The sequence below is a fragment of the Thunnus thynnus genome, chromosome 17, assembly GCF_963924715.1.
Source record: "Thunnus thynnus chromosome 17, fThuThy2.1, whole genome shotgun sequence".
NCBI lineage: Eukaryota > Metazoa > Chordata > Actinopteri > Scombriformes > Scombridae > Thunnus > Thunnus thynnus.
Window position 1 is genome coordinate 8,333,229 of NC_089533.1, and position 50,774 is coordinate 8,384,002.

Consider the following 50,774-nt stretch of genomic DNA (forward strand, 5'->3'; position numbering starts at 1 on the left):
CCTTCTGTCCCGGTCCAGGTGAACAGACAGAGAATGACAAAAGGAGAGAGAGAGAGAGAGAGAGAGAAAAGAGAAAGAGATAGAAAGAGCAACAGCTGCTGCACAGTGCATTGTGTTCCTTGTCTTTTATCTCTCAGCCATGTGGCTCTTTGTAGACAACATGAACATCAAACTGTTTGTTTTTTTTTTGTTTTTTTTTTACAGATTCATTACCATTGTTGAACTGACGTGACTGAGCTGTTTGTTCTGTAGGTTCCAGTGTGGTTTGGGTGTGGACTAGGAAACACAATATGAGAAGCAATAACAAACTAGAGCTAGTTTTGCTTGACAGCTGTGAGCCAATATCTCACTATACAGCTGAACATCATCACGCTGAGAGCAGCTCGACAGTTCAAATTGATTTTCGGTGGCAATCTAATTGTTTTAGTGTGTCAGTTGCATTAGATATAACGTGTCTTAAGCGGGTGGCAAAAAACTTGTAGCATTAATTGAGAGTAAATAGAAAAGAAACTTACTTCAGAGCTATTGACCGTCAAGGTGAAACAGCCGATCTCAAACCATCATTTTTTGACAAGTCTTTTCCTCAAAGACGTAGAACTGGATGAATGGTTGTAATCTTGTTTTCCCCATATTTCACAGGTTTCATTACATGAGGCTACAGACAAGACAGAAGTATCGCACTGACCCTGACAGATTCAGCCTTTTCTCGGTCCACAGCAGCTGAGATTCTCTGGCTTCAAAGGGACTCATTCATCACTTTGTTCACCTTCTGAGTACTTGATTACTGCTAACATATATCTCACAGTTCCAGCTATGAAATACATGTTAACGCATATGACATGATATGACATAATCTGGCAGAAGTGGTCCTTTTTGCAAACTTCAGCAGTCTAGCAGTTTGATATCTCTCTTATGGTTGAGTATCCAGTTCTTAACTGAATTAGAATTGGAGATTTGTTAAAGGATAGGTTGATAGGATGAATAAAAATACACTGTGTAACTCTCCGCCTCTCTGCTGCCATTTGTTCAGTAGTTGATTTAAATGCGTGTGTCATGGATACACAGAATTAACTTTGACTGGAGGCAGGAAAGCAACAAGGCGGGGGTCAAAACTGTCCCTTTCAGACTGTTTAAACATTCATGACACAATCAGCCGGAGTAAAAGCTAAGTGAGGTGAGGCGTGATAGCTTGAGCACACTTGAATGCTTTAAAGGTTTTTCAAGTCTGTCCTAAAACCACAGTCAGGAGCCCAAAGGAACATTGAAGCATGTTTTTCTTGCTGTAATCATTCCTCCTGTCCATACTGACCATTAGAAATCATAGACTTCATATAGCGTTTTCCATGTAAGTGATGGGAGACCAAATCCACAGCCCTCCTTCTGTGCAAAAATTGATTGAAAAGCTTATTTTAAGCTAATATGATATTTCAGTCATCCAAATTAGTCAAATAAAGTCAATATCTTTCAAAGTTACTGTCTTTTTAGTGCCAAATTCCCTCTTTTTGTTACAATCCTTCCACTGCAGATGAACAGGAAAACACTGTCTGTCGAGACACAAAGAGGAAATTTTATACTACAAAGACTGTAACTGTGGAAGATATCCGCTTTATTTGACTAACTCAGAACAAATATTTAAAAATGTGGCTAAGCTACGACAGTGAAATGTGATCACTGCACAAAAATAACTTAACGGATTACAGCTTTACTACATATAAGATAAACCTTCTCATCTGTGACCAATGGTGATGTTTATGGTGGTCTAAAGCTGCTGAAAATAAAATGGTTTTCTCTTTAAAAAAAATTATGGAAAGAATCAGAACCGACATTTGGTAAAAGCTGGAACTAATAAGCATTAAGCCGCTGCTTTCTACAGAATATGTATCATAAACAGAAGGTTTTAAATGATTCCTTAATCTAATCCCTCATTTGCACTAATAACAGTCATTTAAACTACAACAATATAAATTACAGTTATAAAAGAGAGCTGTACACGGGTGGAATAGCCACATATACATTCACCATCTCCTTCCCCTGAATCCTGAGCAGCCTCGCTCAGCCCCCACCCATACATACATACCCACCAACCAACACACGCACACACAAACACACATAGAGGCTCTCTTCCTCTGTGTTTCTTTTTATAAGTATGCAATTTTCACATTTTCTGTTTCTGGTGGGAGGAAGCGAGCGATTATCGAAGCAAAGCAAATAATGACAAAAGCACCTATCAAGGGAATCCAATTGCAAAAAATAGAGCTGATTAAATAATTAGCTGCTCTAAGAATAGCAGGTAATCACAGGTTGCTAAAACACACGTACGCTCACATACACGGATCTGTCACTGATACTGGCTGACAGAAGCATAAAGAATTATTTCTTCAGCTGTGAGTACAACATACCATTACCCTTTCTACTTCACCCACACATGAACAAATACAGTGTGAGAATCTGTCTTCCACGTCACGCTGCCACATACGCACAAATAAATATACAGTTTAAGCAGACAGAGAGAGAGAAATAGAGACAAAAAGCTATTTATAATGCTGTCACATGTTGTTTACAGATGGCACAGGGGTGGGGTTGAAGTTTATCATCTCTTTCCTGTTTTACATCCCCCCCACTATTCCAGTTCATAAAGGAGAGACAAATGCAAGACAGTTTTCTTCTCAGAGACGCACACAAAGCTCGAGGCTGCGGCGCATCAATGTGCACACAGTCCAATAAGAAGCGAAATAGACAACCTTAACCGGGGAAGCGCCGACTGTCTTTTCATCTCACTCATCACTTCAAAACAAAGCATGCAGAAGACATGATACCTCTTTCCTTCCAGCTATGCGAGCACGTTAATCAGGGATTAAGGAGTGACGAAGCAACAGAGAGCCGTCGGAAGGATAAACCAAGTTTTTGGGTGAGATTGGAACCACTTGTCAACTTTGCTTTTAAGAGGGAAAGAGAACATAAACACCATCACTCATGTGTCCAGTGGATTGTCTGTTCTGCTGCATAAACACTTCAAGCAGCAAGATGCTCGCACACTGAACTGGAGGGTTGTCTTGGATCCATCCAGTTTGATTGAAGATCTTGTAGAATAATAGAAGTCTAAAATGCAAACAAGTTGACACGTTTACTAAGCCTAATGATAAAATTTGGAGAATATAACAATAACCAACTGCCTAGAAGCTGAGAGATTACATGGATATAAATGACTACATGGTTGTTTCCCTAATATTGATCAAAATAGCATATTTCAAAGAATTTATAAACACAAGCATTATTCTAATAAAAAACACTGCGAAACGCAAGCCGCATTCATGTCATGTCATGTCTTGTCATTCATACATTCACAAATTCAAGTTCTCCTAAGAATGTGCATGCAAATGTTAGCATGTAGCACTGATATGCTAGATTTTGGTGTCTTTATCACTTTATCCCATCCATTTTTCTGCAGGCTTGATTTATTCTTGTGTAACTGTTGGTCAGTAGCAGGGTGAAGGCTCAACAGTAAGTTCTGCAGACAGAGAGACAGTAATGACAGGTGGGATATAATACCAGGAGACGTAGGTCTGACTGTGATTCAGCGCTCGGTCCGTAACGATGACTGATGCTTCAAACAGGCTACTGACTCATCAGTCTTCTTCAGTGTCTCATACCATTAGCGGAGATCAGCTCGCCCAGTGTGCTCTGCCCCTGATCAGCGCTGATTAAAGGTAGACTAATATGGACGCTATGCTGCTCCTGTGAATCAGTGATTGTCCTACATTTGTTTAACACATTCTCCCTCTAATTAAAGTCAACTGTGACCCTGCATACCCCCCATGCACGCACACACACACAGAGCATGATATGCCCTATTAATGAAACATGAGCTTCAGCCACTCCGCTGAACCCTCTCCCCCTCTCCCTCCCTCTCTTTCTCATTGCTCTCCTCTCTCTCTCTCCAAGAGTGTGCAGCCAGAGGCATCGCTGGTGGGGAAGCACTGGTCTATGAGCAAGAGCTGCTGCAGCACACACACACACACACACACACACACACACACATATACACTGACAAGCTGTTATAGTGAACAACTCACGTCATCGTTCTCTCCACACAGCTGACCTTTACTTTAGTCAACAAATAGATGAAATGAAACTGTTAGCGCCTGGTGGTGAAGAAGAAGAAGAAAAAGAAGCACCTCTCTGTTTTTCAGAGGCTGGGTCTCAGTCTTAAAAACTGATTTCCTTTCTCACATATATACATATATAAAATACTTGTATTTACATCAAATGCTTCTCATTTACAGTGCAAGTCCGTCTTTAGGTAAAAGTGTTAGTGGGCCATTTGACCTTCAAATTTCTCTCTCAAAGTTGTTCAACTTAAGGGTCTATGCAAGATGCTGGAACTACATCAATATTTTAAAAAATAGTTGAACATTTTGGAAATACACATTCACTTTCTTGTGAGGGTTAGATGAGAAAATCAATACCACTCTCACGCCTGACAGCGGCATCAATCTTCTCATTTAATTCTCGATAAGAAAGAAGTGTAACTCCCAATTTATCAAACCATTTCCTCCATTGCTTGTGCATATTTTTCTGCACAAATTGAAAAATACCTCTTGTGTCCCATCTTTACATCAGTTCTGTGGAGCAGATGACTATATAAAGAAATCCATCATGAGTCGATGTCGGTTTGGGCTGAAAGTAGTAAAAAACATTGGAAACGGAGCGTTCAGAGCAGTCTGAAGGCAGTGGTTTTTGCTCAAAGGGATTACTTCTACATACTTGGTTAAACTGTCAGTTCAGCAACACCACAGTGATCCTACAGTGTCTGTTTTTCACAGTTTTTCCTGAATGCTTAAACACTATCAGTGATTCTTGAAGCACTATCTCTGAAACCATTAACACTTGTAGCCAGTGCATTTACCAAGTGTGCCAAACTGATTGCATGTTCTCTGCTTCACACTCGGTCTGTAATTTTATAACACACTATTTGCAAAACTGTAAACACAACTCACTGCATTACACTCAGTTTGCAATTTATTAACACACGTCTGGCAAAACTGTAAACACTGGTCTCTACGTTGCTACACTATTTTACCAATTGCCTCTCTACATTGAAACGTGAAAACACTCTTAGATAATGAGTTCACTTACAAATCAGAGCTTGAGCGCTATAAATAGGCCAGAGGTAAACATTTGTAAAACTAGAGGAGGACGACAAGGACGAGGACAAGGAGGTGAAGAAGTAAGATGAAGAGGAGGAGGAGGAGGAGGACGGAAGAGGTGAAGTGGGACGGGGGAGAAGGAGAGGATGGGGAGTCAGGAATACAATAACTGATGAAATCAGAGTGACTGTAGTGGACCATGTTGTCAACCATGGGATGACCATGAGGGAGGCTGGAGAACGGGTTCAACCAAATCTGAGCGGCTACACTGTTGCATGTATCATCCGGATATTTAGAAAATGAGAACTGGTAAGTAACTGTAGGTGTTGTACTCTTACTGGTACAGTAATATGCACTGTACTTTCATAATGAGAAGCATCTATCATTAAAACAATTCAAATGTTTTTTACAGAGCTGCAAGAAAACCAGTATCTGGTGTAAGAGGTCCACTGCTCACTGCAGAGCAGGAGACCCACATTGTAAATAAGGTCATTGAAAATAACTGCATCAGACTTAGAGAACTGCAGGACCACATAACGGCAGATAAAACCATATTCCAAAAGGTCAACAGAGTGAGTCTTTCTGCACCGTCTCGTCTACTGGAACACAATACAGTTAAGATGAAGCATCTGTACAGAGTCCCTTTTGAAAAAAACTCAGACCATGCAAAACAACTGAGATATGAATATGTACAGGTAGGCTATACTATCCTATCATTGGTACTGGATCTGGAGGTGTGTGGAGCTACATCATATTGACTTGACCTGTCTTTCATACTGTGCTACGTTGTTTTGTCTTGTATCTGTCAGAGAGTCATGGAGCTAGAAGCAGATGCAATACATCATGAGCTAATATATGTGAACGAGGCAGGTTTCAACCTTGCAAAAACAAGGGGCCGTGGCAGAAATATCATCACCGTGCCATTGTCAACGTCCCGGGACAATGTGGTGACAACATAACAATATGTGCGGCTATTAGTCAAAACGATGTCCTTCACCATCATGCAATCCTTGGCCCATACAACACTGCACGCATTATCACATTTCTGGATACCCTTCACAGTAAACTAATTCCTAATGACCAAGAACCAGAGCAGCCCAGGTACGTTATCATCTGGGACAATGTTAGTTTCCACCGGACTGCTTTGGTCCGCAATTGGTTCACAGGTCAGCCACTTTTCATCGCACTCAGTCTCCCCCCATTCTTGGAAGGTGCATGATCGCCAGCCCCACCGACTCATACCCCTTCTACAAGCAATCAAGGAGGCTTGTGATGGGGCATCGATCAGGGGACATGCAAGGCCAGGAGGTGATACTTTCCACGCTGTGTAGCTCAAGACAGCATCACATGTGATGTGGATGAACTTTTTCCCTTTATTTTTTATTGATTGTGTGTTCTGTTCAGAGTACACCTCCATACTTAACACATTTGGATACCTGTGTGTATGTGTGTTTACTACATGTATGATAAAACTTTATTGCAAACTGCAATGCCCTGCACACAGGGCAAAAGCCACGAGTGTTTTTTATTTGTACTATCAGTATGTAGTCGGTGCTTCATGTGCTTATCCAAACAAAGGTTTGTATGTACTGTATTGATGCAAAAACACATATATTAAAAAGACTTTGAAGAGTTTTGCAAGAATTGTTTGCTTTTGTGAGAGATGTATAATGTTATGCTAGTTTGGTGTAAGGTTTTGTGGTTAATGTGTAGAGTTATAAACACAAGTGTAGAGCAAAAATAGCCTATAGTTTCAAAGATAGTGCTTAAACACCTGTGTTTTACAGCACGTCTAATGTTGCTTTCTGTCTGTAAAGTGACATATACAATCTACACAAGTCAAAACCATCAACAACAACAGCTACATTTATGATTCTGACGTTGACGTTAGTGCGAGCATGCCTTTACAGAACTCCTCCGCATCCAGCCACTGCCATTCCTAGACTGCACCGACTGAGCTGAAGATGAACTCACTTTGTTCTCTGGCTGCCTGACAATTGCTGAATTGCTGCAACAGTATCTCTCTGCTGGATTTACTGTAACTTCTCCATCTGATAACAAGCAATGGAGGACAAGAGTGACAATGCCATTTATCATCTGCATTACCGACCTAATGACTGTCTCAGTAGAAGAGTGCTATATTCTCATTACTAGAAACAGACACATAGGCTGCAGGTAAACTGTTAATTGTTGAGAGTGACAGTTTATTCTTGTCATGTCATACAACAATTTCTGACTAACATTCTCATCTGTATTTCTCAAAAGAACAGAAATGATAACATGCTCAGATTCACACAACAATTTAGAAACTTCAATTTGATGCATGACTAATTTGAGAACCAAAAATGAACTCATCATGCCCCAAAAGGCTGAGAAAACCTGACATAAGGTCTTTGTATTCTGCTACTTTATTATATATTTTTCTTCTATTCTGTGTTTCTGTATTCATGCTCTGTGCTTAACTTCCACTTTGTTTGATCCCTGCTGAATTACTTTTGCTCCTTTAAAAAAAACTCAATTTCCCCACAGGGATCAATAAAGTTTCTTTCATGCAAAAATGCATATCAAACCAGGCGACTCTCAGACTGCTGCTTCATGTCACTGTAACCTTTTCTTCCTGTTGTGCTGTTGAGCTCATGTAAACTAATCATTCAGGATTACATGGCTCTTAATTGAATGCTGGCTCACCCGCTGTTCGTGTGTATTTTGCTTTATGACGATTAAACAGCAGGCTAAAATCAATCTGTTTCGGCGTACTCTCACACATAGATGCAAGACAGGGGTAAACACACAGTAACACAAATGTCTGATTGAAAAATGAATGAAACCAGGAAAGAGATATGGAGTGTAGCAAGGTCGTTTTAATCAAGTTCTCACTATTTGTCAGCCTTGATGAATTATTAAAATGACCAGAATTTTCAGGACATAAGTCGAAGATGTTGTAAAACAAGGTACCTGTCATTTCCTGATTGCTCTCTTGCAGCACTTTTAATTACTAGTGGAGCTTGACTGAAGCACAGAGCACTTATTGGAAGTCAAGTTTTGATAGATGGAGCAGCAAACACGATGAATACGGGGAAATAAGGACAGCGTCGGATATTGTGATGCGGATGTCAACAAAAGGAGGTGTAATCAACCCTAAATTGTCATCTCTGGTAATCAGGTCCCATCTCAGTCAACACAGATCAGCGGATAAGAAAATCTCATCTGATCCGATCGAAATAACTCTGATAGTCTGTCAAGATAAATCATGTCAGTGTTTCATTTTGAGAGTTTCTTTTTCACATTCATGACTGTATTATGCAAATCTGGTTGTCACATTGAAGGAACAATATGGGTTTTCTAACCTGCACCATCAATCCGTTGTCAGCCTGTGGACATGTGACTCATTGCAATTCAGTCTCGCATTAATCTGGTGCTGCAGAGCTACCTGAAGCACACTATATAATCTGTACCATACCAAGACACAAAGCGATTTGTTATGCAGAAAGATAAATAACCATTCACATTGTCTCTTCCTGAGACAAAGAAATACACTCACCTTATTATACACCTCTTCATGGATTCATGTTTGCACCATTTTTCATGAAAGGACACTGCAAGGATCACAAATTGCAGACGCAAAGACAAAGGAAGCACTGGAAAATTTGCAAATGAATATTACGCCAAACAAAATGATCCCAAGCAGAAGACAAAGAACGACCATGAAGACAAACAGCAGAGAGGCAAAGGAGAGCTTTGATGTACAATGTGACATGATTTAATGATCAAGAAAAGATGATAAACAGCCTCCTGTTGATGGTAGGTCACCGAGGGACATTTACAACTCGAGGATGAGAGTAAAAACAAGTGTACAGGAGCTCCTCTGTCATGCCAGTAGACTAAATGTGCTGACAGAAAAGCTTGCTCTCTGAATTCACAACTCCTTACACAATGTTGAAGGAGTCCTAAAACAAACACCATCAATCTACTCCTTTTTGGATGACTTTCAACGTCCTGGACGTTGCTGCGCCTGCTCCAGTTTCCTAGGAACTGGGACCACCTGCCTCGATAGCCACTTTTGTGAACCAGACGGATTTATGTAAGCAAATTTTTTTCAGCATAAATAAAAATACACTGTGTCACTCTGAAGCCTCTCTGCTACCATTTGTTCAGTAGCTGATTTATATGTGTGTGTCAAGGTTACAAATAATTATTAACTTTGAGAGGCAGGGGGGAAAAAAATGTCCCTTTCAGACTGTTCAAACATTCATGAAGGAACATGAGGTGAGACATGATTGCTTGATCACGCTCAAATGCTTTAAAGCCACTGGAAACCACAAATCCACAACAGCCTTCTAACTATGTAATTTAGGATTCTTATGAAGCATCTAAAAAGTATTAGAAATTAGTTTCAATCCAAATTCGAAATATTGTCATTTAAGTTTTTATAAACTTTCCTGACATTGGGTTTGAATTGGGCGTGCTTATGCTTTGACATTTATAATGAAAATTACGCAATAAATTCCACGAACCAATCATAAACGACGTGATGTGCTGCGCTAAGCTTATTGTCTCATATGTTATCGAAGTTTCTGTGTCACTGGTAGCATTTCTGCATCTCAACTCACTTAATTTTACCATATTCTTCATTACTGCAGCTAATTACCTGCTGTACATTTAAATATACACTAGTTCTGCTCAAGCACTCTTAGCTCTCTCCTTCTTTTAGCGACTTTCTCGCTAATCACACAGCTGTTTACACGCTTTTCAGATCTGCTAGTTACTTTAGCTTAGCAGTTAGCGATAGCTTCCTTCTCTCCCTCTCACTGTCATGCTCTCTCTTGCTCTGTGTGTCTCATGTTTAGCTATTCTCAGGCTTTTCGAGGCTCAGTGAGTTAGAAGTGTGGCGCTGCACCATGGAAACCTAGTCATTCATTACTGTAGTTAGCCAGCTTGAGAAATGGTCTAAACAGCAAAATCACCTGTTTTTTGAACTAGGTTTTCTAATAGTTATGAACATTTATGTTCATTTGGATTTTTGTGGATGCTTAACACTCACTGACACTCAATTTTGATATCATATAAGCATTTTACCATTTCAAGCCAAATTTCCAGAGGCTTAAAAATACAGATCCATAATTTTTCAAGTCTGTCATAAAACAATAGTCAGGTTCCCAAATGAACATTGAAATAGGTTTTTCTTGTTGTCATATTCATTCCTCCTGTTCATACTGACCATTAGAAGATCCCTCCATAATACACTTACAATGTAAGTGATGGGGGCCAAAATCCACAGTCCTCATTCTGTGAAAAAATTGATTGAAAAGCTTATTTGAAGCTAATATGATGTTTCGGTCATCCAAATTAGTCAAATGAAGTCAATATCTTTCAAAGTTACTGTCTTTTTAGTGCCAAATTCCCTCTTTTTGTTATTATCCTTCCCCCGACCCCCCATCCAAGTGTGTAGGAAAACCTACGGTGGCCATGAAACTCACAAAAAATATGAAAGGCCCTCTCTAGAGCCAGTGTTTTGTTTGTCTGTTCTGGGCCACTGTAGAAACATGGCAGTGTAAAATGGTGGGCTCCATGGAAGAAGACCCGCTCCCTATGTAGATATAAAGGGCTCATTCTAAGGTAACAAAAACACAATTCTCATTTTCAGGTACACTAATTAAAATACTTATAAATATTATATTCCATTTCCAAGTCCATTTCACTACATGTCACTAAATTCTACATACTGCACCTTTAAGACAGACCCGAAAAATGGTGAACCTATCCTTTAAGTTTGCCAAGAGGTCAGTGATGAGGAGTGTGGAGAATATAGGGAATAATTTGAAGGTCATGTTGGTCTCTCTGGTCAGCAGGGTGAAGTGCTTATAGAATAATGTAACAGGATGTGTCATGAGGAGAGCTTCTTGGTTGTATTTTGTATTTTATTGACAGAACAGTTTTCACGGTTTTGTATTTACGGTTGTGCAACATTTTCAATCCACCTGTACGAAAAATACACATAAACTCCTGTCAGATCATACAATTTTAAGTGTTACCTTGGAGCTATGCCTTCAAGAGCAACAGAAACCTAATTTCGAAACATAATTTACAATTGTTTTTTTCAGTAACATATTGTCTTGCCTAACCTTGTCACTGTAGAGAATTGTATGCCCACTAGCAAGCACTTTTAATTTATGCTTGGCCATTGTTGTTTAACCCTCCTTGCATCGTGTACAGCAGACAGAAGAGCAGACTATGTTTACACCTGCGCAGAAAGCTCTCTGTCTTATTGTTATTTTGTTAATCCTGTCAGTTTAGAAGGCGTGTAGTTGTGTTACAGCTGCAAAAAGCTCTCTTCGAACAGGGCCATGGGAAAAGGAGGAGAAGGGAGGGGAGAAGAGGTTTTGGGTCATCTATTCTGGAGGAAGCAGGCTAAATCAGGGCATGACGGCTGTATGGTTAACCTACTTCAGTTTATCTCCTTGTTTCTGGATTTTCTCAAGCAACGTCTTTCTCTTTCTGTGACTGCCTCCTTTTTTTTTTTTTTTTTTTTTTTCTCCTCTCCTGGATGTTCTATGAGTCAGACTGGGAAAGGAGGATGTGGGTTGTTACCCAAATTAAAAAAATATATCCTGTGTGGAACAAAAAATAAGGCTTTATTGATAAAGGGGTGAAAACAGGTATGCAAAAAACAAATTGGCTTCAGAAAAGTAGTATTTATTGTAGGTCTTCTATAAATCATGTTATTGCATCCGCATGTACCCTGAACATGCTCTTAGTTGTTTGTTTAGGAGGGATGCACTTATAATTTCTGATGACATCTAGCTATTATTCTGGACAACAGCATCTACCAAATGACTGTAATGTAATAATGTTTGTACACACTTGGACAACACTACAAGGCACTAAACACCTACATATATGTAAGAGTATTTGCTGTGTTAGTGGTAAAATGCTATAAGTTGAGACATTACTTGAATCATTTTTGTGGCCTGTCAAACCACTCAGTGAGTACTTGTTCCCGTAGGTGGAGGCAATTTTATCCAGAAGCTGTCGTCACTGGGAGAAAATGATTCATGACGGTATCAAGGTGATTCAAATTTTTTATTAGTGCATTTTTGCCCTTGAGTGGGAAAAACAGCGCCATAGAAACATACACTGCTTGCAAAACAAAACTGCAAAGCTAGAATTATGTAAATAGACTTTTTGTATGAGTCACAAACTGATTATGCATCAGGGAATAGGCCAGGCAAGGCAAGTTTATTTGTATAGCACATTTCATACATAACTGCAATTCAAGGTGCTTTACACAAGGCACAAGACATTTAAAGGCATAAAAATACAATAAAAGTAGTTAAGGTTGGAGCGTTTCTCATATTCTCAGCAAGTTTATTCCAACAATGAGCAGCTTAATAACTAAATGCTGCCTCACCATGATTTGTTTTGACACTGGGAATGGTTAGTAGACCAGTCCCTGAAGACCTGAGATTCCTCAAGGGTTGTAGTCTGTAGTGTGAAAGCAAGTCGGAGGTGTATTTGGGCCCCAAACCATTCAGTGATTTAAAAACTAGCAGTAATATTTTAAAATCAAGTCTGTGATTCACTTTTTTAGTTCTAGTCAGAAGTCTGAAGCTGCATTCTGAATGAGCTGAAGCTGTCTGATATCCTTTTTTGGGGAGACCTGTAAAAAGATTGTTACAGAAGTCTAATCTGCTGAATGTAAAGGCATGGATTAGTTTTTCTACGTCTTGTTTGAACATGAATCCTCTGATTCTGGCTATGTTTTTGAGATGGCAGAAGGCTGACTTGATGTGACTATTATAGTTAAGGTCTGAGTCCATAATAACACCACAAGGTTTCTGACTTGACTTTTAGCCTTCAACGACAGCGAGTCGAGGTGAGCTCTAACTTTCAGCCTTGAATTTTATCACTGAAACTGGCAGCTAATTCGTTGCATTTATTGGAAGAGAGGAGTTCAGGGGGCTCTTTGTGCTGGGGGTGTTGTCAGCCTATCAACAGCAGCAAATAGGTTGAGTGCATTATTCATATTTTTATGGATGATGTCAGAGAAAAAGGCTTGTCTAGAGTTTTTCAATTCTAAGTTATTAATATGAAGTCTCTCTTTAAAGATGTTGTAGTGAATCTGGATATTTGTTTTTTCAAATATTCTCTTCTCTTCTCTGGATTTTTACAGATGTAGCATTTCTCCATGGTGCTTTCTGCTTACTGGAGATTGTTTTAACCCTAACAGGTGCAATGGCCTCCAGAATAGTGTCCCATCTCCACAGGTCCACCTTAAATATTGAAATGAAATCTCTTTTTTTTGTTTGTTTTTGGGGGGATTTCTTTTAGAGCTGTCAACAGGTTAAGACAAATGGTCACCCTTTATATAAAGTCTGTACACAATTCCGGTATAAATTACCAACATTAGCAGTCAAACCACATTAGTGTCGGTTTGGATTTGGATCGACAACCTTTCAGCCCTGTCAAAAACTCAGTCATTAGAACAGTCTGTGTGACACAGAAGCTAATTAGACCTCTTACATTTGATTAGAAACGTGAGGTTAGTGTAATTTATTCCACATATAGGACTGTTATATGATGGGATCACCAAGGTTTAGTCCAATGTGATTAAAATGTCTTCAGTGATTAAAAACATGTATAAAATAATGTGAATTGATTTTCTCTGAATAAAATTTACACCTATTAAATGTTTCTTGGAGCTAATCAAAAGATGAATGTGGCATTTTTGCAACCCAGTCTCTGTGATACTGGTTAGTTTTCTCTTCATGCTGCTCTGTGATGCACATATTGCAAAAATCAAGCTCAGCGTGTCACACCAAAGGTCATTCTCAGTATGTGGATAATTGCCATGGCCTTTCCAGAGAGTGAGAGCGTGATTGTGAGGGTGTGGTTAACCATGCGTTTGATAGTGTTGCTTGGCCCTTATGACACCAGGCAGCATCATCACTCTTGAGGGACTTTGTGGCACCAGTGGAAAACAATTATCAACTCTGCAGTCAACAAGGAACATCAAATCACTGGGGTACTTTCTACACCTGTTGAACGCCTGAAAAACAGACCCATTTGTTCTATAAACACCACTGACAAGACAAGGAACGTTACAAAGATTTAAGAAAACCTTGTTTACAGTTTTGCATCACCATAGAAACAGAGACCATCCTTTCAAATTCCTGCTCACTGGAGAACTGTTGACTCTGAAAGCAAGTCTAAGAGGCACTCAGTGTCTAATTGATGCTTTTATCTGCCCTTTGTAAATGTCATTTTACGAGGGAACAAGATACACAATAACCACAGAAAAGATAATTATGGATGTAACAGTGACAGCTGCTGTGGCATTCGTTTCTATCGTGTGAAGCCCCTGCAATTTGACAGAGCGTGCAGGTCAGCGGTTGTACGATATTTTAATGTATGGAACCTAAAGAAGAAGAGCAGCAGTTAGTGAAGGAAGGAAGGTAGCCTGAGTCTGCGAAGCCAAGAGGATGACCTTCAGCAGAGCAGTGAAGACACCATCTGAACTCGAACTGACAGGCTGCTACAGAGTTTAGCTGAAGCTTTGAAATGTAGTCCGCCTCGCTCCACTGGACCACCAAAAAGAGGGAATTGTTTAACACAAAAAATGACCTGTTTAACAGAGCTGAAAAAGAAACTTTGAATTCAGAACCTTTGATTTTTAAATATATATCTAGTTTTTCCCCCATCAGCTGCTTTTAAATGGCAGCAAAATGTACCCGGCTGCAAATGTCTGTCCTGCTGCAAACTTGAGCAGCAACAATTAGTAAGAAAATAAGCAAATATTTCAATGATTATTTAATCATCTATTTTTTTAAGCAAAAACTCCAGCTTTAGCTAAGTGATGATTTGTAGATTTTCTGTTTTAGATCATTGTGAAAAAGAATATTTTTGGGTTTTAGACTGTTGGTCTGTCAAAAATATGGCATTTGAAGAAGTCACCTTGGACTCTGGGAAACTGAACTTTTCACTATTTTTGGAATTGTGTAGACTATTCATTTAGAAAACCAGAATAACCAACACTGAAAATTGTTAGTTCCAGTTCTACTGAAAACCTAGAGGAACTATGAGATTCAGTGGTCTTTTTTTGAAAATTAACACATTGCCCGTTGCTCTGACCCATGAAGGTTTTTGACAGACTCATCTTTCCCCACCTTAAATCAATCACTGACCCCTGATGGATCCCATGCAGTTCGTATAGTGGACTAACAGGACTGTGGATGACACAGTCAACCTGGGCCTGCACTTCATCCTCCAACATCTGGACAGCCGGTGATCCCACGCCAGGATCCTGTTTGTTGACTTCAGCTTGACATGTAACACTATTGTGCAAGAGCTCCTCCACACCAAGCTTTCCCAGATGACTGTGCCTGAGCTTCTCTGTCTGTGAATCACTAACTTCCCGACAGACAGGAAGCAGCATGTGATGCTGGGAAAGCACACCTCCACCCCTTTGACCATCAGCACCAGAGAACCACAGGGCTGCGTCCTCTCCCCTCTCCTCTACTGTCTGTATACAAATGACTGCACCTCCATAAGCTACTCCTTAAGCTACTCAAGTTTGCAGATGACGCAATTGTTATTGTTCTGATCCATGACAGGGACGAGTCTGCATATAGACAGGAAGTGGCGCAGCTAACAACCTGATGCAGCCATAACAGCCTGCAGCTAAACATCCTGAAGACAGTAGAGTTGGCAATGGACTTCAGGAGAGCCCCCCAATCCCTCCCTCCCTCCACTCACCATCAACAGCACCACAGTTGCAGCTGTAGAGTCATTTAAGTTCCTCCGCACCACCATCTCCGAGGATCTTAAATGGGACATCGACATAAGCTGCATAACCATGAAGACCCAATAGACAACATTCTTCCTGAGGCATCTGAAGACCTGCCACATGCAGTGCTGATCCATCACTGTTTGGTACAGAGCAGCAACCCAACAGGACATTCGCTTAGCTGAGAAGATCATTAGTGGCAAAATCGTGGCTCCTCCAGGGCCAAGCAGCGTGCAAGCAAGATCATCTTTGACCAATCCCACCCTGGACACAGACTCTTTGAACTTCTTCCCTCAAGAAAAAGACCTCCAACAGCAGACACAGAAGCTGCTGCCCTACTAAACAGCTGAGCTGTACTGTTATCAAACAGGACTCTACATTTCACATCCCTCATTTAATCCCTGCTCTGGTCACTTTCATACATTTCAGCAAACTAGACTTAAGATTGTACATTGAATCCATCTCCAATGTTAAATAAATTTACTGCACTTGTCACCTTCATATATTTCATACACTTCATGTCTTTGTATTTCCTTTGTAGTCAATATTTCAAGGTGTATCCCACTTCAAAACTATTCCATTCTGTAAATTGATTTTTAATTTTTCATTTTAGTATTACCATTTATTTTATCATTACCTTACTTAGACTCCTGAAATTACACATGCTATACCCTTTATTGTAAATGTTCATGAGTCTGAATCTAAACTTCAGTATCTTAATCTCAGTTGAACTGATTAGACAGCTGAGACTCATTCACTTCGAGTTCAAAGTCAACTCCACCCCCAAAGTGACATTGCTTTCTGTGACTCAGCTCTCACTCATGTGCAGTCCTTTGTTCATATTTAATGAGCTCCAACATGTTCAGCAAATGTCAACCAATATGTGCAGCCAAAGCAAGCAAAGGAGATAGATGCTGGAGAGAACAGCTGTTTGATAGTTCCAACAATGAGAAGCCCTTTCTATTACAGTTAAATGAGACTGAACAAACAAATCAAGTCCAGATGATACCGCTCTCCAGCAGCTGCTACTGATGGGCAGACGTCCAGTGGTGTTTAAACACTCAAAATGGAAGGTTAAACAGCATTAACAGGAGGACTTTGAGCAAAATATAACTCATTTTATTGGGTCAACATGTGTTACAAAAAGCATTTCAATTAAGATTTATATCTTCACCAAAAAGAAGAATTCAATCATTGATCCATGTCAAGTTACATTCAAATAACTTTTGAAATTAATATTTTAATGTATGTCAGCTACATTTAGAAAAACTAACCAAAGAGACCCAATTTCTTGCAGAGAAAAAAAGTCCAATTTTAAATGCTGAAAAGATTTCAAAGAAGTTCAAACTTAAAGTCAAAATGCACATCAGTCTGGATGCATTTTCATTTAACATTTCAGTGGGGCAACCTCAGGTTTTTCCTCTAAAGGACGAGGCTGTTTGATACCGAACAGGTTGCGGAGGTTGACTTCTGGGTCAACATAATGAGGGATCTTGCGTTCGTTGAAGAGGCCTGAGAGGTTGGTTTCCACTTTGGTACGTCGGGAGACCCGCATGCGCAGGGCGAAGAGGTGACGCAGGTTTTCCTCCACAAGGGGAAGATGGTGTCCATCCAGGCGCTTCTGCCAGGATTTCTTGGGACGCTGACGTTTCTGTTGGGGTTTTTAAAAAAAAAAAGGCAGCTTAGAAGAGAAGTTTTAGGATAATATTAAAGTAGTTTGATGCCTCTGTACTGACTATAGCCACCTAGCCTTTGAAAACACATAAACCCCAACTCCCTCAAGCTGACTGTTCCCTTCATTTGGCCAGAAGCAAAGAGAAGTTGAATTTCAACAGGTTGAAAGCTTTATTCAAGAGAAATCCAAAATCAATAACCCCATGGTCAGACAGCTTTGACTCACTGCTGTGTGGTGGCCTTAGTTCTATATGCATGGTGGGATACTGACGTCATTCTCACCTTCAGAGTGCTGGTGCTCGGGTCATGGCGAAGCAGATGTCTGGTCACACTCTCCTGTGTAGCAGAACAAAGAATGTAATGCATGAGTCTCCTACAGCGAGGAAAATGCCCCCCCCCCCACCCCCCAAACATGGACCAGTAACAGGAGACATGTGACTTACCCGCATAGCAAACATGCGTGGGCAGTCGGGGAAGGAGCATTTGTATTTGAGGAGCTTGAGGTGCACCTTGCGGATGTGGTGCTGCAGATTGAAGGTTGTAGAGAAGTAAGCCTGGCAGTCATCCCTGGGACAAACCAGCACAGGCTTATGGGAAGCATGAATTCGTTTGTGGCGCCGCAGAGCATCCATTTTCTTAAACGCCTTCTTACACACTTGGCATGCAAATGTAGCTATAAGAAGAAAAAAAGCAAAATGATTATCCAGCAGTTCTGTGCCACCATATATTGAATTCTTCCCTCTCCCTTAACACTTGTGATGGATTACAGATTTGTACTATAACCACAATATATTTACCTGAGTGTTTGGCCATGTGCCTCTGAAGTTTCCCCCAGGTGTGTTCAACTACCTGGCAGTTATCATGAGTGCAGCGGTAACCTGCAGGGATTAAACAATAAGGCCAGTGAGTACATCAATTAAAGCGTCACCACCAGTTGGCTCCCTCCTGGACCTCTTTGAGGAATCACGTACCATGCACGTCATTCGTCCTGAAAAAGATGTCTTACATGCAAGAAGAGGTTGCATGCAAATTCAGCCACAGAACATTTTTAAATGAAGGAATTTTGCAGGGATAGAAGATGAAAGGCCCCCTACTAAGATTGAAATAGACCAACCTGCGTGCTTGTTCTCATGGGCTTTGCGAGCAATATGGGAGTTGAACATGGCAGTGCATCCGTCCTTCGAACACCTAAGTACCCCACAGAGGACAGACAGATGTAAAAATAACTACCAGTCACTGGGGCCACCACACCCACTCAGCCTGTAACCACCAACTCATTCATCTCCTGATAGAGCCTGCACTCCAGGCATCAAAGATGTGATTAATTAAAACGGGGAGTGCATAATCTTTAACACGGTTAGACTAATCTGGATCAGATCTCAGGCATTTCATTACCACAGTCAGATTTTACACTGCAGCAAAAATCATCCATGCCATGTTTTATTTTTCTCAGATTAAACAATGTTGTACTACAGACATACCTGAATTTAGCAGCCACGTGATGCTTCTGTAAGTGCAGCTTAAACATTCTGCGCTTTTTGAAGGTCAAGGGGCAGTTTGGCTGGTTACACTGCAGAGGAAAATATTCAAGAGGTTAAATGTCACAAAGGGCCAGAAAATTGGTCAACAGAGCAACAGATACTCGTACTTAAAATGCGACGTTTTGGCGCCATCTAGTGGATGAATTAGATTTTTTTCCATTTAGACAAACCTTAAAGTATTTATTTTTATCTCCGTGGGTGTAGCGCACATGTCTTTTCAGTTTGCCCGCGTTGAAGAAACTCTTCGTGCAGGTTGCAAATTTGCATCTGTGTTAAAAAAAAAAAAAAAAAAAAAAAAAAAAAAAGTTAAAATAAGATGGTGGCTGAGAGGTGCAACTGTAAAATGTGGGACGTGTGACTTACTGGAATTGCTTCACTCCTCTGTGCTGAAGCATGTGGCGGCTCAGGTGGGATTTTCTTGAGAAACGACGACCACAGCCCGCAATTGTGCACAGACACGGACGCTGTGGACATTTTTCAATCCGTAAATTAAAACTTTTAAAAGTAATTCAGACATACTTTCAAATGCAGACTTATTATTTGCAAGCTTCAGTCTCCTCCATACCGCTCCGGTGTGCACCGTCTCGTGCTCCTTCAGCCTCCACTGCCTGGTGAAAGTCGCTCCACAGTCAGTGTGAGCGCAGTTGAACAGCTGCAGCGGGGGACCACCGGCAGGTTTCACACTTTGCACACCAAGCATCTTTCCTCCGGTATCTTAACTCTTCTCCAAATGAAATATGTAGATAATGGAAAGGCCGGCGCTTTTGTAAGCCTTTCTTATAGCCTCTTGAAAGCGCTTAATTGGTAATTGGTAATTGGCAGCGTCGGTTGACCAGGTGAGTCAGACAGTGTTCACTGACTCAACACTGTGTAATCCTCAAGAGGTAAAGCTGAAACTAATTAATCTAATTGATCTGCTAAATTCAGCTATGTGCCAACAAACGTGAAACACGAGCAAGACAGCACATGTAGCAACTACTTAAAGCCAGACAGCTGTTGGCATCAGTGTTAAATGAGATAAATGATACAGTGTAAAGCAGACTAGTTCACAGAAAGTAGAGCAAAACTGAAAAATAAACAGCATAAATCATTTCAATACAAAGTAACAGGTAGGATTGAAGCTACAACTTGAAGATTATCCACTGGACAGGCCTTTGTAACACATCACACAACCTTTTTTTAAACAACCACTTATGAAGATCTGTCCTTTTTCTGTCTAACTTCATTAGGGCTGCAACTAATGATATTTTCTTGATTAATCGATTAGTTTTTTGGTCTATAAAATGTCTGAAAATTGTGAAAATTGTTGATCAGTGTTTGTTTTGTCATGACCAACAGTTCACAACCCAAAGATATTCAGTTTCCTGTCACAGAGGGCTTAAGAAACCAGAAAATATTCACATTTAACCCATTGATGTCCACAGTGGAATTTTATAATTTGCTTTACAGCACTTAAAGTACTAGCTGAGCTAAGCACAAATTCATTTAAATTTTTTAAAATCGCTCAAAGTATGAGGCTATAGTGCAAGTTTTTCTTAACATCCTTTCTTTAGTCATTAGTCATAAGGGGCTAACGGTTTTTTGATTCATGGGAACACCTTTAAACAATAGGTTATGAATTACACATAGTCTGGACTCTTACAATATAGATTCAAAAAGAAAAATGATAATCTGTTGCTTTGTTTGGTCCAGTATTGTGCAGTTGTGACATTGATCAGACCTTAGAGACATTTTATATAGTATTCCTGTGGGATTTTCAATATGAATAAAATGTCTGTTTTAAATCTCAATTTCTCACCTCAACTCAATATCTCTTACACTTTGTCTCCCAATCCCTTTCACACACACACACACACACACACACACACACACACACACACACACAAACACAAAGGGTAGCTTATATTCAACTGCATTTCAAAATATCTGACTTTAAGATTCAAAAGTAATGCATTTAAAATGTGATGCATAAAATATTTTCAGTCATTCACAAACAGCAACTCATACAAACTGTAATTATGAGGAACATTTAACTTCAAAACTTTAGATTATGCAATTGTATAGCAAGTTAATGTATCATCCATAACAGCGCTCAATGATTCTTTGCTTGGTGACAGCTCCTTATCTGGGGGTTGAGGCCTCTCTTGCCTTTGGTCATGGCCTTTTGGTCATGACATTTTTGTAGTGGATCACGTCTGCTACAACATCTAGCTGATGACCTGACAAGTTGTCAAGTCCCATCTCTTCATCTCCACTGTCACCACTCTCACAGTCTGGAGGCTCCATATAAATGTCTGCCCTCTCAGTGTCAACTGATGTTACCAATTCAATCACCTCCTGAACAGTCGATCTTTTGTGAGAATTAGCCGTTTCTCACTTACAGCACCTCTTCCACTGTGTCTGCCAGCAAGACTAACAGCGGCCAACAAACGAGATATGTGAATAAAAATGTACCTGCACCTGCATTTCAAAGACCAAAGGTGTTTGTAAAAAAAGGTGCCTGTGTGTGTGTGTTAGTGGTTGAGACACCTCAAAAAGAAACAGGTCATTAGTTAATCAGAATACAGCCATACCCATAAACCCCATAGAAATGCATTGAAACTCATGGTCATGGAGCTACATTTCTCATCATTTCTCCCTAAAAGCACATTAGAAAATCCTTTTTTATAAATATATATTTGTGAAAAATACTAAAATGAGTAACCTCATGTGACTAACGACTAAATATAGTATGATGCAGACATGGCTGTATCTCAAAAACTACAAGGAGTTATATGAAATGTTTGGTACCATTTGATTAAAAACAACTTCATTGATTCAGGGTAAATATGATCTTTAGCATGTCAAATGAATGTTATCATATTCGTGATTTTTTAATTTTTTTTTTGCTTTTTTAAAAGAAAATCAACTTTGTCTGCCAGTTAAGGCTTGATAAACATGCGTAGCCACATCTTGACAGTTTCCACAGCAAATTTTGTGTCTCCACCTCTAACAGACAAAAATCTGCGGGGCTTTCCCTTAACATACAAGTCATTAATGGGTTAAGAGGCTGGAAACAGAATTTTCCATAAAAAATGACTCAAAATGATAAACTGATTATCAAAATAGTTCTGTCAACTGACTATTTGATTAATCGACTGATCGTTGCTGCTCTAGACTTGATGCAGTTGCAAATAACTGCTGTAAGTGTGATACAGCTATTTGCACAGCAGAGGGTACTGTGTCTCTATCACACAAGAATGATGGCACTAAGGTTTACACACAGACTGTATATCTAGATGTTCAGCTTTTCAACTTGTTTAATATCGATATTCCAAGGCTTAAGACCCATTGTGTCTTTTGTCAATATGCAGCAATGTCACTTTTACATAGTGTCTCTGTTTAATAGGGAAATGGTTGAGACTTCCCTCATCAGTTCCCAAACTTTGTCATGTGAAAGGCCTCCAGTCAAATATGGCAAAAAACTCTACAATTGAGGGTTTTGTCTCAGGAACAGCCAACGTAGAGGTCGATCCTTGCTGTAGGTGGACAATGTTAGTAGATCAAATTATACCAGGCCCTTAAGAAAATCTTCCAGATCCCCTGGACCATCGGGACCACAGATCCTAATAACTAAACATCAAAGTAATGTATAACCAGCCATCCTTTCCTCTCTGCAGCTCAGACCCCTCGCAGTTCTCACTGCAGAATTACTCAGCTGTACCCCTTCTGAATACTTAATTGACTGCATCTGAACTGTGTGATCAGATGTAACCATTTCTCAGATGAAAACAGTGATGTCCTGGCAAGGCCTGGTAGCCGAATGGTTACTCTGTACGCCACATAACCACAATGTTGTTTCCTTTCTGCCTCCTCACTGCTCGCTAACAAGTAAAGGCAATGCCAAAAAAAAAGCTTAAGTGAAAAAAAGAAAACAATAACGTCCAGCACTACAATCACACTACTTATCATACTCTTAGTGGCTGGACTGAAAGGGGAAGTGGATATGTTCAATCTGTACTCAGTTATTGGCTGGAAACGAAACGAAAGGATCCTCTGCGCTTATTTTTTAAGGAGGAGGGGCACTGTGAATGCATATTTGGCCCTTGATGCTTCACTCACTCCTGCTGCTCTCCCCTCCGTCTTTTCCCCCCACCATAACTCGCTCCCTGTTAGTCTCAAAGGGGGGCAGATGAAATATTCAGAGAGGGCTGTCAGTGCACAATGTGCCTCCATTAGCAGGATGTGTTGCAGGATGGCTTGCTTGGAAGACTGCAACTGCATCAAGGAAGCCAATCCTGCAGGTCACAGGGTTTAGACAGCAGCACCCAGAGCACTGCTGCAGGTCTCCGGATTCACAGAACTCCATTTATGATCCATTCATGGTTACTAAACATGATCTCCGCATTCCTGCATTGACTCAAGGGAAGGAGCACAACATGTGAGCAACATGTAACTGTAATTTGGTTTGCCAAGACACTTCAAACATTCGTATTCTTGCATTTTTCTACAGGGTCCATGAAAGCTTTAAATCTAAATGTGTGACTGTTGCCTGAAGTGGCAACCAGCTCTAGTAAATATCAAAAAGGGGGAAATAATCTCCTTTACATAATCACAAAAAGTTTTAGAGATGCAACTAGGGCAATCTTAACTTTTGCAAAGAATAGATATCTGATTATTCAAGTTTTTAATGACTTTGATATCAGTCCTGCTACTGTTATCATCATAATAGGCTACTTGAAGCAGGTATTTCTTGATAGCAATGAGATGATTATAACATTATGCATTCCTAAATGAGGTTACAGAACTCGATAATTGGCTTTATGTCATATTTCACAGATGAGAAGGAAGCAAATTATACAGCAAAATCCCTGTGGCAACAAGTTTTATTAGAAAACTTGAATTACAGAACTGATTGAGGAGTTTACTACAGAAACAGTCTTTGTTAGAACATTATGAACAGTCAAGGGGCCTCTGCTGTGTTTGTCGGGGTGATTTTGCGTTCAACTGTAAAGTCTCTCCTCGATCGAGACACACCTTCATCCTCTGCAGACCTGTAGTCTTCATATAACGACTATCCGGGATACCATTCATACCCATACCCTGAGAAAAATGAATGAATATTAATCCCTAATCCCTTTCATGGTTTTTCTTCGACCGTGCACTTCAGCAGTCGGGGCTGTCGCATCCTCTCCCTGCGCGGAGCTGCATGGCAACGGGAGGAGGAGACTTGCTCGGGATGAGGGAGGGTACCACGGTCCCACGTGTCCTCCTCACCCGCAGACCCATCGCATCTCTCTTCGCTTTCCCATCCTCCGTTTCCGCATACCGCAGATTCGCATATACACACACACACACTCATGCATACAACCTCATCCATGCACCCATACGCACCCGCGCGCAGCCTTGCGTACTCTCCCGTTCTTCTTCATATTTCCTCACCTATCAATATCCAGGCCTGTATTGATCATCTCCGTCATAAGCCTAGGCTATGATTCATTTTGCATCGTTCTGATATGCAAATCCAAATTCTCCATAGCGGCCGGAGCTGAGAGTGGTGAGAGAGAGAGAGAAACAGAGAGAGAGGGGGGGAGAGATGAGAGGACGCGCATCATCAGATGTTTAGCAGATTCACTTTGGATCCTCGCCATCATTTCAGCCGTGCAGTGGTTTTTGCTCTTTTTCCTCCTCTCCACCGGCCGGGTTCGTGACATCTTGCCGCTCTCGATGTTGTAATCCCGGGGAATATGTGAAGATCATGCTGGCGGTGTGGTGCTTCATGGTCTTTGCTGCAGTGGGCGAGAGGCTTGCAGTCTCAGGTAAGCGAGAGAAGAGAGAGGAGAGAGGGAGAGAGAGAGAGAAGGGGTGAAGAGCGGGAGCAGCCTTTTCGTTTCCTTTGCATCCACATTTTTTTCCCCCTTGCACCAACACTTTTCTAACCCCGGTGTAGGCTGTGATTTGATTGTAGTGAGATCTCGGTTCCAACCTGCCAACTGGCCTGAGAGCGCTCTCCGATGCGGTAGATTTGCTGCATCAACATATTTCCACCGCAGCCCCCTTAACCTATATATCCAACGTACCCGTAACCATTTTGCCAAAGGGGCTTTCTCCAATAAACATGTCAAATCACTATGTCATAACTTGTCAAACATCAATGCAATGTGTTTTTTAACCTGATTGATGATTGCTGAGATTTTAAGTTATATAGGCCCCTGTGCATGTGCATAAATGGGCGTCATTCTAGTATAGAGCATTATTTATTTCCATTAAAGCCTGAAAACCCATTATCAATGAAATGTGTTATAATAGAGAAATGGCTGATAGAACAAATCACTAGTCAAGTGTGATAAATTAGGTCACTGAACCATTAGTTTACAGAAAACACTGATCTGATTGCTTTCTCAGTGTGACTTGTTTAAAATATTGCTTATGATATTTAAATCTGCAATCTTTTGCTTTGCTTACAAAATCACTGCCGGATCAAATGTAGCCTCACCCAGGCTCAGGTGTGTCACCATACCTTGCCAAGCCCACTGCACACCCATGAGTGTCCCTGTTGTATTATACTACCCCGCAGGTGTGGACAGGAGCCCGGTGCAGGATGGAGACGGAGGCATATGGGACTGGTTTACCCCGGCCGGGCGGCCAGATGACAGGGACACCGCAACCGAGGTCACCTATCCAAAGCGGCTGGTGCAACAGATCCGGTCGGAGGAGGAAATGGCTCATGACTTCTTGGATACCAGGGTGAAGAACGTTACCGGGGAGACCTCGGTAAGTTGGCTCTTTTTCTCCTACTTCCCTCTCATATCCACAATCCTGAGGATATGAGTTTATTTTCACACTGAAGTGAGAAGATGCTGTGAATTCTCAGCTCACTGGTCTTTAAGTGGGGCTCAGGGATACTCAGGGGTCCTTGATGGGAGTTTAGGGGTCTCCCAGCAAAATGAGGAATAGATTAATCTCACTATGATTTGATTAAAAACAACGTATCCCAGTTGGACAATGTGTGAGAATGGTTCTTGTGATCAGAGGAGTCATTATGTCCTCACCTACAGGTAGATCTCTTTTCTCTTCTTGCAGCCTAATATGTTGAAAATAAATTCAAAACCTTTGAGAATCTCAAGTCTAGTCATCCTTCCTAAAAAAGATTCAGTATTTGTGGCTTTGTAGCAAGTGTGTATGGACATATACGGGTGTGACAGCACCAAGACAGACATCTCGTTCTTCTGATGGGAACCTCATTTTTCCTGTTTCTGTAAAACAGTGCAGCCTTTAGCTCTCTGCTGCTCATGCGGCTCCTGCTACACAGGGATGACAGTGCAGGGTGGTGTCTTGCAGCAGTCTTTGCTTCTCATGATTTTGACCCAGTTAGTCACTGAATATCCCTTCGAATGTCCACAGCGAAGAAACAGCAGCAGGATTAAAACCAAGACAGACAAGCGTCCCCGTACCTTAACTCTGGTTCTCCAGCTGTAACATCTGGCAACACGTTCTGAAACCAAAACCTTCTGACCTGCTTTGTATGCAGAGCAGGGAGAGTTTTATCAAAAGAGCTCCTTAAATGTTTGCATGAGTGTATATACTGGCCCTCATCGCCGCATGACAAAGCTTAGCCTCTCCTGAAATATTCAGTCGTCACGTCCGATCATCCTGCTGCCGTGCTGAGGCCCCCGACTTCTTCATTATTCAGTGGTGTGTTGAAGTATGTCCCCATTAATTATGAAATAGGCCTGTGTGAGAAGTGCTGCATGGTCCAAGAGTCTTCTTGAGCACTCCCCCCCCCCCATCCCTGTTCCTCTGTGTCTCTTTCTGTCACACTGATATGATGTAGTTCATATAACTGTTAATGAGAGAGTACATTGGGCTCCTTACACACACCAGAGTCACGTGTCTGAAGGCTACAGTTAAGATGAACGTCGTTGTCCCTGGAGAAGAAGTCTTTAAACAAGAATGATACTAAAACAACATAAAATGCATTCACGAGATACAAATTATGACACTGTTCAAGTAGACGAGGTTTCTGAAGTCCCCGTTTCGGATGCTGTGCTCGTCTGCACACGCCTGCTGCGTTTTGTTTTTTTAAAATATTTAAGAAGCTCAGAATGAGGGATGCGATAAATTTAGAAGCTGAGTTTTTTTTTTCTTTCCTGTCACATCACGCTGTGTTGAAAATAGATGAGGCAGCATTATTTGTCTTACTGATTTAATCATTTCGTTCTACCTGTTGGGTTCACTTTGTTTTTGTTTTTTTGCATAAGTACATTTTTTCAGCACAGATCGGATTACAATTACTTTAAAATTTCAGGCATAAATGCTGCATCTGATATTGATATTACTGATTAATTAATGACCTAAATTTAGCATGTTATGTGAGTTATATAAGATACAGTAGAGAAGCACCTCCTCTAAGACCAGCTCTCACATAAATATATCAGTATTTTGTTTAATATTAAAGAAATCAACCGCAATTTCTGGTATTACTGTCATTATGTGACAATGTATATTGATTTTATACTGAATAATCAGTAAATTGCATTAAAATATCCATCGTGGCTTAAAAAGATCTGTACAGACGCTGGTTTGATCTGTCAAAGAGGAGATGAATGATGTCATATGATCAAAAGCCCCACAGCCAGCTACCAAAAGGACTTTGTGGTGAGATTGTTTTCTGAAGAATTAACTTTCAATCTCAGCTGTTGAGCCACAATAGACGAGAAGTCCTTAAAGCGCTCAGAAGAGTTGGATTTTGAACATCTACAACTCCATCCGCTGAGGAAGATATAATCGAAAGCACCGGAACAGCTTCTAAATGGACCATAAGAACAGTGAGACATAACGATCAGAACACAATTGCGGTGAACGTAAAGCAGAGGGACGATGTTACTGTACAGAGATGGAGCGCTGATGGTCACAATGCTTCAGCCTTTCCAAGACAGTAGTAAGAAATCGGTTGTCCGTACTCACTGGAGGGAATAATTCCTGGATAGTGATGCATTTTATTGTAAAAGCCCAGTGATTCACTGCAGCCTGGTTCCTCCAGACTGAGATCAAAGCCATGCTGGCACAGTCGGGGCGGCTGAAGAGACACACTGTTTAGTCTGCAGTACATTTGTCTCTCCCTCTCTCTCTCTCTCCTGGCCCTGCTGTCTCCTCACCTCCCCGGCTCTGGCAGCCGTCCATTGGGGACATCGGCACAGCACGGCTGAATATAGACGATACCAGAAGTAAAGTTTTCTCCTCCTCCTCCTCCTCCTCCTCCCCTCCTTCTGTCAAGCCCCTCTCCATCCATCTCCATCACAAAACTCCAGCTCCGCTCTTAAACAGCAATAGCTCTCCGCAGTCATGCCCGCCTGAATGCGGCCAGCCAGCGTTGATCAATGACAACTTTATCAATCATAATATTTCATCTGTCGAGATGCTTTTAGAGCGTACACATTATTGATTGTGTTGAATTATTCATGGGACTTTTTCAAAAATCCCCTTGTGGCTTCTGCGGAGTGGCACACTTAAGCAGAATTGTTTTGTTACACTTTGATTTATCAACAGCCGAATCTGTCTCTGTCACTTTTTTTTTTTTTTGCAGCCCGTCCACTTGGCTCAGAGCTGTTTCCAAGTGGAAGCTTTTGGACTCACGTTCACCCTGGACCTGGAGTTAAACCAGTTAGTATCACCGTCACTATCCAGAATCATCAGATCTGTTCACATGAGCATTTCCCTGCACTTAAGCAAATGCACTTAGTGCTCTCAATTACGTTACATGACAAGATGGGGAATACCAATGTGGCACACGGCCGACACACACTGCTTGATGTTTATGAGGTCGCACTGATTTTATTAACAATTTTGATTCATGGTAATCCCTTGCATCACATTCACAGCATGCTGATATATTCTTTGTGACATATATTTTGGGAGTAGAGCAAATTTGGATTCTAGGATGATGAAGATAATGCTGTTAGAAATATTCATAGCATCTCTCCTTCTTTTTGCAGTCACCTCCTGTCTTCAGAATATGTGGAACGGCACTTTAACCAGGACGGCAGACCCTCACAGTCTGTGGTAAGGCTGTTTTTTGCGTGGGATGTGGATGTGTACTAATGGGATTTTAGTAAGGAAATATTGAACGTCATGAGTGAACTTATCTTTTGGCTTGCAGAAGGCAGAATATTAATGAGATGACCAGAGTGGCGGTGCAGCATAAGCAGTTCTTTGGCAATTGAAACTGAGTCATAGAGTTCATTTAAAGTTTTGTTTATCACATGTAATGCCTTTAGGGCTGCAGCTTATGATTATTTTCACTATGGATTAATCCGTTAATCATTTTCTGGATTAGTCATTTAGTTTTAAACATCAGAAGACTGTGATAAATGTCCATCCCGGTTTCCCAGACTCCAAATGTCTTGTTTTGTCCACATAGAGTCTAAAACCCAAAGAGATTCATTTAACCATCATGTTAAGTCAAGAAGCATCAAAGTCTCACATTTGAGAACCTGGAACCAGTGAATTTTTGATATTGTGGCTTGAAAAATGACTGAAACGATGAATCGATTATTGAACCTGACTAATTGTTGCAACTTTAAATGCTTTACATTATCTGGAGCTCATTATATAACAATGTTGCGTTTATATTTTAAGGTCATCTAATGCAGATGTGTTGGATTAAAATCTCAGTTTAGAAACAAAAGACATGCTTTTTGTTTGCTTTTATCTTTAAAAGCTGATTTTTTTTAATGTTTTCATGTTTTCTACAGTTTGATGTAATCCTTCTGTTTTATCTATTTTTGGAAAGTGTGTTGTGAGCTCTCTGCTTCAAAAGTAGGCTGCCATGTAACCGTTACGCCTATGCATGTTACAGTTCTGTACATACATGGCTTTGCCTGTCAGCGGCGCGTGTGCTCGCCTCTCCGCCGCTGTGGCCTTTCTCAGACAGCCGAGAAGAAAAAGGCAGCGGGTGCCTGTGGTGTAAAAACCACAAGCTCGGAGAGAGAATCATCTAGAGATAACGGGAAATGGATGAAAGCCTTGACATCTTATGTGATGCGTGCTTGTCAGACAGACCAGAGGAATGTCACTGCATTCTGCTAGCCAGGAGGGATGGCTAAATTTTTTTTTTTTTTTGTATAAATGTGGCACTCACTACCCCCCCCCCCCCCCCCTCCAACCCAAGCACCCACCCACCCAGCCAGCACTCCGCGTCCCCACCCACAGTCGTTCCAAACTCTCCCTCAGTCCTCCTGACCAATCACAAGCCTGTTTCCATAGCAACAAGTTAGCTCAGCAGTGTCATTAAGTTCTTGGCAGAAAAGAGAATGAAAGAAGACCGAGAGGGAGGGAAGAGCAGAGCTAGCGAGAGAGGAGGAGGAGGAGGAGGAGGAGGAGGAGGGAAAATGGGAGTAAAATGCCAGTTAATACAAAGGCAAGATTAGCTTTGGCATCGCGAGGAGTCATGTTGGGGGTGCATGTGAGTTCATAGACAATTGGTTTGTGCCCAGAGTGGCGGGAGGGAGAGGAAGCTCACAGGGTTGGGGATGGAGACCTGTAGTCAGGCCAGATTGTCGCTCAGCTGGACGGAGGCCTCACGTGATGCCTATGATGCTGCTGCTGCTGCTGGACACAGCAAGCGTGATGCATCCAGGGCAGAGCGTCACCAGACCGCTCTCTGTAGTCAAAAAACGCTTTCATTTCCATTTGAAAAGCCCCGAGGCGTCTTTCGCCTGAGCTGTTGTGGCGAGGCGGCGACACCCTGCTGAATTCAATTTGATCCAGGTGAACCAGTGTTTCTCACTTTCCTCACCTTTCCCGGTGGTTCATCTTCACCGCTGTGACCTTGTGAAGCAGCGCGCCCACTTTTGAGGGAGTGTTAGCTGGAGACGAAAGATAGAGCTGTGTTGTGGTAGTCAATGTTTTTAAAGGACAGGAAAGAGAAGAATTGTGTCTTTCAGTCACTATGTGAGCCTAGTGTGCAGGTATCCCATGTTAAATCCTCAGATCTAACCGTGTGGGTGTTGATTTATTGACGAGATCCTTGTGCAGGGTCTACTTCCACCTCTATTGTCAGTGGAGGAGAGTGCAGCAGAGCACAGGGCACAAGTAGGTCACAAACTGTGCCATAAACGCCATAGCGGGGAAGAGGGAGATGCTGGGGTTGTGAGAGGTTTTTCCAGAGCTAATCTATCACGATAACCAATGAAGTATGAAAGTGTGCCTGTAAAGCCGAAGCATGTCAGTAGAGGTTGTTTCATTGTGTCCACAGGGAGGGGAGCACTGCTACTACCAGGGAAGGTTAAGAGGTTTACCAGAGTCCTGGGCAGCTCTCTCCACCTGCCACGGCCTGTGGTGAGCCTGAAAATAAACCTTTATTTATTAGAGGCCTGTGTTTTTTTTTTTTAACTTTTCTGACTCTTGCTGTTCTACATCTCACCATCCTTCTCTTGTTGTTTGTTTTCTTAGCGGCATGTTCTCTGATGGCTTCTTCTCTTATGGGATTGAACCAGTTCACAATGGGAGCAATCAGGTAAATAGTCTGGGGATAGTAGTTGTTGTTTAAGCAGCAGGTTAAGATTCTGGATGCTGATTTTGTTGTTTTGTAGGTTCTGATGTGTCTGATCTCATCTGGCTGTATTCTGTTGTAGGATAATGGCGCTCACTTAATCCGCAGGATGCCTGATATCAGACTTTCCCCCCACTGCCCAGGTACAGAAGCACATTTACAGCATATGTGACACTTATCACATTAGTGTATAATATCGCCTTTTCTTATCTTATCTTTATTGCATTTAAATATAATCACCTTGCCTTCAATTTTATAAATAAGACCAAACCTATTATGCAATATAAATATTACTTATTATTCCATTGGAACTACTTATATTATTTTCCAATAAAACTCAAAAAGCTGAAAATGCATTCTCTCTTACTCTCAAATATTGGAATAACTTGTTTTTCTCAATGGAATAAAATAAATTAAGAATACTTTGACCCAGATAGTGAGCAGCTGAGAGGACAGTTCAGACAAAACAAAAGTAATAAAGGTCATTCAAACATTTTTTCGTCGGGAACTGTAATGTTTTGACTGAACTTGAGATAGTAATTTGTTCCACTGCACCTCACGGTATTTAATATTACTCTAAGTGCCTGCAGCTCTGCTTCTCTGTGTGTCCAGACTGTAAAGAGGACAGTGAGTGGGATAGCAGAGGAGGTGATGGTGATGACGACAGACCAGACCAAATGAGGGAGCAGCAGGTGTCTGGGGGGCTGAGGCGATCCAAGCGTTATGTTCGCAGGCCCTCCGTCCAGACTGAGACCAAATACATTGAGCTGATGGTGGTCAACGACAATGACATGGTCAGTAAAATGATCATTATTCTGATAATTATTTGGATGCACAATGTGCAGCGATCATCTTTGGGAATGCATTTATTTACCTGGTGGCTGCTTATCACGTTTTTGCATGTCTGACAAATGTAGACACATGACAACAATGGTTTTGGCAAGTAAAACAATGAATATCTCCATGTTGGTGCTGATAACAATCTGCGGTGAGGCGCTACACTAATTCAATTTGATTGAGGCTTCAAAGCTGGCAGAGGCTGCTAATTTCATAATGTGCAAACATCTCCTGGCATCAGAACATGTTGTGGCAGAAGTAAACTAGACTTTTACAACTGCAGAGGTTTGGATGTTGTACAGATATTGATATGTCAATGGAAACTGTCCTAATTGAACACTGACAAAATATAGATGAAGATGAAGCAAAAGTTAGAGAATTCTTAAAAAATAATAGATGAGGATCCTTTACTCAAATGTCCTTCAAATGATTAACCAGACCAAAAGACATTTGCAATAAATATCACGCTTCCTACATAACAAGTGAAAAAAAACATCTTTACTCCCCCTGAAGGTAGATTAAACACCTTGTATGGTAAAATATGAATCATACCACCAAAAAGGAATAAAAGTAGCTGCTGCAAAACACAAGGCTGTTCTGATTGAATAAACACTGACTGATTTAGAAAGTTCCTTAATATATTATACCCCTTTCCCAAAAGTTATCAGTTCCCTGGGGTCTGTAAAATGTGTCTGACATGCTTTGGTCAAAAGGATCAAGCACCACAGCAGCCTTCTCATCCTGTCTAAACAGCCCTCACTAAAGCTCAGCCTGATTTTGCTGTAATTTAATTGCAATAAACGGATCAAAAGGATGCTGAAATGACTACATCATGATGCCGATTTGTAAAAAGCCTGAATTCATGCTCTGTCGGGTCTGTCCGCAAGACGACAAAGAAACAACTTTTAAAATGCTTCTCCTCTGAATGGAGCTCAGATCGATCAGGGCCATGCTAACATTGCACACTCAAAATAACATTTAAAGACATAAATACAGCAGTGACGTTATTGTTTATACACATAGATATCTACATACTCTGTAACTTTAAAATTATATAAACTCACCGGCATTTAAGATGTTTATTATTGATGACAGCAGCTGAGGTGGTGTGTAACTCCGGTGTTAGCTTAGCGCCGGCTAGGTTAACTCCTCCTGCTGGTAAATTGCTCCAGATTAGAGCAGAATCAGGTGTTTATCCCTCCAGAAGATGAGGCAGCAGCAGCAGCGACACAGGACTCTCCGGCCCTGCTCCCCGGCGATACACGCATATTTTTCACCCTTAGCTTAGCTTAGCTTAGTTTAGCCAGTCCCAGCCAGGGCTTGCAAGAAAAACATGGTGGACTTCAGGAAATTTTGTGGGTGGAGACTCAGATAGAGGCATAGATGAGGGGTGGTACAATTTCAATGAGGCTCCAAGTGACATAAGAAGGGGCATCAAATCTGAATGGCTTGTTGAATCACTAGAGTACAGAGCAAGCCAGCCCAAAACAAACTGACTGGGTTGTCTTTCACAGTTTGTGTGTTAGTAGGCACATCAGAGACCCAAATATATAATACTAATTAACTAATTCCCTGAACAATCAGTCGAGTGTTTTCCAGTAATATTTATTCTCTCAGTACTGAAGAGGTTTAGGTATCAGCTGTCTCTTTACACCAGTACAACAGGTGAACAGCTACAACAGAGTATGGTATGGTGGCTGTTTTACCATGTTCCATGTTACTAGGATATTTAGTGTGTTCCACTGAATTAAATCCAATTTTCTTGTGAAAAACAAATGTATTCAAATGTTGAACACAAATGTATTTGAAGTTACATTCAGCCCGGTCCATTGCCAACGTCACTGTATTCACCCGCTATATGATGTACACTCATATACACGTTATATATGCTCAAAAGCTTGTTTCGATCAGAACTTTTAGGTGCATAAAAACATATATAGTGTGTGATTACAACATAAACAATTTAACAAATACCAATATGTGCCTAAATGACTCTTACATATGGTGATGGATACTCACTCTCATTAAGGTTAGCTTTGTCCAACATTAGAGGAAAGAGACACGATTTAATAACTTCACAAAATCAGTGAAACATCCATTTAAACATATACCTTATGACAATGAAGATTTTTTCAAGTACGGACATTACGTGTACATGTATGAGTCTGTATGTATGTGTGTGTGTGTGTGTGTGTGTGTGTGTGTTTGATCATCTCTTACACCATCTGTGTATCTTTGTCTCTTCACAGATGGTACAGCTGCGTCGCACTGGCAGCCAAACCAAGAACTTTGCCAAAGCGGTGGTCAACATGGCCGATGCGGTATGAGCTTTATTTCTTGGATTATATTCCTCCTTCTCTTAAACTCTGAATACACACACCACCACCTGTCAAGACACGCATGTATGCTTCTTTTCACATATAGAAATCATTTATCCATGATAGTGCACAGTTCTAGACACATAGGGTGTCACACCAGCAAAGCAGTGGATTTGATTGGCATTTTTGGTCCCCAGATCTACAAGGAGCAGCTGAACACACGAATCGTGTTGGTTGCCATGGAGACCTGGACCTCTAAAAATATGATGCCAGTAGTGGAAGATCCATTGATAACACTGCAGAACTTCATGAAGTACAGAAAGGACAACATCAAAGAGCAGAGTGACGTCGTCCATCTTTTCTCGTAAGAGGACCGACAAAAAAAATCTAATTTTCAAAGAATTATGTTTTGATTGATGTTTGGACGTAACTATAATTCAGGTTTTATTTGTAAATTATGGTATGTTTCCTGTGCACCCCAGAGGACGTACGTTTCAGAGTAGCCGCAGCGGGACGGCCTATACAGGAGGAGTGTGCTCTCTAACGAGGGGTGGAGGTATCAATGAGGTGAGGAAGATCTGGAAAGGTTAAATCTGACGTTACACCAATATGAGATTCATTTAAACTTAGATAAGGATTAATCAGAGTTTAGCTGAAGGTAGCTTCACCAGATTTCAGTTTCATCTCATCACAATTTAAAATAAACCTTGGAACCAAAGTTGAATATTAGTTTCTATTATATTAGTTTAGTCTCACGTGTCACTTTAAATTTGACATCAGAGATAACATTTTTTAAAGTCTGGAGCAACACGACAGATTTTAATCTTAGTTTTGAGTGAACTAAACCAAGATTTAAAGAAAAACCTGTTAAGTTTAAGACAAGGTTTACAGTATTGGTGCAACGGAATTGTAAAATAAACCCTAACTATATGATTTTATATCAATGTCTCACAATAAAGCTCTCATATGTGGATATAAACTGTATGTATATTTTTTTCAGTATGGGAATGTGGGTGCAATGGCCATCACTTTGTGCCAGAGCCTTGGCCAGAACATTGGGATGAGGTGGAACAACGCACGCAACTCTGCAGGTAAAAGACAGCAGGAAGATCGATGTTGGTAGGGTCGAGGTAGAGGACGCTACAGATGGAGGGGATTGATAGGAGGGTGTGTGTGTGTGGTAGGGGGGGAGCATTGGGTGTTGGTGTCCCTGTCCAAAAGGTCTCTTCTGTAATTAGACTTCTCCATTAGGTGATTAGTCACTTGCGTCCAAGATGGAGGGGGTGATGGTGGTTCAAGAATCGCTGCCACTGAACAATGGGGTTGGTGATTAATGTCAAAGAACCATTAGGTCCATTATTCAATGCCAGGACAAGAGCTCAGTGCACATGCTATAGGCCAAGTACCTCTGTCACTAATGTGTAGGAAAAGTATGACCAGCCAGGAGTGGCATCTTCAATCTTTTCCTTCTTTGTTGATCAGAAATCTGTTTCTCAGGCATGTCACAATGCTGATCACCGTGTATTTTATCGCCCTCTCATCTGCGCTTCTCTTCCTTCAGGAGACTGCAGGTGCCCAGACACCTGGCTGGGCTGCATCATGGAGGACACGGGGTAAAGATAAGATCCATGTCGCAGCACACTGAAGTCAACAATGAAAAAAAAAAACACAACAGTGAAACACCTCACTTTTCTGTTTGTTGACATGATTTAACAGCAGAGAGCGGGACTGTTTTCTTGTCACGGTCCCTCTCAGCTTCGATTTGTTCACTCAATTAGACAATTAAACACCTGTAACAGACTGATGCTTTGACTTTTGTTCGGTTCTCAATGAGCCAAGCCAGTGATTAGCGTGCCGACCACCAAGAAAGAATCACAAATGGCAAATTAAAAGTATTTACTACATGAATGATTTGGATTTGGCTTTCTATACCAGATGGAACAATACAGATTTCAGCTATTCATTTGAGTAATATCTTATTACAGATGGTTACATTTCTGTCAGATTGCAAAGTGATGGCACAGACACCCACAGTGGATCTGGCATTCTTTACTGCCAGAAAAGCATTTTGCTGATTTGTTTGTTTTGTCTTTTTATCACGTCCTGGTCTCAATTTTTGTATATCTGTGTGTGTGTGTGTGTGTGTGTGTGTTTGTGGACATAGATACTATCTGCCCAGAAAGTTTTCTCGCTGCAGTGTTGACGAGTACATCCAGTTCTTGCTCCAAGGGGGCGGGAGCTGCCTCTTCAACAAGCCCAACAAGGTGAGGGCCATGTGGCCACGTAGGATGTGAAGAGGAGCTGCCTCTGAGAATAATTATTTATAAATTAATTAATTGCCTGTACAGTGTCATTTCCATCAGGACATGTATTTACTGACTGGACTGTAGTATATTTTGTGTTTTCTGCCTTTAAGTAGTGCCCTCTTTAATTCCAGCCAACAAGCTCCTATAGTATCGACACATTTCATCTCTCCTCCATCTGTCTTACTCATATATGTGCTCATACAGTATATTTGCCTCTCTGTGTCTCTCAGCTATTGGACCCTCCAGAGTGTGGGAATGGCTTTGTGGAGCCAGGGGAAGAGTGTGATTGTGGATCCCAGGTGGTGAGTACCCATTTTTACATCATCTCTGTGCAGGAAGTTCAGATTTCTAACTGCTACAGATCGGTTGCACTGCCAGGATCTGTCTCTATATGAGCGCTGGAGGATGCAGTGTTTGCTGGAACAGAGCTGAAGGCTTGTTTATGTGTCTGTGGCTGCAGGAGTGCGCCCGTAGTGGAGGGGCCTGCTGCAAAAAGTGCACACTTACCCATGACGCCATGTGCAGTAATGGACTCTGCTGCACTGGCTGCAAGGTGAGTCGACCTTTGACCTATTAACAGTAATTTCTGCTATATAAGAGATTTCTTTTGGACCAACAACACATTTAGTGTTGATCATCAAGCTGGCAGAAATTAAAAATAACTTATATGGTTAAAGGGAATGCAGAGAGTCTAATCCTTTAAACCAGGACAGAAACAAGAACGAGAAAAGTGTTGTTTTACTTAAATCTACATTTCCATACAGCATGTATGAAGCTCTAACATGCATCAGAAATCTTCTCTCTGATAACTGGTAAAACTTGTCCAGCATTTACCTGATGCCTTTTAATGTTGTGTCCTAGTATGAGCGGAGAGGCGTGGTGTGTCGAGAGGCTGTGAACGACTGTGATATCCCAGAGACCTGCACCGGAGACTCCAGCCAGGTAGCTTTGACTGTATATAACACTAGAAAAAAAAACTACAAGATGACATTAACAAGAGTATCAAGTATATTGTGTAATTTTCCTCTTTTGCAGTGCCCTCATAATGTCCACAAGCTGGATGGCTACATATGTGATAGTACTCAGGGTCGATGTTACGGTGGACGATGCAGGACTCGTGATGGGCAGTGCAAGGGACTCTGGGGTTATAGTAAGTATTAAACACATTCACAGTACAACCGTCCCCTTGCACCTGGACAGTATGATTTATAGGCATATCGTATTCTCCTGATTCTATTCTCCCTGCTTTATTTGTGACACTACATTTTTTTTTGCCCTCCCAGATTCAGCGGACAGGTTTTGCTATGAGAAGCTGAACGCTGAGGGGACAGAGAAAGGCAACTGTGGTCCGGGTCCTGAGGGTCAGGGCTGGTTGCAGTGTAACAAGCCGTGAGTCACACCATCCTGATTCCTGATCCTTACTGATGTTCTTGTAGAGGAATAAGCGCATATTCACTCTATTGTGCTTTTTTTTGTAGTACTAATGTCTCAAATCCATTTTTTGTAAATATGAGACTGGCTTTATTTTATCATTTTCAACAAATATTATTAAAAGACCATAACCAAAAATGTTTTTTTCTACTATTAAGTACTGTGTGTCTGTGTAGCCAAAGCTTAAAAAACATAATTGTCAACCAGAACTCATTAAAAACACACAAAAGATCCGTACTGCTCCATTCAAGTGACATATTCCTTCATATAATGTATTTGTGAGTAAAGGGAGCATGAAACAACCCAAGTTTTATGTGTATTGTTCTCTGCCATTCACTTTTTCCTGTGTAGGGATGTTTTATGCGGCTTCCTGTTCTGCGCCAACATAACCATGAAGCCAAAGTTTGGAGACCTGCAGGGTGAGGTGACCAGCTTCACCCTCTACCACCAGAACAAGTACCTGGACTGCCGGTGAGTGGGACGCATCCATCGGATCTGCAGCAACTAACAGAGTATTAATGTCATGTCTAATTCTACTCCTCCTCTCCCACCTGTCTGACGTGTTTTGGACGCTTCGCTCAGAGGCGGCCATGCTCTGCTGGAGGACGGCTCAGACCTGGGCTATGTGGAGGATGGCACTCCCTGTGGTCCCAACATGATGTGTTTGGAGCGACGCTGCCTCCCTGTGGCCTCCTTCAATCTCAGCATCTGTGCGGGATCCAACTTTGGGCGCATCTGTTCCGACCACGGGGTAAAAAAAAATCCTGAGCTTTCAACTTTCCAGTAAACATTGATTTGGTGATTTGCAGGTATAAGTTTTTTATACTGCTAAGTTAAAACTGGTAAGTGTATGTTGTTTAGACGTCTAAGTTACGTGCTTCACATCGAAATATAGCCATTAAAATCCTGCCAGTAGTTATATGTACCTTAGATGTCTAAAATGTCACGTTTCCATCAAATTCAGCCCAGTTTTATGTCTTTTGACCCGCAAATCTCCAAATCTATACTTACTGTAACATGTTTTTTTTTAACACCTCTTTCTGCTAGCTTCTTTCTCCTAGCGAGTATTTCACTGGGTGTCATCTGTCTCTCTTGTAGACCTGCAGTAATGAGGTGAAGTGTATCTGTGACAGGGACTACACAGGGAAGGACTGCAGTGTCTTTGATCCTATCCCTGAGCCTACGGTCCCGACGGGCCCAGAGAAGAAAGGTCCATAGCACCTCTCAAGCTGATCACGTCTCTCTTTCTGTCTGCCCCTCATATCCCCCCTCATAGTCTCTGCCCATCATCATCGTAGCTTCTATATGTACTGAAGCGGAGCGCAATATCCTGCCCTCAAACACAGAGAGTAGTTCACCTGGTTATTGTGAGCAAGTTAACATCAATATTTATACCACACAGTGTTTTCCTTCCTGCTGCGTCTTGGTTTCAGTGTTGGGAGCGTGTGGGTGTGTGTTGAGACATGTTTATTCATTAGAGCATATGTGCATGTATAGTATGTCGGTGTATGTGTGTGTGTGTGCGTGTATGGTGGTACTGTATGTCTTGCAGGCACTGCCATCTTCAAGTGTCTTCCTTACTTTCTTGCAGTCTGCCAATGACACAGAGCAATTGAGCAGCTGCTCTCATAGGGCCAAAAAAGCCAAAGCCACCCTGAGCAAGAGGGTGTCCAGCTGAAAGAGCAGGAGAGGGGGAATGAGAACAAAGTAATAAAACACTCTCTCTCCTTTGTTTTTTGTAACTGTTGTCTCCCTGACCTCCCTCGCTCACCCGCCCGTTGTCCCACCTCCACCCCACGTGCTGGTTTCCTTCTCTTTCCCTTCATCTCTGTGTCTCTGTCTGCAGGTATCTTACCATCTGTCTCTCTCTCTCTCTCTCTCTCTCTCTCTCTCTCTGGTTGATGTTGTTGATGTACAGTGTTGATGCTGTCCTCTGACGTGTGTTTTTTAGTGGTGTTGTTTTGTTTCTGCCCCTCCTCTTCCTCCTCCTCCTCCTCCTCCTCCTCCTCCTCCTCTTCCGCACCCTTCCTCCCCCCCTCCTTCCTCTGCGCAGGTCCCAGTGGCACCAATATCATAATAGGGTCCATCGCAGGTGCTATTCTCCTGGCAGCTATAGTCCTAGGGGGAACAGGATGGGGATTTAAGTAAGAGTTCTGGCATGCCTTTGTGTACCTGTCTGCTTCTACCTCAAAGGACCCCTCCCCCCTCGCCCCTCCCACTCTCACCCCTCTGATATACAGTAGATGCCCATTTGCAACTCATCGCCCAACCCAGGGAGGGGAAATAAGCAGTCGAGTCTGAGACATGCTAACTATTGAACTGCCTTTGGCGTTAAACTTCGTGCAAAACGTCACACCGAATCTTGAATCAACCTGCACCTTTCCTTCCCCTCCCTCTTCTACAAGCCCAGCCTTTTATAGTAATAACAGGGCAGGACTGAGGTATTAATCTGCCAGGAACTTCTCTGAAGTCCACTACAACTGATCCCACTTACTCCACTGGTGCCACATCTGGAAGTTCCCCCTATATGCAGCATTCCCCTAACCCGTCTCCAAACTACACTCCGTGTAGTGATGAAAAAGTGTAATGTTACAGTGGATTAACAAAGCACTTTTTTTAAAGAAAATACTGTACCTGTGGTGCTTTTTTTAGCCTGCATTATCCTGTTCTTCTCCTATAGACAACACCCTAACCCCTAAATGCCTTCGCTGAAGTGCTTCTTCTGCACTGTTCCACCTGTGCATGCTTGCTATTGTTCACACCTTATACTCTGACCTAAAAGGACTGCTCTTACTTTACTCACACAGTTAGATTCGGGAAGACAGCTGCAACGGTTGAAAAGCTATTTGAAAAGCAAAATTTTTATCACTTGTAGCACGTAGCACGCTGTTAACAGTCCTTTTACGGGTCAGAGGTGTCTGTGCATGTGTGCATGAGCTGTAAGCAAGAAATTTTCTCTTCGTAGTCAGCCCTCTGGAGGGTGGGTGTAGTGGTTTCTGTTGTGGCGTCCTGTCAGATTCGAACCTTCTGGGACTCAGAGGGTCAACGCCATGACTGCTGTAGACCTGCTGCATGTGATGTCGTTACTACAATTTTGGCAAGAAAGATTTTGGAAAGGGCTTGTAGATGGATAATGGATTGAATGACTGACTGAGTCATTGATTTTTTCATGTTTTGTCCTAAAATCTGTCAGTGCTGTGGGTAAATTTCAACAGAGTATAGCCAGTGAAAGGAAATTATTTGAACATTGATTCAGATTTTATAACCACATTTCTTATAAGATCCTGTTTATGCAAGGTTTTAACAATTATAACTGTAAATTTATTCATATTTTCTTGTCCAGTTATGCTGTTAATTTTTTACTTGTCCTTTAAATTTAATACAAGTTCAAATGCAAGTTGATCAGCTTTATAACATGCTTCTAAAAAGTTGAGCTTGTTAGTCGTTTTTTCCTACTGTCACTGATATGTCTTGACATTTTGTGTTTTTCTCTCGTGCGCTCATGGGATGCAGGAACATTCGAAGAGGAAGGTATAACTTTGAAGGCTGTTGTCCGTGGAGCAGCATCCCAAAACATCCCACCCCATCCCAGATTCCCTGATCATAGCTGCTAATTCTTTCATCCGCCATCTGAGGATCATCCCTTGGCTCATTCCTACAGAGCATCATGCAATCCCTCCGCTGTGGCTTTTAGTTTCATCCCACTGCTCCTCTTCCTTGAATGCCTCATCTCATTTACATAATCACAAAAAAACTCCTCATCCCTCTTCCCCAATCCTATAAAATTACAGCAAAGCAGAACCGCTTTTTCCATTTTCCATCTTTATCTCCTGTCGCCTACGCAACCAATGTATTTAGCTTAACGATCTGTTTTTTTTTACTTCTCTTTCAGATCTGGTGGAGGATAAGATGTCTATCTGTCTTTCTGTCTCTGTGTCCTGTCTACTCCTGTCTTCCTCCACGCACTGTGTCGTTTCCACATTGGAGAAGAGGAGAACAAAAAAAAAAAAAAAAAAAAGTCTTCCACTCCGGTCTCAAATCTCTCCAAACCTCTTCCGATTGTTTCCTCCACACACTCCTGTCTGCTCCTTTCGTCTGTCCTCCTGCCTGGCTCTGCTGCCCTCTGGGCCTGTGGAGCTCCTCTTACCATACCAGCCAAATCATACTCGTGTGGCTGCTTCCAGCAGAGCACTGAGGATTGTATCCGGAGCCACGCCTAGAGCGAGCAGGTGGAGACGCAGGGTTGTTCCTCCAGGCCGGTGGCTCTAAGAAAGGTGCTTCGGTGTCTGTGTAGCCCCTTTCCTCACATCTCGGACAGTCTGATAGAGAACATATCAACGGTGGACCAATTTAATATGAGACATGTCTTTCCAATGCCTGCTTGCCTGCCTGCACACAAACGTCATCTGGCCACCAACTGAGTCCACAGTGAAAATGCTGGACTAGCACATAAACTGGCCATCAGATAGACTATTACGATGCTGAAACGTAACAGGAGTTGAATAGTTTCTTTCTTAAGAAGAAGGACCTGAGGCACAGTCCCTCCAAATCCAGGCCTTGACTGAGTGAATCTCAAACGGACACAGATGTGTTTTAATCTCAAATGTTTGGCAACGTGGAAATAACTGAAAAGAAACCTAACATTGGACTGTCATTAAGCATGTTTTCCAAAGAGAGGCTGAGGAAGGACTAACAATCATATAAGACGACAGCTCGAAACCTAGTCAACCGTTAGCCAGAGCCCAGACTGATAACTGACTATGTTCATTGTTATTTCTTCTTTTAACTTGAGGCGTCCTAACCTGCCCCCCCACCCCCCACCCCTCTCCCCCCCCCACAGGTTTTCAGGTACAAAAAGGGAAGCAAGGTGTTATGGTTTTGGGATCATTTTTAAAACACTGAACATCGAAGCAGCAGAGACCGTAACTTAGTGTTTTCAACCACAACATACATTCCACAAAATCTGTCTGTACGCGTGCTCACCACTTTCAGGCCCAAAGTTTGTACGCTTCAGAGGTTTAAATCCGTGTGTTTGTTCATGAGCGAATGTACGGGATGCGAGAGATTTTTAAAAAGAAAAGACGAATGTATGCGTGTTTACATTAGTGTTTGGGGCAGTTGTGTCCATGTACACCTTAACACTCCTCCTATCACAGGTAGATAGGCAGGTTTTTACCTCTAGAATATCATCTCTTTCTACAGCCCGTTGTGCGCTGCAGCCATGGCACCATAAAGGCAGCACATTAATAAAGAATACAACTGTTTTTACTGTATGTCATGTATCTACAGAAAATGAGCACTAGCCAATTGTATGCACACCTATTTGTAAATATGTGCAAGATATACTGAATGTTAAATGCACTGTATGGAAAAAAAAAAAATATTTAAAAGCTAGTTTTATCTGTTTCAGCTAACATATAGCTATCAGTCTCTTGACACGACTTGCATTTCTCTCCTGTAGTCGACGCCGTCCATGCATCTTTCAATGTGGCCTAAGAGCTTAGCTAGCCGTCTCGCCATTTCTCTTATCATTCCAGCTATCACAGAAATGTCATGAACCTTTTGTACATTTTGTCGATAGCCCTGAGCCCTGGGTGAACGCCACAGCCCGGAGACTTTGTAATGATCCCCCCACTGTAAATGAGATTTAAAGAGATCTAGTCCGTGGGTTGAGAAGGCAGCTTGTCTGATAACGTATGCGTGTATGAGGTCAGTTTGGTTCGTTTGAGCTTTGCACTGTGGCAGATGCACTATTGTTATTATTACAATATGTACAGAGTTGGTATCAAATACAATTGGTTTGATCGTTTTGAACTTTAAGGGAAAAAAAAAAAAAAAGAGATGCATCTTACCCCATATTTTTAGACACTATCTTTTTTGAATTGAAACAAAAGAAAGATATGAACTAACGCTTGTAGATGGATTGAAATGAAGGGAAAATAAAATATATAAAACATGAAACCACACCTCCTACTCTCTCATCTGGCTGCCTTTCTGTCTTCATATTTCATGATTTTAATTAATGGTTAGACTTGAGTGTTTTATGCTTTAGTTTTTGTGCTTCTTTTAAATATCATAATCATTTTAATCTCATGATAATCTTGCTCTTAAATTACAGTGAGCATGGGATAAACAGTAATTAAAGATAAAATAGTGTGAAATCTATTTTTCTCCCTAAATGATGGCTGCAAGTACCATTTACTTTCATAAAATCCATTATTATTATTTTATGATTAATCATTCAGTCTATGAAATGAAATAATAGCAAAAAAATCCCCATTGCAGATACACAGAGCTCAAATTGATGTCTTTCATTCCAACCTAAAAGGCATTCAATTAACGATATAAAACATATAAAAGCAGGAAAACATGTTTGAGAAGCTGGAACCAATTATTGACTTAAGTGATTAATCAATTTGCTCTAAAAACAAACAAATTTCAGCAGTCAGATTGGCATTGGAGCACTAATCCAATCATCTTGATGCATATTAAGTGACAAAACAAAACAATATATATTAAAATATTACTTTATTTATGAGCACATTGTCTGCAGCTAAAGCCTAATTCAACAACAACCCACTTCATTCGACGCAAGAGAAGCCACGTCAAGTTCCTTTTTTTTTCCACGGCACAGAGGCATTCAGCTTTCATTAAATAAAAACTGTAGAAAAGTCATTAACCGGCACGTTGTACTGCAGGAACACAGGCCAATGACTGATTAGAAAAGTAACAGTTATAAAAGGCTGATGACAGCCAAGACAGAGCACGTCAATCTGTGATCTTGATCAACATGATAAGTTCGTCTAAAAGGTGCACAACTGCGTGTGTGAGTCGTGCTTTTTCTGCTAAGTACTGTTGGGATTGTAGGTCTGTCTGCGGTGAGATCAACTTTCTTTGGTATGTTGTCATGAGAAGTGGGACAGAGCTGGATGAGGAAGCGTTCTTCACAGCGGACGAGGACCAACGTCATTCTGCGGCCTCTCCGGTGTCCCACTTAGTTTTGGGTTCTTGCCACCAATCGGCCAGGAAGGACTCCTCGTAGTCTCCCATACCCTCAAACTCTGCGTCCGGATGCTCAGAGGCGGCCAGGTCTTCTGAACTTACTATATCCTAAAATACAAAACATTCACAGTCAACTTCAAGCAAGCATTTCTCTTTTATTTTCACTCCATCTGGTGATTTTAATACGTTTTTCTTTCTATAAATCTGTCACTTTTGCACTGTAATTCAGCCTTAATTGTCTCACAGTCCTCTTCCTCCTCCTCCCCCCCCTTTCTCAGGTCAAGGCAGTGTGTTGAAGCTGGGAGGAGCTGACCTGAGTTAAATGGATGTGGCACAGCCTCAGTGGCCAACACCTCCCATCCACATACCACACTCTGCTGGCGGAAAACACAGCCCCCCCCCTACTGCCTTCCTTCCGTAGCCTTCATCCCCTCTTTCTCTCTTCTCCTTTCTCTTTTTTCTTACAGCCCTTCACATAACCTCAACAGCCTGCATTTAGTCTGCTAGTCTACTCCTCCAAACTCACTAGGTAAAAGTTTATATTACGCAACTTCTAATTTATTAAACTTTTTTTTAAGAAAATGAAAATGTGAATTTGTGTACTTTAGTAACTTGGATGTAAACCCTGTCTTAAGTTAGAGTTCAGTTAAATTAGTGGTTCAGTTCAGTAAACATCAAAACAGATTTGTCTAACTTACCCTTAGAGGTCTAGTCTAGTCCTGCAGACAGTTAAAGTTTTATCTGCTGAGATTTGGAGATGTCCGTCTCTGACACCTCTGCTGGAATTTTTTCTTTTTTCTTTTTTTTTTGTGTGGTGCTGTTTAAAAATAGTCTCAGAGTTGGATATCTGAAAACCTCATCAGATATAATCTGTATGGATAGATACCACTCAGATTTTAGCAGTAATGCAACAATCTATTGTTCCTGTAAAGGAAACTCCTATCTATGTGTGTATGACGTCAAGGTTCAGGCAGTTCAGGTTATTCTGCTAACACTTCAGTACAGTGGATGTTTGGAGGCCTGCAAATTTAACACAAAACTATTTGACTTTTGAAAGAAGAGATGATTTATTCTTCCTCTTACAAATGAACAATGGAATTTGTAAATAATAAAATGCAGCGTTGCTCAATTCAATACACTCGATGGTTTTGCCACTGCAGCCTGATTTATTCTGGTATAACCAGTAGCAAACGGTGGCTAATGTTAGCTGAAGTTAGCAGACTTTAGACAGATGAATGAGAAAATGTGTCCAAACCTTTGACTGTATACAAGAGATATTACTAAATCAATTTTCTGACGATAGGATTTTCCTCTACCTGTGCTACTGTTGCAATGTGTTTTGGCTTTTGACTTGCAGGGAGCATTTTTACATACATTTACTTCACGTTTTAGAACTCTGACCATGTTTAACATAAACATCCAACATTATAACAGTATAAAAATAACAGAAAATCACAAAAAGCATGATATGTCCCCTTTAAGTGTGGTTGCTGTGCTCACAATGCCATCCAGCTGCAAAACAATACTGCTTCCCTGTATATTTGCCTTGCAACAACAACAACAACAACAGAAACATACCTCATCTTCTGTTTGTAGGTAGTTCATTGCAAACTCCAGCATCTCTTTCTGCTTGGTAGTCTGGTTAAAATATGTCAAGGCCTCCTAGGGAAAAAAAAAAAAAAAGAGACATCAGCTGTTGTGTTGACTGGAGCAGCAGGCGAGAACTAACCAGCCTCCAACTGTTTTATGGCCCTGCGTTGTTTTCTATCTCCTTTATACTAAGTCAGCTCTGTCACCAGTTAAACCATCAAAGTCCTAGAAGTGCAGATGGATCAAATGAATGAAATCCTCGTTTTCACTCACAGGCCGAGGCTGGAAGTCCTTTTCCTCCAGTCCCCACTGCTCCCGGTAGAAGCGGTAGTACGCTACATTTTGCATCATCACCTGGTCTTTGGAGTCAAACAGCATATAACTGGCTGCACACGGAGCAGCGTTCTTCACATCATTCACTGTGAAGGATCACAAAATAATACACATTACAGAAATGTATAACACAAAATGCTCCCAAAAAGCAGAGTCTTTGTCATAGTTCTTACATTTATAATAGGAAAACTGGAGGTAGTGATACATGGTGGCTACGAACTTCTCCACAAAGAAGCCTCCGACGTTGGGTGTTAGATGATCCTCACAGTTTATCTTACATTTCAGCACATCGGTGTAAAGATCTGAGGGAAGCAGGGAGGAGAAATCATATTATCGTCTTGTCTCAAAGATACTGAGCTGCTTCCGAACTGCTCTGCACTCACCTGCCAGGGTGGGATAGAAGTCTTTGAACTCTAATATCTCATACGAGCCCTCGCAGCCTGATGAGCAGAGGTTATACGCTTCAAAATACTGTATGATGGCCTGCTCCATGTTTCGGGCGCTGTTGCTGAAGTCTCCGCTGTTGTAGAGCATCACACTCTTCAAGAACACACTCTGGAAAACAAAGAGATGCATTTATAAGAGGTGGAATTTGGGAATAGCATGAATTAAATTGGTATAATGTGGGAATTTGAGCTACGGACTTCATACGGCTGCTCCTCGTGGTCAATGAGATATTCGTCCACATCGAATAGCGTCTTGTAGTAGTTCATATTCTTGGTCAAATAAGGATCTTTCGGGTTCTTCTTCAGGAAGGTGTGGGCGGCTGCTACGGCTTTCTCCACGTTGTTGAGCTGAGAGAAAATATCACAGTTTCAGTTGCAGTGGATGTCAAGAGAATGTAGTTTGACTGAACTGTGTTTTCAAGATGTCTAAAATATGAAAACACACATTCAATCATCCTGTCATTACTACTGCTCACTGGATAACATGACCTTTGACCTCTTTGATCCAATAACTACTAACACATGTAGATCACTGATGTCTGACCGCATGATTTCATATTTCTCTCAACTCACTTTTTTCTAGGGCTGCAACTAACAATTATTTTCATTATCAAATAATCTGCTGACTATTTTTCTTGATTCACTGATTAGTTATTTGGTCTATTAAGTGTATGAAAAATGTCGATCGGTGTTTCCTAAAGCCCAAGATACAATCTAAAATGTCTTGTTTTATCCCGACCAACAGTCCACAACCCAAAGATATTCAGTTCCTGTCACAGAGGACTAAAGAAACCAGAAAATATTCACATTTCAGAAGTTGGAACAAGAAAATTTGACCATTTTTGCTTAATAAATGTCTCACAACAATTAATAGATTATTAAAACAGTTGAGATTCATCTTCTATCAACCGACTGATCATTGCAGCTCTTCTTCTTTCCTTGAAGAGTAGAGCTGATCCATCTTTTGATGCTGATAACTGCATATCTTTCTGATCCAGTGTCATAATACAAATACATAACGTAATATCATAATCATGTTAGTCCCGCGTGGCTGCTTAAAAAGCATGTTTGTTGATATCGACAGCTGTTTGACCGTAAACTGGAGATCTTGTGATTACAGCAGCTAGAGTTAAAGGGTGTCTGATGGTGGCTGCTCCCTAAAATGAATGATGTCTACAATAACATGTGGATCATTATACACTCAGTAGGACAAAAAAAATGTTTTACGCAAACATATAAGACAATCTACAGTACAACAGCCTTTTTTGCCTTGTAAGCAAACGTTGTCCACCTCCCTCTACATCACCTTGTGTCTGGCAGAGAAGGATAATGAGGGGATTGTTTCAGGGGAACACTGGAAGAGACGTGGCACATGCTCAAATGCTGCTTGGTCGGCAGGAGGGCGCAAGTAAAGCAGCAGGGAAACTAGTCTTCTCATCTCGCCGACTAGAAATTTCCTCTCGGTGGGTCAAACCGGGTGGATCTGCCACACATTTTAGTTTTGCTTGGTGATTCCGCACAGTTATAGTAACTCTAAATATATACAGAATGATCCTGTGTTGCTCATACTCCCAAATTAGTTTATAATGGCCAAATCATGCAGAAACTTTCCGCTCTGAGCACACAGAGTGCGTCGTGAATTTTACGCTCACAATGTCGAATTTATTGGCTATTGTTCAGGTATGTGATGTAACTTCAGACTTGTTCAAAATTCAGACCAGAACTTTATAGGCCTGACATCATGTCTAGGACTCACCACTTAACACAAGCCCTTGATCTCACCTGGTAGTACGCATACTGTATATACCGATACGGTATCCTTTTCTCGAAAGTTTCCAGTAAATCCCTCTTTGGGTATGTGATATTAAACACTGGAAAGTCCGCCTTGCACTTTTTAAGGCACGCAGCCCTCAGCAGAATGTGGCGCACGACTAGGAGGGTGTTGTCGTGGAACACGGTATCATTGTCCCGGCTGACGGAGCTGCAACTGCTGCTGCAGAAAGCCTCGCTGTCCCGCAGCAGCCGGTGGAGCCGCAGGCTGAGCTCCAGGAACTTGATGCTCTCTGCCCAGTTCTGCGCCGCGTACTGCTCCAACGCGTGACCGTACACAGAGTCCAGGGGCATGATGTCCTTCGTTGGGAAACTTTTAAAGCTGTACTTCTCATACTGAGCCTCGACCAGGGCCAGGAGCAGAAAGGCCAGACACAAGCTTTTCAGCAGCATCTTCGCCTCCACCGGCTCCTGTTGGAAGTCTTCTTGTTTTGAATGGAGCAGGGGAAACTTCCTCTTTCTTTACCAGGGATTGCTCATGTCTGTCTGCACGTAGGCTGTGAAAGTGGCGTCGAGTTTAAGTCAGAAAACGTGAACATCCGGTCAGTTCTTTCAAAATGAAACGCACACGCACACACGCACGCACGCGCACAGACACACACACACACCCACACACAACCACACTCACACACTGTGTATTTACTACTGCATTGTATGTTTATCTTTTGTGGTCCGTCGTATAAACAGCATCACACATTACATAAGTGTGGTGAACCACGAAATTAAACATCTGTGCAAATGTGTGTACATGTTCAACAATGTACTTCTTTAGTTGAATAAGTCAATTTTAAAATTATGAAATGAACACATCAGTGACTGCTGATAAGACCAAGATCAGCAGTCTTTGTTCTCAGGACAGAGATTTGTTGTTCCCAAAGTCCAAACAGAAATGCGAAAGAAAGCTTTTAGGTTTTCTGCAACTGCTGCATGAAACAATCTACAGACTGAACTTAAACTCCAAAACACAGTAACCTTGAACAATTTTGAAAATATGATGAAATCTA

General features: G+C 41.4%; 3 protein-coding genes across 5 annotated transcripts; 1 reads left to right on the plus strand and 2 right to left on the minus strand.

Moving 5' to 3' along the window:
• Positions 1 to 17,033: 17,033 nt before the first annotated feature.
• On the minus strand, positions 17,034 to 19,931 carry 42sp43 (P43 5S RNA-binding protein). 2 transcript variants are annotated; one of them, XM_067570806.1, is made up of 9 exons: positions 19,711 to 19,928; positions 19,509 to 19,609; positions 19,316 to 19,412; positions 19,086 to 19,174; positions 18,719 to 18,792; positions 18,402 to 18,482; positions 18,048 to 18,277; positions 17,887 to 17,940; positions 17,034 to 17,581 (listed from the first exon to the last, which is right to left on the minus strand). In XM_067570806.1, exons 1-9 carry the CDS (start codon positions 19,843 to 19,845, stop codon positions 17,318 to 17,320), a joined length of 1,125 nt encoding a protein of 374 aa, XP_067426907.1. In that variant the 5' UTR covers positions 19,846 to 19,928; the 3' UTR covers positions 17,034 to 17,317. The 2 variants fall into 2 exon arrangements, with proteins under 2 accessions (XP_067426907.1, XP_067426908.1); XM_067570807.1 differs by lacking the exons at positions 19,086 to 19,174; positions 19,316 to 19,412 and having other exon boundaries at positions 19,711 to 19,931.
• Positions 19,932 to 23,831: 3,900 nt separating this feature from the next.
• LOC137201210 (disintegrin and metalloproteinase domain-containing protein 11-like) lies at positions 23,832 to 44,868 on the plus strand. Of its 2 annotated transcripts, XM_067616149.1 has the most exons (25): positions 23,832 to 24,943; positions 25,702 to 25,898; positions 28,711 to 28,787; positions 29,120 to 29,186; positions 31,381 to 31,463; positions 31,578 to 31,641; positions 31,760 to 31,820; positions 32,290 to 32,471; positions 34,764 to 34,835; positions 35,030 to 35,196; positions 35,315 to 35,399; positions 35,833 to 35,923; positions 36,394 to 36,445; positions 36,997 to 37,096; positions 37,369 to 37,440; positions 37,599 to 37,691; positions 38,000 to 38,080; positions 38,174 to 38,288; positions 38,422 to 38,527; positions 38,921 to 39,040; positions 39,152 to 39,320; positions 39,668 to 39,779; positions 40,623 to 40,713; positions 42,083 to 42,100; positions 42,462 to 42,595. In XM_067616149.1, exons 1-25 carry the CDS (start codon positions 24,883 to 24,885, stop codon positions 42,475 to 42,477), a joined length of 2,352 nt encoding a protein of 783 aa, XP_067472250.1. In that variant the 5' UTR covers positions 23,832 to 24,882; the 3' UTR covers positions 42,478 to 42,595. The 2 variants fall into 2 exon arrangements, with proteins under 2 accessions (XP_067472250.1, XP_067472249.1); XM_067616148.1 differs by lacking the exons at positions 40,623 to 40,713; positions 42,083 to 42,100 and having other exon boundaries at positions 23,834 to 24,943; positions 42,462 to 44,868.
• A 212-nt stretch (positions 44,869 to 45,080) lies between these two features.
• Positions 45,081 to 50,282, minus strand: p3h4 (prolyl 3-hydroxylase family member 4 (inactive)). Its single transcript, XM_067616151.1, has 7 exons — positions 49,723 to 50,282; positions 48,139 to 48,288; positions 47,878 to 48,049; positions 47,668 to 47,796; positions 47,435 to 47,580; positions 47,150 to 47,233; positions 45,081 to 45,679 (listed from the first exon to the last, which is right to left on the minus strand). The coding sequence occupies exons 1-7, from the start codon at positions 50,161 to 50,163 to the stop codon at positions 45,536 to 45,538; spliced, it is 1,266 nt and encodes a 421-aa protein (XP_067472252.1). The 5' UTR covers positions 50,164 to 50,282; the 3' UTR covers positions 45,081 to 45,535.
• Between the last annotated feature and the right edge of the window lie 492 nt (positions 50,283 to 50,774).

Excerpts from the sequence above, each read along its gene's own strand:
- 42sp43 (XM_067570806.1), bottom strand. The coding sequence starts at position 19,845 with ATGCTTGGTGTGCAAAGTGTGAAACCTGCCGGTGGTCCCCCGCTGCAG. Across the intron at positions 18,483-18,718 it reads CCATGAGAACAAGCACGCAG|GTTACCGCTGCACTCATGAT; the intron begins GTTGGTCTATTT and ends TAATCCCTGCAG. Across the intron at positions 18,278-18,401 it reads GCACATGGCCAAACACTCAG|CTACATTTGCATGCCAAGTG; the intron begins GTAAATATATTG and ends TTCTTCTTATAG.
- LOC137201210 (XM_067616148.1), top strand. The coding sequence starts at position 24,883 with ATGCTGGCGGTGTGGTGCTTCATGGTCTTTGCTGCAGTGGGCGAGAGG. Across the intron at positions 24,944-25,701 it reads CGAGAGGCTTGCAGTCTCAG|GTGTGGACAGGAGCCCGGTG; the intron begins GTAAGCGAGAGA and ends ACTACCCCGCAG. Across the intron at positions 34,836-35,029 it reads TGGTCAACATGGCCGATGCG|ATCTACAAGGAGCAGCTGAA; the intron begins GTATGAGCTTTA and ends TTTGGTCCCCAG.
- p3h4 (XM_067616151.1), bottom strand. The coding sequence starts at position 50,163 with ATGCTGCTGAAAAGCTTGTGTCTGGCCTTTCTGCTCCTGGCCCTGGTC. Across the intron at positions 48,050-48,138 it reads ACGAGGAGCAGCCGTATGAA|AGTGTGTTCTTGAAGAGTGT; the intron begins GTCCGTAGCTCA and ends TTTGTTTTCCAG. Across the intron at positions 45,680-47,149 it reads ACCTACAAACAGAAGATGAG|GATATAGTAAGTTCAGAAGA; the intron begins GTATGTTTCTGT and ends TTTGTATTTTAG.